Source organism: Bos indicus, chromosome 6 (assembly GCF_029378745.1).
Source record: "Bos indicus isolate NIAB-ARS_2022 breed Sahiwal x Tharparkar chromosome 6, NIAB-ARS_B.indTharparkar_mat_pri_1.0, whole genome shotgun sequence".
NCBI lineage: Eukaryota > Metazoa > Chordata > Mammalia > Artiodactyla > Bovidae > Bos > Bos indicus.
In genome coordinates this window covers 21,227,706-21,299,794 of record NC_091765.1, presented here as the reverse complement: position 1 = coordinate 21,299,794, position 72,089 = coordinate 21,227,706, and the positions used below count along the sequence as shown (strand labels likewise).

The following is a 72,089-nucleotide window of genomic DNA, read 5'->3' as shown; positions in this document are numbered from 1 at the left end:
TGTATATCACATTGTATTTCCATTGTATATCACATTGTATATCACATCTTCTTTATCCATTCATCTTTCATTGGACATTTAGGTTGTTACCATGTCCTAGCTATTTTGATAGTGCTGCAATGAACATTGGGGTACATGTGTTTTCTTGAATTAATGGCTTTCTCAGGGTATATGCCAGTAGTGGGATTGCTGAATCATATGGTAGTTCTACTTCTGGTTTTTTAAGGAACCTCTAGTTTTAAGAACCTCCATACTGTTCTCCACATAGCTATATCAATTTATATTCCCATCAACAGTGTAAGAGGGTTCCCTTTTCTCCACACCCCCTTTAGCATTTATTATTTGTAGCTTTTTTGATGATGGGCATTCTGATCAATGTGAGATGATACCTCATTGTAGTTTTGACTTACACTTCTCTGATAATTAGTGATATTAAGCATCTTTTTATGTGCCTCTTGGTCATCTGTATGTCTTCTTTGGAGAGATTTCTATTTAGGTCTTCTGCCCAGTTTTTAATTGAGGGTTTTTTGTTTTTTTCTTTTTTTGACATTGAGCTGTATGAGTTGTTTGTATAGTTTGGAGATTAATCATTTGTCCATTGCTTCATTTGCAAATATGTTCTCCGAGTCTGAGTGTCATCTGTTCATTCTGTTTATGGTTTCCTCTGCTGTGTAAAAAGTTTTTAAGTTTGATTAGGTTGCATTTGTTTGTTTTTGTTTTTATTTCCATTACTCTAAGAGGTAGATCAAAAAAGATTTTGCCTTGGTTTATGTCAAAGAGTGTTCTGCCTGTGTTTTCCTCTAAGTTATTTTTTACATTTTAATTTTGTTGGAGCTTTTACAATATTGTTAGTTTCAGGTATACAGAAAAGTGATTCAGTTATACATACACTCATTCTTTTAGATTCTTTCTCTTATAGGTTATCAGAGAATATTGAGTAGAAATATTGTGCTATGTACACCGGGTCCTTTTTGGTTATATATCTTACATATGATAGTGGATATGTACTATCCCATGCTCCTGGGATAAGCACATATCCCTCCCCTCATATTTCTCCTTTGGTAACTATAAGTTGTTTTCTAATGTCTAATCTATAAGTCTGCTTCTGTTTTGTAAATAAATTCATTTGTATAGTTTTAAAAATTAGACTCCTCATATGAGTGATGTCATCTATTTGTCTTTGTCTTACTTCACTTCGTATGATAATGTCTAGATCCATCCATGTTGCTGAAAATGCCATTTTTGTTCCTTTTTATGACTAATATTCCATTATATATATATGTACCATATATTCTTTATCCATTCCTCTGTCAATGGACATTTAGTTCATCAAGGATTTAATATCCAGGCCAAATTAACTTTAAGAATGAAGGTCACAAATAAACTGTTATAAATATGCAAGAACTTACATAATACTGTTTCCATAAAGACTTCCAAAAAAATCTACCAGAGCTTCAAACAATCAAAAAGACTTCCATGTTTTGGCTATTGTTAATAGTGCTGCAATGAACATTGCAGTACATGTGTCTTTTCGTATTATGGTTTTCCCTGGATATATGCCTGGATAGCTGGATCATATGGTAGTTCTATCTTAAGATTTTTAAGGAAACTCCATACTGTTCTCTATAATGGTTTACCAATTAACATTCCCACCAGAAGTACAGGGAGGGTTCCATTTTCTCCCAACAATAAATGCTGGAGAGGGTGTTTTGGCCATTCTGACTGGTGTTTCTGCTTTTATTTTTATTAATTTTTATTCATTCTTTATTTCTGCTTTTTGGGGTTTACTTTATCTTTTTTTGTTTGGTTTTTGAGCTGGTCTTCTATTTACTTTTAAGAAACTTTCTATTGGTATAGATATTTAATACCATAGGATTTTTGCTGATGACTATGTTAGTTCTATCCCACATTTTGATGCATCTTTGTACCACTATAATGATTTATAATAAATTTTACAATTTCTATATTACCCCTTGACCCACGTGTTGTTTATGGCATGCTTAAAGTTTTTCAGGAGGAAAAGACTTTCTTTTTTTTTTTTTTTAAGATAAGGAGTTTAGTTTTATTTTATTTTCTCTGTGCATTTGCCAAGCACTTAAGGGGTTAGCACCTTAGCCCCTTGGAGGTACAGCAACTCAAGGAAGAAAACAGATATTGGGAGGCTATAACAGGAGGAAAAGACAATGAGACATCACTGAGGGAGAGGGCCTCAGAGGGGAACTGGAGGCTGGGGAGTGGATCAGGTGGAGGGAGGGGCCCCTACGTAGCCATACGGTAGAGGTCATGGAGGGCCAGTGTATCCCTTCTAAGAGTTTTAGAGTGCTTCCTTTTTTGTAAATGGTTCCCACAACTGGAAATAACTCCCACCCCAAAATTCAATAGTATTTTTCTGTGCCTATGTCTTGTATATTTTGGCTTATTACATGTATCTCTCCTAGAGCATAAGCTCCTAAGAGCAGAACTATTTCTAGTGAACAATGTATTCCTCAGAGAAAATACTCCAGAGCCAATAACTAGATGTTCCTGCCAAAAGCTAAAACACAATAAAAGTTTGCTCAATGTATCAATGAGTAATCATAGCTAACTTTTTTTTTTAGAGGAGTAGATACTTGGTGTTTCATGGAAGTGTGACTTTGTTCTCCAATTTCTTATCAAAATGGTTAAGTACCTTGTCTAAGGTCAGACATTAAATATCAAGTCTAAACTCTCAAGAGATGGCAAGAGTGAATGTCGACATTCTAGGAATCAGCGAACTGAAATGGACTGGAATGGGTGAATTTAACTCAGATGACCATTATATCTACTACTGCGGGCAGGAATCCCTCAGAAGAAATGGAGTAGCCATCATGGTCAACAAAAGAGTCCGAAATGCAGTACTTGGATGCAATCTCAAAAACGACAGAATGATCTCTGTTTGTTTCCAAGGCAAACCATTCAATATCACAGTAATCCAAGTCTATGCCCCAACCAGTAACACTGAAGAAGCTGAAGTTAAACGGTTCTATGAAGACCTACAAGACCTTTTAGAACTAACACCCAAAAAAGATGTCCTTTTCATTATAGGGGACTGGAATGCAAAAGTAGGAAGTCAAGAAACACCTGGAGTAACAGGCAAATTTGGCCTTGGAATACGGAATGAAGCAGGGCAAAGACTAATAGAGTTTTGCCAAGAAAATGCACTGGTCATAACAAACACCCTCTTCCAACAACACAAGAGAAGACTCTATACATGGACAACACCAGATGGTCAACACCAAAATCAGATTGATTATATTCTTTGCAGCCAAAGATGGAGAAGTTCTATACAGTCAGCAAAAACAAGACCAGGAGCTGACTGTGGCACAGACCATGAATTCCTTATTGCCAAATTCAGACTTAAATTGAAGAAAGTAGGGAAAACCACTAGACCATTCAGGTATGACCTAAATCAGATCCCTTATGATTATACAGTGGAAGTGAGAAATAGATTTAAGGGCCTAAATCTGATAGATAGAGTGCCTGATGAACTATGGAATGAGGTTTGTGACCTTATACAGGAGACCGGGATCAAGACCATCCCCATGGAAAAGAAATGCAAAAAATCAAAATGGCTGTCTGGGGAGGCCTTACAAATAGCTGTGAAAAGAAGAGAAGTGAAAAGCAAAGGAGAAAAGGAAAGATATAAACATCTGAATGCAGAGTTCCAAAGAATAGCAAGAAGAGATAAGAAAGCCTTCTTCAGTGATCAATGCAAAGAAATAGAGGAAAACAACAGAATGGGAAAGACTAGAGATCTCTTCAAAAAAATCAGAGATACCAAGGGAACATTTCATGCAAAGATGGGTTCGATAAAGGACAGAAATCTTATGGACCTAACAGAAGCAGAAGATATTAATAAGAGGTGGCAAGAATACACAGAAGAACTCTACAAAAAAGATCTTCACAACCCAGATAATCACAATGGTGTGATCACTGACCTAGAGCCAGACATCCTGGAATGTGAAGTCAAGTGGGCCTTAGAAAGCATCACTACGAACAAAGCTAGTGGAGGTGATAGAATTCCAGTTGAGCTATTCCAAATACTGAAAGATGCTGCTGTGAAAGTGCTGCACTCAATATGCCAGCAAATTTGGAAAACTCAGCAGTGGCCACAGGACTGGAAAAGGTCAGTTTTCATTCCAATCCCAAAGAAAGGCAATGCCAAAGAATGCTCAAACTACCACACAATTGCACTCATCTCACACACTAGTAAAGTAATGCTCAAAATTCTCCAAGCCAGGCTTCAGCAATATGTGAACTGTGAACTTCCTGATGTTCAAGCTGGTTTTAGAAAAGGCAGAGGAACCAGAGATCAAATTGCCAACATCTGCTGGATCATGGAAAAAGCAAGAGAGTTCCAGAAAAACATCTATTTCTGCTTTATTGACTATGCCAAAGCCTTTGACTGTGTGGATCACAATCAACTGTGGAAAATTCTGAAAGAGATTGGAATACCAGACCACCTGATCTGCCTCTTGAGAAATCTGTATGCAGGTCAAGAAGCAACAGTTAGAACTGGACATGGAACAACAGACTGGTTCCAAATAGCAGAAGGAGTATGTCAAGGCTGTATATTGTCACCCTGTTTGTTTAACTTATATGCAAAGTACATCATGAGACACGCTGGACTGGAAGAAACACAAGCTGGAATCAAGATTGCCAGAAGAAATATCAATCACCTCAGATATGCAGATGACACCACCCTTATGGCAGAAAGTGAAGAGGAACTAAAAAAGTCTCTTGATGAAAGTGAAAGTGGAGAGTGCAAAAGCTGGCTTAAAGCTCAACATTCAGAAAACGAAGATCATGGCATCCGGTCCCATCACTTCATGGGAAATAGATGAGGAAACAGTGGAAACAGTGTCAGACTTTATTTTTCTGGGCTCCAGAATCACTGCAGATGGTGAGTGCAGCCATGAAATTAAAAGACGCTTACTCCTTGGAAGGAAAGTTATGACCAACCTAGATAGCATATTCAAAAGCAGAGACATTACTTTGCCAACAAAGGTTCGTCTAGTCAAGGCTATGGTTTTTCCTGTGGTCATGTATGGATGTGAGAGTTGGACTGTGAAGAAGGCTGAGCACTGAAGAATTGATGCTTTTGAATTGTGGTATTGGAGAAGACTCTTGAGAGTCCCTTGGACTGCAAGGAGATCCAACCAGTCCATTCTGAAGGAGATCAGTCCTGGGATTTCTTTGGAGGGAATGATGCTAAAGCTGAAACTCCAGTACTTTGGCCACCTCATGTGAAGAGCTGACTCATTGGAAAAGACTCTGATGCTAGGAGGGATTGAGGGCAGGAGGAGAAGGGGACGACAGAGGATGAGATGGCTGGATGGCATCACTGACTCGATGGATGTGAGTCTCAGTGAACTCTGGGAGTTGGTGATGGACAGGGAGGCCTGGCGTGCTGCGATTCATGGGGTCGCAAAGAGTTGGACACGACTGAGTGACTGATCTGATCTGATCTGAGACTCTCAAAATCATAATTTGAGCATAGACCTCCTTGAGCTCCCATTCTATATATTCACCTTCCTTCTCTATATTTCCACGTGAGTGTTTAACACTTGTTTGTGTCACAGCTCTAACACCTGTATCTCTTGTAGTCCATTTTCTTCAATTTGGTATTTAGATTATCATGGACTCATACCAAGACTACTGAATTTACTTAGTAACTAGTCCCTTTGCTCCATACTTTTATTCAACTTGTCTATATTTATCTTTCTACATCATACCTGTAGTTTCTGTCACCATCTTGTTCAAATATTTTCAGTGGCCCCATCTATGAATATAAACCTATCATCTCTATCTGGCAACCAACAAATTGGTCTCAACTATGTCTCCAATAAACTTCTCCAAATAGTCCTCAACTTGTAGCCACTACACCAGAAAAGCTAGTCTCTTCATTGCATTTGAATATACCATGTTTATTTCTTCAGGAATTATACACAGGGTTCTAGTTCAGTGGCACACTGTGCTTATTCTGATCCACTTACCAGAACTTAAAAGTGACTGCGTAATTTATCTTCCAAAAGGGGACTCTTGGGGGAAGGGGTTGGTGAGGCAGATAAGAAGAGAAGTGATTACTCAGGGACTCTCTCAGGTAAAGCAGTATGTACAATTAACCTATTAATATCTATATATCTCTTCATGTCTGTATCAAATCTCACCTTTCCCCCAAAGTTTTCAGACTCCCGAGGCTTAAGTAATCATTTTACATTCTTAGAGCACTTTGTATCATAGCAAAGCACACACAAGTCAGAATCCTAAGACAAAGACCCAGCTCCTCTGCTTATTAACTGTGTGGTTAGGAGCAGGCCACTTAACTCTTTGGGATTCTGTCCTCATTAGTAAATAGCATTATTTTGTCCTCATTTCTTATCCTCCCTGTAGGAGGATGATACGTCCATATTCCTCGCCTTGTAACTTTGTGTTGCCCTCCACTATGCATAGAATACACTTCTTCCCATTGATGTTGACCTTGGCCTTGTAATTTGATTTGGCTGATGGGAGGTTAGGAAACAGGATATGAACAGATGTGTTTCCATGGTTTCATTTGCCTGCCTTTGTGCTCCTGTGATCCACTCTGAGGATAACATGTCCCAAGAAGCTGTTACTTTATCCTGGGCCTCAGAATGAAGATGTAGGATGGAAGCATGGAGTCGAGAGTAATCCTCTCAAAGCCAGGCAAGTCCAGATGAGATCAAAGAACCAAAACCAACCTGCAATCAAGAGAAGGTCAAGAGAAAAAAAGCTTGAGGTTATAAGTCACAGACACTTGGGGACTGTCATGTAGCTAAATTTCAGCAAAAACTGAATAATGTAAAATTTTTATATACTTTTATAAAGCTCAGTATAATTATATGATAAATGATTTTAGGAATTGAAAATCAAAATTCAAATATTATTTATGGTCATGCTCTGTAAAATATTAGATAAGACCATTATTTAGTATATATAATTATATAATTATTTTTATATGATTTGTATATAATTATATATAAGATATTACATAAGAATAACAACTGTAAGAGAATTATATAAGAAATATAATTGTTTCACGTATTTGCCAAAATACTTTGCCTAGGGCCTCACAGGTCCCGGATACTGGGATGTGTTATACAGTTACTATTGCTGCTCCTCCTCTTAAGTATGTTACTTTGTGTCTCTTTTTTCTCTTTTAGATCTTTATTTCTTTATATATTCACAATGCAGTATAAGATATTAAAAGGGTGAGACCTGCCTAGACGGCATCTTTAACCCTCAAAGCTTTAACTTCTTTGCTTATAAAGTAACCACATAATAATAGCACAGTGATTGTCACATCTTAAAGCACCCAGTAAATAGTGGCTTTTAATTACATTATCCATATCTTTTATCCTATCCAGAAATTTCTAAGCAGAGTTCTCAGACAAGCCTATGTTCTCTAGACAAGTGTAATTCTCTTTATTGTAAACAGACATACATATAGACACCCCTAGAACTCACATAGAACTCACAAGATTTTCCATAATTATGTGGGATAAAGGTGACAGGAAAAAGATATCTTGGAAGTCCTGTGTCCTCTCTTTGCTCTGTGGCCTTGTTCCTGATATTTCCAATGCCCTGAAATAATTCACATCTCTATTTACCTAACTAACACTTAATCAATCTTCTGAGTTCTGCTTTTAGAGGACTCTGCCGAGTCTAGGTTAGGCATCTCTTATAAAAGAGCTTTCATAAAATCCTGGTGGAGGGCACTTAAACAAGGAATCGAAACTGCATTTTGAATTGTCAGTCTTCCAAGCTGTACTATAAGGTCTTGGAAGGCACAGGCCATGTCATTACTTTTCACCAGCACCTACCACAGTCTTGACACATACTAAGTGCTTAAAGACATAAGATAAAGAATACCAAGGAAGAAAGGAGGGAGAGAAAGAAAGAAGTAGAGACAAGAAAGAAAGGAGGAAGGAAATGAAAGGTTATTTTCATTTCCTTTCTTCCCTGTAAAGAATGTTCAAAGAACAGGACAGTTAGCATAGCATCATCAAAAACTCATTTCCACCCAAATCTACATTTTGCTTCAAATCCATGTCAGCGTGTTCTCTTCCTCTCATCAGAGTAATAGGGTGTTTATTTTAAAATGCCAACTCATCATAAAACCTATTTGGGGCAAAATGAAGCAAATGGACTAAGGAAGATTGCCTGAAATTCCCACTTCTCCTCTGGTTCTCCTACTTCCTGTTCATTTTAGGAAAAAGGCTCTGGTCTGTTTAAAAAAGGAGGGAGGGTCAGGGGGCACCTCTAGTAAGAAACACAAACAGAACATGTGTCTCATCTGCTTCTTAAAATTATGAACAGGAAGTTTTCACCATCATTCATTTAAAATAATTATGCTTCATTTTTATGGATAAGAATTAGAAAGGAGAAACCCAGATCTGGTTAGTAATAGGGGGGAAAAGATAAAAAATAAAGCAGTAGAAAGAATAGAAGAAGCAGCCTTAATGTTTGTTCAGAGCTGTTTTAATCCTAAACTCTAAAGTCTCCCTCCGAGTATGAACAGGAGACAGATCCAAATGATTCTAAGATGTATCCTGAAACTGAGGATTGGGACTGGAATGATATCCCTCTGGAATTTGGTGAAATTGAGTTGGAATTAAGATATGGTTATTAAGCCAGCAGTTCACATCTTCAGCTAAAGGAACAGTAGATCATACATTAATCAATAACAAAGTCACAGGCTTCACTGTTCTTAAATAGATGAGTATTAGAGAAGACTTCTCTGTGCTGCCTTTTTCTAATTTTTTAATAACCATCTTCAAAACTGATTCAAAGAATTCAAAGAAAAATAACAATTGGACAAAAATGAACTCAGCAATTTTAATTGTCCACATAGGCCATAAAAATTGATTTTTCTAAGGGACCACTACCTAGGCCATTGGCTACAAAATATACAGAAATCCCTAGAGATGATATGTTAATGTACATTAATTTCTGCTGTATAGATGGACTGGGTTTTCTCCATACTTCATTGGTGTGTACCTGGCAAACGGAAGTCTTTCAACAAATGTTAGTAAGTAAATGTTGGAAAAAAAGTTGAAAAGTGTTAGTCGCTCAGTTGTGCCAGACTTTTTGTGACTCCATGGACTGTAACCTGCCAGGCTCCTCTGTCCATGGAATTCCCCAGGCAAGAATATTGCAATGGGTAGCCATTCCCTTTTCCAGGAGATCTTCCTGACCCTGGGATTGAACTCCGGTCTCCTGCATTGCAGGCAGATTCTTTACCATCTGAGCCACAAAAGTGAAAGTGCGAGTCCCTCAGTCATGTCCAATCCCACAGCCTTGGAATTCTCCAGGCCAGAATACTGGAGTGGGTAGCCATTTCCCTCTCCAAGGATCTTCCCAACCCAGGGATCGGAACCCAGGCCTCCCCCATTGCAAGCAGATGCTTTACCAGCTGAGCCACCGGGGAAGCAGTGAATAAATAAACACAAGAGTGAATGAGTGATCTTATTTATCATTAGGGCCAGGGCTCTGGCTGAATCTCCACTTTTTGTGTGAGCTTTGTGATTCTGAGTGAACTCATAACTCAGGAGTTGGTGATGGACAGGGAGGCCTGGCGTGCTGTGATTCATGGGGTCGCAAAGAGTCGGACACAACTGAGCGACTGAACTCAACTGAACTGAGTTGAACTTGCACTCACAGTTGACTTCTCTAAAAGACGTGTGAAAATTGATGGAGACAGACTCACAAAGGAGGACGGACACTTCTGCTTGCTACCCGACAAACTAAGCTACTTGACTAAACCAATTCTGCAGCAACAAGTGCTCAGTGGACGGGGAAGACAGAAGTACTGATGGCTGCCTGGATGCATCACAGAACTGGGTTGCCTCTCTAGCCCATTGTTACATTTATTGCTGACAATGTAATTAATTGGCCTACTCCTTGTTTTTCAATTGGTCACCCACGATGCACAGCTGCGCTGGAGGTTTTGCTAATCGTGCCTGGGACCGGGAGTGTGCTCCGCGGGGCCAGCGCTGCAGGAGGCGGAGGGGCGGGGCTAGGTTGTAACGTCACCGCTGGGCCGCTCTGCAGAACCCCGGGCTTCTCTCTCTCCCAGAGGCTCCAACAGGCCTCCTCACACCCTGGAAACACGGCTTTTTTTTTCTTTTTTCCCTGAGTGTTCGTCTTTCTGAAGTATGATACAGTGCAAACAAAACAAAACACTTCTTAGTTTCCTTTTCCAGTAAGAACTTCTTAAATATAGACTGAAATGTCAGCTTTAATAACCACTGTAGAAAATGATTGCAGTAGCTCCATTAGATTTTATCCAAATCATCAAATTAAAAGAAGCTGGAGCATCGAAAAGCTCTTTTAACTCATCTGAGTCCTGCAATCAGGGACATGTTTTGATTTTTTAGACTGTGGAAAATGATCTTTATTTTGTTTACAGGTTGATGAGGATTAGCTAAATAACACTCCTGGGATAGTTTCATCAAATAATTATACAGGTATTTTTACAGTGAGATGGCCTCCTGTATCAAGCACAGGCTTGTCAGGACTGGATTCATGAATCGGGCCACCGTCTTTCCAGTGGTCTCCTGCCCCTCTTTCTTTACCTGTAAAATGACTTATTGAATGTCACTGACCATACTTCCACCTCACTAAGTAACTTCTGGAAAGTCATGTGGCAGATTTGGTCCTTAGGGTTTAATCTCTAAAAATCAGAGAACTGAATTCAGTGAATCTCTTAACATTCTGTGACCTTACGTAGATATTGAGGCAAATAAAATTTTGAATGTATTTCTCAAATTAATAAAACGATGTGCATATTCAGTATAAGAACATGTGTTAACTGAAAATGCAAGTAATTCCTGACTTTTTAAAATCACATATGTCAGTGTCCGTGATTTGACAGCTTGCTTATGAAAAAGTCCCTTACATGTTCCTTTTTCTGGTTTGCTAATTTTCCATTCTGTATTCCAAGGCAGGCCAATACATTGCAATGAAATCAGGTTAAACATTGATCTTCCGCCCTGACATTGCATTAACTTTTCTAATAAACATCTTCACTGTGTCAGCCAGCACTGTGTTTACATCTTGAGCCCAGCAGCCGATTGTCTTGCTTCTCTTGGATGCTTTTGAATTCCAGAAGGAATCTTATCTGGGAGACTAAAATCGTGCATCTGCCGTGTCTTTCAATTTTGTATTTCAGATTAACTGCTCCTTTTCCTCCACATTCTGGAGCCCTTCTAAGAAATTTCCTTCCCAATTCAGCCAGTAAGTGCCTGCTCGGGCTGTTACTCCTTAATGAATTCGTGTCTTTTCTCCCGTTTGTCCTGCCACCCTTGCTCTCTGGAGTAAGGATTCTCAGCTCTGACCTCCCTCCTTGCCTTGCTGCCTGAGAAGAACTGAAGTCAGACCCTCAGACCTCAAGTATTCTAGATTTTAAAGATCCAGCTTTGGCTGGGATTAGGCCAGGATTGGGGTAGAAATAAGCACTGAATTTTTTTTATTTACAGTCTTCTGAATATTAACTTATTTTTGTTCAGAGTCAGGGGCTTGAATAAAAGTATGAACCAGTAGATGTGTCTAAAGGTCCCTGATCAAATACTCTATTTTTAACGTTGTGAGGAATACATGCTTAAGGAATACTTTTCCAAGCAAGTCAAGTCAATATTGCTTGCTTTACTAGAACCACAGGCAAAAGATGACTGCCAGAGAGGCTAGGGAGAAATTACACTGCCACAGGAAGCAAACATTCCTGAATGATTTCTTCCTTCTGAATGCCAAAGAAATAGATCATAAAGAGTGGGGCTGGGTCTCTAAAGGACATTTAAAACCTCATTCCTGGAAATATGGTCTAAAATGTAAAGGCTGTAATCAATGGTCCAAGATTCCCCTTAGGTTAGCAAAAGTATCCAAGAATATCTGCTAAAATCTTGTATATCTGGGAAAATATCCTCTCCAGACCCACAGAATCAGATCAGCCAACCACAAATCAGAATAGCTATCATACAAAATTCATTAGACTAACTCTCACCACTTGCCAAGAGAGTATTTACACCAGACACTGTGCTTAATACATCTCAGGTGTGATCCTTGTAATAGCTCTTACAGGTACACATGGTTATTCCTACTTTATGGATGGGAAAGAAGAAACTGGAGTGGACTGAGTAACTTCTCCATACATCTACCACATTTACTAGAATTAAGCCCAAATCTGCATGATTCCAAAAGCTTGTAGCCATTCTGTGCTTCTGTAGAATAGCCACACAAGTAGGGAATAGGGATGCAGACACAATGGGAGCCTTATCATAGCATCCCATATAAGCTTCCTCCTTCCAAGTAAGCTTTGCTCCTGCCCTCATAGCACCTTGCTTAGACTAACATCAATACTTATAACTGTAGTTTGGGAGCCAGAGAGAGAAAAATGAAAGAATGAATTACTATATATCGGCTCTCTCATTTTACTAGCTTGCCTTGAACAAGTTACTGAATATCTCTTATCCTAATATTTTACCTACAAATGGGAATAAAGCTACTCCTGTGTGTTTTTAAAAAGATAACGAAATTGAAAGACTTATTAATCCTTTGCACAGGTAGGCACTTCTTACATTTCAATCTTGCTCAGTATCCCATGACCTTTTCGGAGCAGGGACCATAAAGTATCCACCTTCAGTGTCTCCAGATAAAATGCTTAGTGTATCTAGAAGAGGGTGTTTTCCAGCTTTCTTTGAATCTCACATCAAGAAAATTAGAGCACCCCCCAAAATAGACATCTCTGACAAAGGGTCTGCTTCTGTCAATAGGTTGATTCTGCATTTCAAAACTTAATTTCATGTATCAGTTTATACTAAATCATTTATTCACCCATTCATTCATTAACTAAACATCCATCCATTAATCTCTATATTATCTTAGTGATAACAATATAAATAATACTGATCTCTGCCCTGGAAATGATTATAGTTTGGTGATATAAACCAGACATATGAACAAATCATTTAAAATTGAATATGGTAATTTCCACAACATATATGAAAAAGGATTATGAGAGCAAAGGGCACATGATAACACCTTCGAACTTTGTTTCACTTATATTACTGAAAATTACTTTTTCCTCTCAGAATAACATTTCTATTCTTTCCCTTGCCTCCATATTTTTCAGTAAACTTTTGATAGTTTTCTTTTTTTTTTTAAATAGCTTATATTTAAGGATTTCCCCCTTCTTTTTGCTCCTTTTCTCTTTAAATAATATAACATTTTCAAGGAAACTTTGGTTTTATCAAGAATCACTGAACTCATATTTTTCTTTGCACATTAAGTATGCAACTGCAATATGAAGAGATGTTTTCCAAAATTTTGTCTCCTTTACTTTAAAAATACCTAAAATGAACATCAACAAAAAAATCTGTATCCTCTATGAGAATATTTAAGTTAACTAGAATACATATATTAGCCAGGTATTTCTCTTAAATTCCTTTATCATCATTAGCCTAATATGTTTATGCTGGACTTTGTTTACCAGTCAGCTATTTGCATCACACATATCTTTTATGTATCACTGCTGCATAGCAGCATACCTCAAAACTTAGGGACTTACCATTCTGTGAGTTGATCAGACTCAGCTGGATGGTTTATTCACATGGCATCCAAGCATCCACTAGGGCTGTAGTCATCTGAGAACTTGAGTGGGCTACAGTATCCAATGCGCTCCTTCACATGGCTGACAGCTGTTGCTAGCTGTTGGCTGAGAACTGCTGCCAAGCAGATCTCATAAGTTTTCCTCTGTGTGACCTCTCAATGTGTCTGGTTTCTAAAAGGGAATACCCTAAACATGAACATTTCAAGGGTAGAGAAACGAGTGGTCTCTTAACGCCTCTTTTTCTGCACTCTGTTGATGAAAAGCCACCCCAGATTCAGGGGGAGGAGAAATGCACTCTCCTCTTGACTTGATATGTGGTTCATGGAAAGGAGGAATTGTTTGGTCATTTTAGGATTGACTTATATCTTTATACTAGTTAGTTTTTAGTATTTTCTTCAAAAATGATTCCCTTCCCCATTTTACTTCTGTTCATTTTCCTTCCAAATATAAGAATTTAAAATCAGAAATCTCTTCCCCTGTACTAACCTAAACATATAGCTGATTGTGTTTGCTTTATGTCTTTGAATATATTAGTGATACTGAAGACCTGATGATATCTATTAAAATATGTATTTAAATATTTTACATGTAGAAGTCTAAGCTCTAACTCCCTCTATATGTTCTGCTTTGGAATTAAAGAGAAGCCTTCAGAACTGAAATATACCAAAGCCTGGGATTGGGTAGTATGGGAGGTGGATGGTGAGATTTTCATACTAGTATTGCTTTTCTTTTTCAGTTCATATATTTTGAATTCTTAGTAGTAGATATGAAGTGCTTTCTTACTTTTCTATCATAGTCAATCATAAAAACAAATATCCAAACGCTAACCAATTTAGCGAAGTAAAATATTTTATAATGTTAACATGTAGAAGGTGGGGAGGAGTACATTCTGGACTTCCCTTCTCTTTAATTTCCTTTGGAAGAGAACACTGACTCAAAGTCTGGGTGACCTAACCACGGACTTCATTGGGGTAAACCAGTACACACAATGTATAAAAAATGCTACCATGATAGTCAGATAAAATTATTACAAAGGACAGAAGATATTGTTGTATATTGTTTCCATAAAGGAATATCTTAAAGAAACTCTCTGAAGCCTGAGAACCCCCCTAGGTGAGGAGAACATGCATTATTTCAGATCAGAACTGAAGATTCAAGCAGGGGTAATGACCTTACCTTCTGTCTAGAGATAGGTAAAAATGAATGTTACAACTACAAATTTAACATTAATCATGAGGAAATTTAACAAATGAAAATTTCCCATTACTGATGGATCTCTTTAGAAAACTTGTTGGATTTCCATGCCATTGTTTCCCTCACTATTCATATAGTAAAGATACTAGGTTATTAATTGCAGACATACACCACAAGCAGTGTTTCTACTGTGAAAGTTCTTCCATGCTTTTCTTTTTGGTGGGTACATTATATCTGGATATTCTTTAAATTGAAAATCTGTATTAGTGTTTTGAAGCAACATATGTGTTGGTAGTTAGAATTTTATTACAAGTGGACAAGAAGGAAATATATATTATCTTTCCTTTTAGACAATGAAACCTATATAGTAAGTAAGACAGTGTTGATGGTAACTACATACTGCTTGGCAATGATTTTTTTTATTTGCTGAAAGAGGGAAATTCATACAGTGAAAGATAAGAGTTTGATTTGAGGAGATTTGTCATTCAGCATTTGCTAGACTATTTTAGAAAAGACTTGATGCTACTTGTGGGAACAAATATAGCACAGTAATTTAGGGCACTGGTTCTGAAAACTAACCAAATCACTTACTAACTCTCATTGCCCCTTTGAATGTCTATAAGATGGGGATAAAAATGTGGACCTCAAATTTTATATCATGTAAGATGTAGGAACAAAATTTGCCAGGATATTTGGTATTTTTAAATAAGAACTGTAGGAAAATAAATGTTTCTGGGTAATATATCAACTTTAAAAAGAAAAAGTCTTGAAAGAAGCCCGAGGAGAGGAAAAAAGCCTTACCTACAAAGGAACAAGAGTTATATAGCAAATCTCTTCAGAAACTGTATAAGAGAGTGGGATAATTTTTTTTAATTTAAAATGTTGAAGGAAAAAAATCACTAACCTAAAATTCTATATCCAGTAAACGATTTCCAAAACTGAAGAAGAAATAACATCTTTCCCAGACAAACAAACATTGAGATAATCCATTTCCAGCAGAAGAATAGTGCTTACCCCATATGGGAAACTGAACAGTTAGTAATATTTCAGAAATGATAATATTTCAGAAGAGATAGCACCAGTCCTAGATTGCTTCACTAGGGAGCTCTAATTAACGTTTAAGGAAGAAGTTATTCCCGTTCTCCACAATCTTTTCAAGAAACTAGAAGGCGAGCAAACATTTCATAAGTCATTCTGTGAGGCCAGCACTGCCCTAATACCAACACCACAGAAAGATGTTACAGAAAGGAAAATGACAGGACAGTATCACTCATGAACATAGATGCAACAATCCTCAAGAAAATTGAATCCAACAATGTATAAAAAAATTAGATACTATGACCAAAAGGGATTTATTTTAAGTATGCAAGGCTGGTTCAACACTCAAAAATCAATCAATACTATCCACTATACCAACAGACTTAAGAAAAATTATATGATTATATCAATTGTTGCAGAAAAAGCATTTGACAAAATATAGCATCCATTCATGATAAAAAAAAAACTACAACCACAACAAAAATAAACCTCGGTAAACTGAAAATAGAGAGGAACTTTCTCAGTTTGATAAAGAACATTTATAGAAAAGCTAGCATTGTTCTTAAAGATGAAAATGTGGTGCCTCCCCCAAGACCAGGTACAAGACAAAGATATTCTTTCTCCCCACTCCTATTTAACATCATAGTAGAAGTTTCAGCTAGTGCAATAGGATAATAAAGTGAAATAAAGATTTATAGATTTAAAAGTAAGTAATGAAGAAAAGTTATGACCAACCTATATAGCATATTCAAAAGCAGAGACATTACTGTGCCAACAAAGGTCCGTCTACTCAAGGCTATGGTTTTTCCTGTGGTCATGTATGGATGTGAGAGTTGGACTGTGAAGAAAGCTGAGCGCCAAAGAATTGATGCTTTTGAACTGTGGTGTTGGAGAAGACTCTTGAGAGTCCCTTGGACTGCAAGCAGATCCAACCAGTCCATTCTAAAGGAGATCAGCCCTGGGATTTCTTTGGAGGGAATGATGCTGAAGCTGAAACTCCAGTACTTTGCCCACCTCATGCAAAGAGTTGACTCACTGGAAAAGACTATGGTGCTGGGAGGGATTGGGGGCAGGAGGAGAAGGGGACAACAGAGGATGAGATGGCTGGATGGCATCACGGACTCGATGGACATGAGTCTGAGTGAACTCCAGGAGTTGGTGATGGACAGGGAGGCCTGACGTGCTGCGATTCATGGGGTCACAAAGAGTTGGACACGACTGAGCGACTGAACTGAACTGAATGAAACTATCTTTCATAGATGGCATAATATCTATGTAGAATACCTCAAAGAATCTACAAAAAAAAAATTTCCCAGAATAAGTGAGTCTAGAAAGGTCACACTATACAATGTTATGCTATAGAAATCAGTTGCTTTTCTATATACTATTTAAACATTTAGGATTATTATAAAAGAAAGTACAAATTACTAGTACCAGGAACAAAAAGATAGATTTATTTTAAGATTTTATTATAAAAAATAGAAGCATGCTATAAACAAATTTGTGTCAATACATTTTCAAAATTCAGAAAAATAGCCAAGAAAAAAACTTTCAAAAGCAGATGAAATAATTAGAAAATCTGAATAGTTCTAGATGTGTTCAACAAATTGAAGCTGAAATGAAAACTTCCAATAATATCAAGTAAATGTAAGAACCAGACAACTTTACAGTGATTTCTTTCAAACTATTCCAGAGAAATGATAATAATAAAAAAAGAAAGTTCCCAAATACTTTTTTAAGTTCAATGAAATCTTGATACCAAATGATTATTTCATTTTAAGAATGAAATTTACAAGCCAGTCTTTCATGAACAAGGCAAAACCTGAAAAAAATATGAGCAAATCAAATGTGTACTAAAAGATTATAAGAAAGTTAAATTTATTCCAAAAAGCAAGGTTTTTTTAATATTCTAAAATTAAAATGACTATATTAACAGAGTAAAGGAGAAAACTCATATGATGATCTCAAAGCAGCAAAAGAAACATTTGGAATAATTAAACACCAAAATTAAAATATCTCAGCTGACTATAATTAGAAGAAAAGTTACTTATGTGATAGAGTAGTTATAAAACTATAGCAAACCTTGTATTAACACTATATAGCATTAAAAGTTTTCTGCCTGAGCCTAGATTGAGAGGACATTCACACTATCACCCCTTCTATTCTCATCGTACTGGAGGCCCCTACTAGTATTATAAAGGAAAACAAAACAAGAGGAAAAAGGCAGGCAGGCAAGGGAGGAAAGGAAGGAAGAGGGGAGGAAGGAATGGAGGGAAGACAGGAGAAAGGAAAGAAAATGCTCAAGAATGAAAAATACAATGCATTTATTTGATGGTACATTTAAAAATCTAAAATTATAAACAGTTCAATTATTAAGAGACTTCAGTGATGTCTTTACACAGGACAATATAAAAAATTGAAGGTATTTATATGTACCACCAATTAGAAAACGAAACTAAAAACTGACATCTGAAATAGAATAAAAAAATCAAAAACCAAAGAAATAGGACAAAACGTAAAATTTCTCAACAAAAATATATCTCAAAATAAAATATTCTGAGAAGTATTAAAATGGCCTAGATAACTGAGAGGTTATGTCAAATTTTTGGATTGAGAGATTTCAGTATTTATAGGTTTCAATTTTCTGCAAATTGATGTGCCTATTTAATGCAAATCCTGTACAAATTCCATCAGATATCTCATTTAAAAAAAAATGGACACTAGGTTTTAATATTAATGAAAATGTGCTGCCGCTAAGTCACTTCAGTCGTGTCCGACTCTGTGCAACCCCATAGACGGCGGCCCACCAGGCTCCCCCGTCCCTGGGATTCTCCAGGCAAGAACACTGGAGTGGGTTGCCATTTCCTTCTCCAATGCATGAAAGGGAAAAGTGAAAGTGAAGTCGCTCAGTCGTGTCTGACTTTTTGCGACCCCATGGTCTGCAGCCTACCAGCCTCCTCCATCCATGGGATTTTCCAGGCAAGAGTACTGGAGTGGGGTGCCATTGCCTTCTCCAAATGAAAATGTAAAGAGTCACAAATAACCAAATTTTGAAGAACAAAGTTCAAAGTCTTACATTGTTACCTAATTGAAGGAGTGTGGTATTGGCACTCAGAGAGTTAAACCAAGGGAGCAAAAAAATAAAATCCAGAAATGGAATTTTACCTACACCAACACTTGACTAGGGCAAAGATGACATAGCATTATGGAGAAAGGATGGCCTCTCCAAGAAATAATTCTGGGTTAATGGCATGTTCAGAAGAAAAAAATGTTTCTTGCACAATTCACACCACCCACAAAAATCACTTCTAGATGGATTATAGATATAAATTTGTGAGAGAAAATATAGTTTCTGGAAGATAAGAAAATAGCTTTACAATTTATTAGAAGCCAAAGATTTCTTTGATAGGACACAAAATGCACTATTAGAAAATTATTGATAGATTGTATTACATTCGAATTTTATGAATTACATAGTTATTTTTCAAAGTATATAAAAATTTAAAAGCTCTGTTTATTAAAGACATTCATTCAAAGGCAGGTAGGTAAATAAGGGAGAGAAAACATACGCAGTACATACAACTGATAAAGGATTATGTTCAGAATATTTTTTGAAACCTTACACATTAAGAGAAAGACAACGCAGTAAGAAAAAATGGGCAAGACTTGAAGAGTCATCTCATTAAGTAAGCTATTGAAATGTCTATTAATCACAGAAGGTATTCTACCTCAGTCATCAGGAACATGTGATTTAAAGCCACAATGTACTGATGATCTGTTTATTGATGTGGGTGGTGATTACAAATGTGTGTTCATTTTGTGAAAATTCAAATGGTACATTTATGATTTGTGCACTTTATATATTTCAACAGAAATATTTATTTCTACGATGGATAAGTGGGTGTAGTAATTAGGGGTATTTGGTGGTAGAAGCCAGAAGAAAAAAGGTTGGATTGGTAATTAACCTCATATTTCCCATACTAGTCCCTTTTCCCATCCTTACTCTTTTCTCTTTAACACACTATTTATGTTGGAAGTGTTTCAGCAGAAGTACCAGCTATGGCAACTGGGATCAGAGGTAAAGAAGCAGAATGGAGTTTACTTCCCCTCTCCACCCATTGCCTTTCATTTCAATTCTACGTTCCCTTCTGTATAATTAATACTAGAACAGACGGAACTGGAGGATTCCAAGTGGGAGCTTAGAGTAGAAACACAAAACTTTTATTCTCTCCAAACCTCATCAGTTATTCTTGCTGCTAGATGAACATTGGGAAAGATAAGAAACAGGGTTTTGATTTGAGGAGCCACAAGCCATTACAGGATCCACTGATATGAAGGGGGAAAGCTAGAAAATACCTGGTAATGGCAGTAAGGAAATGAAACACCTGTGAACACATCTGGGTTGTACCTAATGGAAACAGGATAGCCCAGTATTGAAGATCATGGGCATCAGAGACAAATAGACTGGTATATTAGTAAATCATATATATTAGTAAATTACTGTGTGATTTCAGACAAGTTACTTATTCTCCCTAAGCCTCAGTTTTCTCATCCTTAGTTTGTGTAAAATACCAATGTCTATTTCATAAGATTGTTGTGATTAAATAAAACATATTCACAGAGAAAGCACAATGGTACCTATTGCAGACTAGGAGCTCAGCACATATTTACTATTAATAGGACAATGATGATAATATTAGTGTTTCAGAAACCTGTATCTTTTTTTGGAGATTAATCCCTTCTCAGTTGCTTCATTTGCAAATATTTTCTCCCATTCTGAGAGTTGTCTTTTCGTTTTGTTTATGGTTTCCTTTGCTGTGCAAAAGCTTTTAGGTTTAATTAGGTCCCGTTTCTTTGTTTTTATTTTCATTACTCTAGGAGGTGGATCTAAAACGATCTTGGTGTGATTTATGTCATAGTGTTCTATGTTTTCCTTCAAGAGTTAGTATCCAGCCTTACATTTAGTTCTTTAATCCATTTTGAGTTTAGTTTATATATGGTGTTAGGAAGTGTTTTCATTTCATTTGTTTACATGTAGCTATCCAGTTTTCCCAGCACCACTTATTGAGGAGACTGTCTTTTCTCCATTGCATATTCTTGTCCGCTTTGTCATAAACTAGGTGACCATAGGTGCATAAGTTTATCTCTGGACTTTACACTGATGTATATTTCTGTGTTTGTGCCAGTACCATATGGATTTGATTATTAATTTCCAAAATATACAAATAGTTCATGCAGTTCAAAATAAAAAAATGAGTGAAAGATCTAAATAGACATTTCTCCAAAGAAGACATACAGATAGCCAAATGAAATGATAGACATAAAGATAACCACATGAAAAGATGCTCAACCTCATTAACTACTAGAAAAATGCAAATCAAAACTACAATGAGGTATCACTTCACACTGGTCAGAATGGTCATCATCAAAAAATCTGCATACAATAAATGCTGGAGAGGGTGTGGAGAAAAGGAACCCACCAACACTACTGCTGGGAATGTAAACTGATACAGCTACTAGGGCCAACATTATGGTGATTACCTAAAAACCTAAAATAGAGCTATCCTATGCCCCAGAAATCCCACTCCTGTCCATAAGACACAAAAAGATACATGCAACCCAATATTCATTGCAACACTATTTACAATAACCAGGACATGGAAGCAACTTAAATGTCCACGAACAGAGGAATGGATAAGGAGATGTGGTGCATACATACAATAGACTTTTACTGAGTCATAAAAAGGAAAGAAATAATGCCATTTGCAGCAACATGTAAGGGCCTAGAGATTGTCATACTGAGTGAAATCAGAGAAAGACAAATACTGTGTGATATTACTTATATGTGGAATCTAAAAAAGGATACAAATGAACTTTTCTACAAAACAGAAACAGAGTTATAGATATAGAAAACAATTTTATGGTTTCTGTGCAGGGATGAGGGGTCAGGAATGGAGGGAGGGGTAAATTGGAATATTGGGGTTGACATATATAATAAACACTATATATATAAAATAGATAACTATTAAGGACCTAATATCTGTAATGCAGGAGACCCGGGTTCAATCCCTGGGTCAGGAAGATCCTCTGGAGAAGGAAATGGCAACCCACTCCACTATGCTTGCCTGGGAAATTCCATGGACAGAGGAGCCTGGTGGGCTGTAGGCCATGGAGTCAGAAAAGAGTTGGATACAACTTAGCGACTAAACACAAACACACACACACACACACATATAACTGACTCACTTTGCTGTATACCAGAAACCAACACAGTATTGTAAGTCAACCATATTCCAATAAAATTTAAATAAAAAGAAACCTGTATCAACAGTCTTCCATTTTAAGACCCTTTTCAATTAACTTAGCTCTAAGGCCAGCAATGTCTTCTTGGTTAAAAATAATTTTCAATCTCACCTAATAGAGTTCTCTTCAGTAGAACTATATATTCATGAGTTTCATAAAATATAACCTGTTCCAGGCATTCAGTAATAAGACAATTCCACTGATGGTAACTAATATTTCACCATTTAACACATCAAAGGCTTTATCAAAAGCCTGCCTGATCCCTTGCATTTTGACATCATTGCATACGCTGTAGTATTTCTTCTACCAGGCACTAAATTAAGCATTGATAATTCAGAGTTAAAAGATAAATTTGGTGTTCTCTGGTGAGATAGATAAACTACGCCATGAATTCAATACTGGATGATCATGTCTTAAGACAAACAAAAGTACACAGGAAGAATATCCATAATTGACTAGCTGGATTGGGCAGAAGAATATTAAGGAAGGATGCCTGGAAAATGAGATGGCCAAGCTGAGTTTTAACAGATGAGCAGGAATCAGCCACATTAGAACAAGGAGAGAGACTTTCTAGGGAGCTTGTGTGGAGGCAAAGTGGTGTGGAAGAACATGTTGCATTTGGGAAATGCAAGTATTTCAACAAGGCAAGCTGCTTGCATTTTGCATGATGGATGCTTTAATTTTTTCAGATTTAATGTTTTACATCCAAAGTATTATGTATCCTTTTGTACAGTTAAAACTACATATGTTCTTATTGACCTATCATCAATAAAAGAGAGAATTGATAGCATATACATGATTTATGAGGCCAAACTAAATTCCATTGTGAGCAGGAAGTAGAATGTTTTTAAGCCTTACTTTTGAATTTTGCCTGGTAACCACACTCCTAATCAGCTGAGATACCCTGGGAGGCTAGGTGCGGAATATTTATATTGCACTTTAGGAAATGCAGCAATTAGTACTTAGGCCCAGTCTGACACGGTGGTATCATAGAAAACTTTTAATTCTGTCCTCCACAAAAATGATACTGTTGGGAGAGTCAAGGAGCAGACCTAGGCTATGTTATTTCTGTTATTTTCTTGTTATGTGACTCGTTTTCATAAAGAACCAAACAGCAATTTCATCTTGGGAAACTGAGTGATTTTAGGCACAATAAACCATAGACTACAGCCTGTTTTATTCTATGCATTCAAGGATTTTATGAACACCATCTGCTGCTGCTGCTGCTGCTGCTAAGTCACTTCAGTCGTGTCCGACTCTGTGCGACACCATAGATGGCAGCCCACCAGGCTCCCCCGTCCCTGGGATTCTCCAGGCAAGAACACTGGAGTGGGTTGCCATTTCCTTCTCCAATGTATGAAAGTGAAAAGTGAAAGGGAAGTCGCTCAGTTGTGTCCGACTCTTCATGACCCCATGGGCTGCAGCCTACCAGGCTCCTCCCATGGGATTTTCCAGGCAAGAGTACTGGAGTGGGGTGCCATCGCCTTCCCCGGTGAACACCATCTAGAAAGTAATAAACTTTATTCCATTCAAACCTCATTCAGCTGGAGTAATTCCTACCTGTTTTTCAAATCTGAGCAACTGAATCCTAAGCGTAATTCTGAGTTTACCCAATTTAAAAACTCTCTTTATACATACCTGCATTTTAGACCCCCTTTTCAGGATGTTTTTCCTTAAATCCTTAAAATTATTCTTGAGAATGAATAGTTCCACTACACAGAATACAAACTATAAAAACTATATACAACTTTGAAGTAGGAAACGGCAACCCACTCCAGTATTCTTGCTTGAAAAATCCCATAGACAGAGGAGCCTGGTGGGCTACAGTCTATGGGGTCACAAAGAGTCGGATGTGACTAAGCGACTAAGCATCCACGCATATACAACTTATTAGGATTGAGAGATTTTAAAAATTACTTAGCTAGATTTTCAAGAACTATGACTGGAATGCAGAGTGATTCTGCATTAACTTCCAGCCCATCTGTATAGAGACCTGTATCTCTAAACCAGTCTTGTCTGAATGCTTACATTCTGAGTCTGTTTGTATGTTCCATGCCAAATGGTACCGAGCGGTGCCTAGTTTCAGTCACTCTCGTGATAAGATCCCAAACTTCCGATTTCACCAACAGTGTTTCTATAGTTCTATGCCTGGTCCGTGTCATTCTGAAATACAAGGTGTACTTTATTTCAATATGTTCTGTGAAATGCCAACTGTAGCTGCTTATTTCCTGGGGATGGCACCTCTTGTGCATTTTCTAATCTGTTCTATGGCTTTGAGTGTGTGTTTACATAAGCACCTGATTTTTGGCAGAGAGACAGCACCAGATTGGCAGTATAGCACCTGAAAATAGCTCCTCTCTGTCAAAAATTTTGGACTCCATGATGCTTCATATGTAACACTATCAAAGATACATTTTCATCACCATCCCTTCTCACTCCAAACTCTACCATGTAATAATTCAAAGTTTTAATGTCTAAACTTTCATGCCTGCTAAGCAGAATTCACTATACCTGTATAAACTCTGTATTTACTAATTGAAAATATGGTATTTACCTGCTTTATCTCATAAGAAAATTATATAAATCAATAAAAACTTTAAATTACAAAGTTGCCCAAATTAGAACAAAATGGATATGTTATAAATCTACTAAGACATTTTGTATATTTACTTCAGCAACTTTGAGAAAGCTGCTGCTGCTGCTGCTGCTAAGTCATTTCAGTCGTGTCCAACTCTGTGCGACCCCATAGACGGCATCCCACCAAGCTCCCCCGTCCCTGGGATTCTCCAGGCAAGAACACTGGAGTGGGTTGCCATTTCCTTCTCCAATGCATGAAAATGAAAAGTGAAAGTGAAGCCACCCAGTCATGTCCGACTCTTAGCGACCCCATGGACTGCAGCCCACCAGGCTCCTCTGTTCATAAGAAAGGTAAATGTGCATGAATTATGTATTAAGGATGTTTGATTTTTTAATTCCATTAGTGAAATCTGTGACTTATATTATCCTAATTATAGCCCTAAACTACATTCGGACTGTCAAAATATCTTTCTCATTTCATTTTTGTTTTAAAATGGAAAGGAAACCTTTTAACACTGTAAATCCCTTTAACCCTAGTGAGGATAATTTGCATTGTTTACTTTTATTGCCCTCAACAACTGTATTTCTGTTTAGCCTCTATTTCTTATTCTCTTTCGCCTTTTCTCTTTTGATTAAAAAAACTTATAAGAATTTATAAATGACAACTATATAGTATTAAAAACAATTGTCAAAAAAATGCACAATTAACATTTGTATCTCTAGTCAGACAGTTTTAAGTATGCACAATGATAGCTGTTATCTACATAACCAAATAAAAAGATTCATCACTTTTAAGACTCTCTGAAAAATGCAAATACATTAATAATTTATTTATATGTCCTCTATTTTGCTATGATTCTTTTTTGGGGTGATACATACTTTATACTGCTTAAATCCTGTATGTGTGGACATAAACCAGAATAAAAGGAGGGAGAAGATATAAATATAGATAGCTTCTCCTTTAGTCCACAGCAAAAGGCCACTTTCATGTCTTTTCAGGAAGGGAGCAAGAGCTAGGCCGCAAAATCTGATCCACAGCCATCCTCCCACCCTGAACGTGAAATACTAAAGTAGGTTCAGGGAGTGAACAGAACATGTCTATATTTTGCTTTCAAATCACAAATTTTGCTATTTTATAGTTACAGAGGTAATCAGTACAGCTGAGCATAACTTCAGGAAGGGTGGCATAAAGTGCTTAAAAAATCACTTTCCAGTCTATATTAATGTCTATAAGAATATTTATGAGGAGACAGGAAGTAACTTACCTTTCCTTCCTTCCTCAAGAACTGGCTCATGGAGAAAAGGTAAAATATTAACTGGGAGTGTTCTGAAAATCTCTCTACTCTGGCCAAACAAACAACAAATAAGTCTGGTAATATAGTTTTCACTTTAGGGCTTCTTTAACTCTTAAGAGCCTCTTATTAACAGCACACTTTCTTTTATCTTAGTTTTCTAAGACTAGCCTTCTTTCTTATTCTAACTTCAAGTTTGTAGAACAAACCATCAAAAATCTTGGAGTAAATCCCTGGAACCAGGCCCTCTTTACTATAGGAGATAAGTCTCTCTGACCAACTTGGGGATACTTGATGGTCAGACCTACTTTTCTATCCAACCTCAGCCCTTGGTCTTTCCAGTCCTGCACACAGACATGTGCACACCCTGGCTTGATTGATCAAGCTCCACTCACATCTATGGCAATAGCCACCCCAAGACCAAAGAATATGGTACATACTGGACCAGGTCTTGAAGAAAGGAGTCTCATGGGACCTGGAAGATGACTTGGATTGAGCATGAAAGTCTGAGCATGAAAGTGCCAGGTCCTGTGTAGTGGAATGTGATCAAAAAAGCAGTGCTCACAGCAAAGGAAACCATAAGTAAGATAAAAAGTCACCTTATAGAACAGGAGAAAGTATTTGCAAACTATGCAAACAACAAGGGCTTAATTTCCAAAATATACAAACAAGTCATACAAAACAACCCAATCAAAAGCTAGGCAGAAGACCTAAAATATCCAGAGGAATGGATAAAGACATTTCTCCAAGGAAGAAATACAGATAGCCAGTAGGCACATGAAAAGATGCCCAACATTGCTAATTATTAGAGAAATGCAAATCAAAACTACAATGAGGTACCACCTCACACTGGTCAGAATGGCCATCATGAACATAATCTACAAATAACAAATGCTGGAAAGGGTGAGGAGAAAAGGGAACCCTCCTACACTGTTGGCGGGGATGTAAAGTGGTGCCGCCATTATAGAGAACGGTATGGAAGTTCTTCAGAAAACTAGAAGTAGTTTACTATATGATCCAGTAATCCCACTCCTGGGCATATATCCAGACCAAACTGTTAATCCAAAAAGATACACGCACCTGTATGTTCATAGCAGCACTATTTACAATAGCCAAGACATGGAAACAACCTAAAGATTCATCAACAGAGGAATGGATAAAGAAAATGTGTGCGTACATACATACACACACACACACAATGGAATACTACCCAGCCATTCAGCCATAAAAAAGAATGAAATCATGCCATTTGCAGCAACATGGATGCAACTAGAGATTATCATACTAAGTGACGTAAGCCAGAAAGAAAAAGACAAATACCATGAGACATTACTTATATATGGAATCTAAAATACGACACAAAGGAACCTATCTACAAAGGAGACTCGCAAACACAGAGAACAGGCATGCATTTGCCAACTGGGAGGAGTTTAAGTGAGGCATGGAGTGGGAGGTTGGGGTTAGCAGAGATAAGCTACTATATATAGAATAGATGACAACAAGGCCCTACTGTATAGCACAGGGAACTATATTCAATATCCTGTGATGAACCATAATGGAAAAGAATATGAAAAAAAAGAATGTAGATATATGTATAACTGAGTCACTTTGCTGTACAGCAGAAATGAACATGACATTGTAAATCAACTATGCTTCAATTAAAAAACAAAGTGAAAACACATACACACAGAAAGAAAGTAGTGGACAGGTGTAAGTGAGCACATCCCCTTGGCCTCACAGGCTCTGACCCCCTAGGTGAGGCCAGCAGAGGAGCAGAGTGAGGCCCTCTAAGTGCAGGGCTCGGGGCTGGGCCCCAGTATCCCAGGTCACAAGGTATTACTCAGGAGAAGCCTGCTGGATACACATTAGAGAATCATCAATATTGCAAATAGGATTATTCCCAGCTATGAAGGACAACACCAGGCAGCCCATATTTAATTATAAATGTGGACTCAGAAAGGCGAATATGTATTTCATAAGCAATAATAAGCTAAAGAAAAAAATTTAGTAAGACAGTCAAAGAAAAAAGTGATCCTTTTATGAGAATGAAAGTGCTCTGAGAATTTTAAGCTAGTATTTACTCACTCTGTGATTATTTTATAGCTTATCTATTATGTCTCAAATGCTGTCCTAGGTACTAGAGATACAGGAATGAAGAAATGTGACCAAGTTCCTCTCCCCATGCAGTTTACATTCTAATGGGAGAGACAAACACTTAAAAAGTGTTTTTAAAATAATTGTGTGTATAATTGAAGTAATTAGAAATATTGGTAAGTAACAGTGAGATTAGGTTGGAGGTAAGAGTGTTCAAAACCTTGTAGACATTGGTAAAGATATAGGTTTTATTCCAGGATAAATAAGTCATTAAAGGATTTTAGGCTGGAACATTTCATGATGTGCTTCACATTTTTTTGAAAAGACTGCTTTGGCGGTAAGGGGAGAGAGGCAGGGTAGCAGAGGGAGACAGGACGCTGCAGTATTCCCCTTGCAGAATGAGACTCAAGAATGTCATCATAGAGACTAGAGCACAACAATGTATTCAAGAGTCTTACTAAGACAACACAGCACATTTTTGGATGTTGCCATTTGAAGGCCAGATCTTAAACATCCCTGTGAGCATTTCGGAATTGTGTTGGTACACTGTGCGAGGAAAAGGTGTTTGTGGGGAGAAAGGCCAAGAACAAGTTAGCCTTCCTTTTCACCTCTGCCAGTATGGCTTGTCAGCTGGGAAAGTGACAGGATTAAAGGGGTACAGCCTAGTGAGTTGAACAGATTTAAACCAAGCTTCTGTGCAAAGAATTTCTAGGCTTGCACTTTCAATTCCACCTAAAATAGATGCATTGGGATACAGATTTCAACCAAATAAACAGAGAAAGCTTGGATGAGAAGAACCATGCCCAAAGTCGAATGTGCACATTGTTTCAGGTCTAGTTGATCCCAAGGACCCTTAATTTTTCATGCTTCAACACCCATCCCTCTCACCATCTCTCTCTATTCACCTTCCTGTCCTTTTTTCCCCCTGATTCTGTGATGCTGTCTGTTTTAACCTGGTGCATCTTGGGTCACTGCTTCAGTTTCACCAGAGCCCTTTGCAAAGTACTTTGGCTTTTCCATGAAATCCCCACCTGGGCCTTCTCTTTTCCCTTTTCTTCTATTTAAATACAGACATTGCTGTTAAATTGTTTGTTAATTCAACTAGAGGCAGTAAATGAAGCCCAGGAAACAAACTACAAGCTGTCTTGTTTCAGCAAAGTCTCCGGATAGCTTTCTCAACTCTGGAAAAGTGTCAGCTTCAACCAAGTGTCCTACTACATGTACAAAAGGCTAACACCACAGCAGCTATCTGAGAATGTGACAGTGAGAAAATATACTACTTCCAGTTACTGGGAAAAATAATTATTAACCCCATAACCACCATCGACAGCATAATACACTCTAGGGGATATGGCAGTAAATGATCTGGTGTCTGCTCTCATCCCTCATGCCCTGAGAACACGGCCTCATTAATTCCAGAAGGCCCCATTAAAAGCGTGGCAATCCTCTGAAACCTTGTTTTCTCACCCATTAACCACAGCGCCCTGACCACAAAATGGTCTTTTTCATGTAGGGTTACATGACACCACTCTGACATGCCCAAGCGTAGCTCGCGTAGTATAATAAGAAACTGCTGGCTTTGGCCAAACGAGACTTCACTGCCTCCAGCCTAAGTGACACCCTTTCTTGTCACTGGAAAGTTATGATCTAGTTGGGAAACAACAAAGAACTTAGATGAAATAATCACTGAACAATCCCAGGCAACATAAAAATAAGATCTCTTTGTCCGTTAACTTAGGCAATGAGACGGATGTCTCAAATAACCTTTTGTTCTTGCTAGGCTCATCACACGGTGCTAATCAAGTTGAAACATTTCAAAGACTATTTGATTCCTTTAGGTCAAGTCCCCATTTTTTTTTCCCCTTGAGAAAAGTCTAGAAAGATGTTGCTAGCAAAGCTTTCGGGACACTTGTAGACCAGACCTACATTACTCGATATGCTGTTCTTCCAAAAACAACCTTGATTCACCATGGGTAAGTGGACACAAACGCAACTAGCTTAGGAAGTAAAATTTTGAAATGAGGTATGATCATTGCCAATAAATCTTTTTTGGCAACTTAATTCCTAACATAACCCTTTCACAAAGCATCTTTCACAAAGATGCTATAGACAGAAATGCAAAGGGAGGCATAGATACAGATGCATAGATATGAATTAGATACAGATATAGGTGCTTGATCAGTCTGACGCAAAGAGCCGACTCACTGGAAAAGACCCTGCTGCTGGGAAAGATTGAGGGCAGGAGGAGAAGGGGGCAACCGAGGATGAGATGGTTGGATGACATCATCGACTCAATGGACATGAGTTTGAGTAAACTCCGGGAGATAGTGAAGGACAGGGAAGCCTGGTGTGCTGCAATCCGTACGGTCACAAAGAGTCAGAGAGGACTGAGCGAACAACAAAAACAGGTGCTTACCCAATGGGCAAAGCTTTCAAGATTCAAGAGGGAATAGAAGAGACATTTCCTGCCAATTCTGGGAGGGGAAACGGGCATTAAGTAAATAAACATACAGTTAAATATGTAATTAATATTATATGTGCCTTGAAGAAATTCAGGTGCTTTGAAAACATGTATTGGTGTTTGATCTAGTCTTAGGGACCTGAATTAGCTGTTAGGATTGGGTTTTGGCACCAATCAATTAACTTCTCATCATTTCCCTGAAGTATTCTGCCTCCCTGCCTGGCAATGGCTCCTTTAATTGACATACTGGCGACAGAGGCACTTCCTCTGTAGGACTTTCTCACACCATCTTCTGAACAACTGTGTGAGACTGGTCACCAGAGGAAATACAATCAGGGCCGTGGGTCTCATGCTGCACATTGTTAGTTTACCTGACTTGGAAGGATCCGCCGAGACCTCACAAGTTACCCATCATGATAAGGACACTCACCCCTACAGAGCTCTGTCCATCCCCTAAAATCTGACCCAATCTTTCTCTCCTCTGTACCACCCTAGATCCCTGCCTGTTGCCTTCTAGAACCAAGTCTGTTACCAGCTAAGCCCTGTATATTTAGCCTCTGCTGAGCATCCTGACTACTCTTTTGCTGTCTTTGAAATGTGACCCTCCCCAGGTCAAAACTTTCTCTGAAGCCTTCTCAAGTGGTGGCTTTTTTCTTATGTCTTGCTGGACTTTGCTCTTTATTGCTGATTCCTGGATGCTCCCTGATAAATACATGCCTACACACACACACACACACACACACACACACACTGAAACTCGCACCTCTCAGTGTATTCCACAAGCTAATAACACTTAATATATTGATTATTCTTTGCCAGACACTGATCTGATTTAATCCTAACAACAAAGCTGTGAGTTATGTATATTGCTTTCCTTAGTTTATAGATGCATTTGAGCTGACTGGAATGATCAGTTAGTAGCCCACAGTCACACAACTAGAAAATATTAGCGCCAGGATTTGAACCCCAGCTGTTGGACTCCAGAGTCCATTCTCTTAATAACTGTCATGTTTCCTCCCTTTATTTGGTGCCATTATCTTCATCTTTCCAGCCACTGCCTCTCATTCAGTGAAGATTTTAACTCTTTGCTCATTGGGTTTTTTCCTCCCATTGCTGGTGATTGCAGTAGATACAGGAAAGATCCCTATCCAGGCCTCACGGTTCCCTGATGCTGTTCCCTCTGCCATGTACCTCCTTGAGTTCCCACTAGATCTTGTCATTACCAACAATTGCCCCATCTTCCAAATCTTTCAGATATCCCACAGTGTGATCTCTAGCTCTCGTATTTCCACTGCAGAGCTCCGGGACCTCCACTGCCACATTTTCCTATCACACCTTGTCCTTACTTTCTCCTTATCTGCTTGGATCCCATGCATTATTATTACAATTGCCCCATTGCATATACCTCTGTTTCCTTGGCCTTTTCTTCCTCAATCTTTCTTGCTTGACCAATTTTATCCCAGTTGAATCTAGTTCTTCCCTTACAAGCCTGTGCAGTTGAACCCGAAGGAAATAAAAATGCAGTCAGGCTTACTTTAAATTTATGAAGGCAAACCTCAGCACTGTCTACATTTTACTAATCAGTTCTACCAATTCAGGATAACGATTTCATTGACTCTCCTCCCTCCACAAACCTGATGTTTCACCTTCTTAATCCTGCATAGGTGATAATTTTGCTGCTTGTTTCCTGAGCAATAAGAATCCATAAAAAGAACCATCTTCATACCATCATTTGCAAACCTCTAGCCTGCCTGCATCACGGCACACTACTCTCTCTCTATTCCTTTCTAAAGACATGGCAATCTAAGCCCACCTCCAACCACATTTTTTCTATTTCACAACATAATTAACTCTCAGTATCATTTAGAAATACAACTATGTTGCCTAAAAGTTTAAACAAAATAAAACCAAATGAACCTATATCCAGTTTATTTTTTTTCAATATTCAGCTTAGTTACTGTTTTCCTTTCAGGATCTCTCCTAGTAGTTAAAAGTAATTGTTCACCTATCACCACAATTGATTGCAAGAATAAGTAATAGATGTAACATCTTCACTTTCTTATTGGATTCCCATAATGATTCTGCATTCTCAGCATATTGAGCTTCTAAATTACTAATCATGTACCTAGTCCAAAACCCCATCCATAACATACAACGTATAGAGAGCAAAAACTAAACCCTGGTGTCCATCTGGTGGTAAGACAAGCCAGAAGAGGAAAGCTTGAGCTGTCTGTACATGGCACCCAAGATTAAAAGATGAAAACAGCATTTAGGAATTCTTGTAAAGGGAAGTTAAGCAAACTTTTATGTGTTTACCTTTTGAATAGTTGGCTCTGATCAATAACAATTTGTTTCATTTATCCATCCATTTCTTACAGAAGGAGGCATTAGTGTAGTTCTTAGAATAATGGTTCATGGCTATTTAAATTAATATTAACACCAGTGTGTGATCAGACCTCCCAAGATGGCTATTGGCTTGCTCTCTGTACATCACCTGCCCGACCTTCACTTTCACCTTCACACCACTCACTGACCTCTTCAATGTAGAGCCTAATCAGCTAATACGTACGCACTTGCCCCCACTCCCCAGTGATTGTTTTAGTCTTTAGACCAGAGTTATAGTTTAACAAAGGGAAGATTTCTGCCCAGAGAGAAGGCACTTAGCCTAAGGGTCTAAAAGGGCCCTTTCCCCTCTGCGGGTTTCTCTGGTAACTAATGAGTCAAATGGATGTGATTCCCATAACTAGAAATACCCCCTTCCCTCTGGGAGGGAATACTGCTGCTATGTCCATCCAGCCTGCCTGCCTCCTACAGTTGCTGGAATGGTGTCACTCCAGAACCCTTGTGCATCTAACACATAAGATCTCCTTTCAACTAAACTATTGATTTCTCTGTTGATGACTCTGGGCTCTTTTCACAGTGTTGAGCCTGAGCAAGTACAAAGTTTACAGGCTTATGTGGTACAGCCCAACAAATAGCTTTATAGTTCAGTATTCAAATATAATACTTGCTTTAAACACTCAGTCTTAGCTATGTCAAAGTATCGGAGAAATGGATGAGACACCTTGGTTGAAGTAACTTTGGTTACTTAGATTGGAAAACTTGGTATCAATGTTTATTATTTTTCCTTTTCACCTCTCATAACATCAACAAACTGGACCCCTGCTAGTGTAGGCTGTGTTGTCCTTAGGAAGCTTACATTAAACATAGTGTGCTTGGGGAGATATGACATATACATAAAAGCTCAGATGAATGCCTTGAGATTATTTACACTAAGTGACCAATAAGTACATTCCAAATGGAGGGATCTGGCATCAATTACTCATGTGTCATCAGTTGTCAAACTCCTTTCGCTTTATTCTTCAAAACATATTATACAGTGTAAGAGGGTTCCCTTTTCTCCACACCCTCTTCAGCATTTATTATTTGTAGACTTTTGGATCGCAGCCATTCTGACTGGTGTGAAATGGTACCTCATAGTGGTTTTGATTTGCATTTCTCTGATAATGAGTGATGTTGAGCATCTTTTCATGTGTTTGTTAGCCATCTGTACGTCTTCTTTGGAGAAATGTCTATTTAGTTCTTTGGCCCATTTTTTGATTGGGTCGTTTATTTTTCTAGAGTTGAGCTGTAGGAGTTGCTTGTATATTTTTGAGATTAGTTGTTTGTCGGTTGCTTCATTTGCTATTATTTTCTCCCATTCTGAAGGCTGTCTTTTCACCTTGCTAATAGTTTCCTTTGATGTGCAGAAGCTTTTAAGGTTAATTAGGTCCCATTTGTTTATTTTTGCTTTTATTTCCAATATTCTGGGAGGTGGGTCATAGAGGATCCTGCTGTGATGTATGTCGGAGAGTGTTTTGCCTATGTTCTCCTCTAGGAGTTTTATAGTTTCTGGTCTTACGTTGAGATCTTTAATCCATTTTAAGTTTATTTTTGTGTATGGTGTTAGAAAGTGGTCTAGTTTCATTCTTTTACAAGTGGTTGACCAGATTTCCCAGCACCACTTGTTAAAGAGATTGTCTTTAATCCATTGTATATTCTTGCCTCCTTTGTCAAAGATAAGGTGTCCATATGTGTGTGGATTTATCTCTGGGCTTTCTATTTTATTCCATTGATCAATATTTCTGTCTTTGTGCCAGTACCATACTGTCTTGATGACTGTGGCTTTGTAGTAGAGCCTGAAGTCAGGTAGGTTGATTCCTCCAGTTCCATTCTTCTTTCTCAAGATCGCTTTGGCTATTCGAGGTTTTTTGTATTTCCATACAAATTGTGAAATTATTTGTTCTAGCTCTGTGAAGAATACTGTTACACTGTTGGTGGGAATGCAAACTAGTACAGCCACTATGGAGAACAGTGTGGAGATTCCTTAAAAAACTGGAAATAGAACTGTCTTATGATCCAGCAATCCCACTGCTGGGCATACACACTGAGGAAACCAGAAGGGAAAGAGACACGTGTACCCCAATGTTCATCGCAGCACTGTTTATAATAGCCAGGACATGGAAGCAACCTAGATGTCCATCAGCAGATGAATGGATAAGAGAGCAGTGGTACATATACACAATGGAGTATTACTCAGCCATTAAAAAGAATACATTTGAATCAGTTCTAATGAGGTGGATGAAACTGGAGCCTATTATACAGAGTGAAATAAGCCAGAAAGAAAAACATAAATACAGTATACTAACGCATATATATGGAATTTAGAAAGATGGTAACAATAACCCAGTGTACGAGACAGCAAAAGAGACACTGATGTATAGAACAGTCTTATGGACTCTGTGGGAGAGGGAGAGGGTGGGAAGATTTGGGAGAGTGGCATTGAAACATGTAAAATATCATGTAGGAAACGAGTTGCAGGCCAGGTTCGATGCACGATGCTGGATGCTTGGGGCTGGTGCACTGGGACGGCCCAGAGGGATGGTATGGGGAGGGAGGAGGGAGGAGGGTTCAGGATGGGGAACACATGTATACCTGTGGCGGATTCATTTTGATATTTGGCAAAACTAATACAATTATGTAAAGTTTAAAAATAAAATAAAATTAGAAAAAAAAAAAACATTATACACAAGTTTAAATCTTATTTTAATCTTTTAATTACCCATGTCTTGACTTATCAGTCACACAAAGATGACTACAGCCATTTCCTAGCAAGCCTCTTTATCTTCCAATTCATGCTAACATTCCCTGCTAATATACATTTCCCAAATCATTGTTTTTGTTACTCCCTGCTCCCTAGGTCAGGGAAACACCCTAGATCTCCTTACTTCAAAAATTATGTGGTCTTAGTTCCTTTTCTTGAGCTTTAGGACATGTCAAAATCTGGTCACATCCTTATTTCCCATGAGGTCCCCCCTCCTCAGTCTAATAAGGTCAGTATACTCATAGCATGTGAAAGCCCGTGGTTTCTGAGCCTTCATAACTGTCTTTTTCCTCACCTAATCAGCATTCTTGACCACTTCTGCTTCTTAAATTTCAGCCTGTCCTTCAAGGCCCAGCCAAGACCCACTATCTCAATGTTAGGTTCCCACCCTTGCCTCGCCTTTTCTCTATGCTCCTGTGACACCGTGGCATGTACTACATAGATGAGTGCATGGCCACCAACTTACTGAAAAGCTCGTTCATCCATTTTGGCTCTTCCAATTATTAATTCTTACAGAAACTGTGTTTTATACAGATTTCACAGCACCTGTCCAGTAATGAATGCATAGCAGCAATTTATTAGACACTTAGAATGTTTATAAACTCTCTCTTTGCTGATTTGTATTTCCTTATATATATATATCAGATCAGATCAGATCAGTCGCTCAGTCATGTCCAACTCTTTGCGACCCCATGAATCGCAGCACGCCAGGCCTCCCTGTCCATCACCAACTCCCAGAGTTCACTCAGACTCACATCCATCGAGTCAGTGATGCCATCCAGCCATCTCATCCTCTGTCGTCCCCTTCTCCTCCTGCCCCCAATCCCTCCCGGCATCAGAGTCTTTTCCAATGAGTCAACTCTTTGCATGAGGTGGCCAAAGTATTGGAGTTTCAGCTTTAGCATCATTCCTTCCAAAGAAATCCCAGGGCTGATCTCCTTCAGAATGGACTGGTTGGATCTCCTTGCAGTCCAAGGGACTCTCAAGAGTCTTCTCCAACACCACAGTTCAAAAGCATCAATTCTTCGGTGCTCAGCCTTCTTTACAGTCCAACTCTCACATCCATACATGACCACTGGAAAAACCATAGCCTTGACTAGATGGACCTTTGTTGGCAAAGTAATGTCTCTGCTTTTGAATATACTATCTAGGTATTAGTATAAAAACATAGATCTTTTCTTTAATATGATTTCAGTATATTATTACACACGAATGTGCATGTAGTATAGAGCCTCTATTTAAAGGATGTTTCTGGAAATCAAAAGAATCTAACAGGTATTTGAAGTGATACTTTCTCTCCTTGTTTTTCTGTACTGAGACTCTCAGCAGTATCCTGAATTCAGCACTAAGAGCAAAAACTCAGCCATGAAATTAAAAGATGCTTACTCCTTGGAAGGAAAGTTATGACCAACCTAGATAGCATGTTCAAAAGCAGAGACATTACTTTGCCAACAAAGGTCCATCTAGTCAAGGCTATGGTTTTTCCAGTGGTCATGTATGGATGTGAGAGTTGGACTGTGAAGAAAGCTGAGCGCCAAATAATTGATGCTTTTGAACTGTGGTGGTGGAGAAGACTCTTGGGAGGCCCCTTGGACTGCAAGGAGATCCAACCAGTCCATTCTGAAAGAGATCGGTCCTGGGATTTCTTTGGAAGGAATGATGCTAAAGCTGAAACTCCAGTACTTTGGCCACCTCATGTGAAGAGTTGACTCACTGGAAAAGACTCTGATGCTGGGAGGGATTGGGGGCAGGAGGAGAAGGGGATGACAGAGGATGAGATGGCTGGATGGCATCACCGAGTCTATGAACATAGAGTTTGAGTGAACTCTGGGAGTTGGTGATGGACAGGGAGGGCTGGCGTGCTGCAATTCATGGGGTCGCAAAGAGTTGGATACAACTGAGCGACTGAACTGAACTGAACTAAACTAATGAGCAAAAACTTAGGGAAGCTTATTGGCCTCTGGATAACAAAAAACATACTACACTGAGAACTTATTTACTTTGTGTCTTAGACAAAGCCAGACAAGTAAGATTTTCTCTATCATCGTGCCTAGCACAGGCCTAGGGGTGCAAGTGCTCAATAACTTCTTGCTAATTGATTGAATTTTTGATAATTCATGCCATAGAAGTTTCCATTTCTGAAATATGCTCATAATATCTTCAGGAATTAGATCTAGATGGTATTTCCCAAGGCAATCCCTCATTTTAACTTCAAGAAGTGATGTGATTAATGGGAAAATGATATTCTAATTTCCCATTTTTAGATTTTACTATTACCTTGAGAGGTAGCAGGTCAAGAGTCTTACTATCACACTTCCAGTAGTTTTCTTGGCATGGCAAAAAGTTTTAGAGCTAGAAACAGTTTTAGAAACTCTGTATTTTAACCCATTCATTCTTCAGGTGAGAATACAGATTCAGAGAAAACTTCAGGTGCTACAGGAAAGCCAAGGCAGGAATTAAGGTCTCTTAATCCAGCAGCTTCCTCATCTTCATATAAATAACAAAGGACAGAAAAATGCCATCACATCCTGGGACTTATAGAACTTACAGATGCAGGTTTGAAAATCAGTTACCTAAGAGATCTTAAAGTTCAACTCAAAAGCAATACAAAGTGAAATTAAAAAGTAGGTTCTTTGGTTAGCTGCAAAATCTCAAAGTTGCACCTGCTTAAACAACAGTGAATTCAAGCTAAAACTGTATTAACAGAGGAGCAGTTCACCATTCTTTGTCTTAGCACTTCCAATAATTAGCAAATGACTCTTTCAATGATGGAATGCTTCCCTCTAAAAATTAGGAACGTTCTTTGAAAGGATAACTCTCAGTGTCTTATATGGAGTCAAAATTTGCCTTCTCAGAACTCGGCAACAATAGTCCTAGCCTTGAATTCTCTAACAGTAACAACAATCCATTCTCCCTTCCTTGGAGAGGATGTTTCTAAACAACACATATGACCCTTAAGATTCCCTCTTCTGCAGTTCTTTTAAACTTTCTTCTTATGGCATGGCCTCCCTTTCTTCTGACACTAATCTTAGCATTTTGCCGTTGGATTTGTTAGAATGATTTCTGTTAAAGGCGATTAAAAAATAAATAAATAAAAACAACTCAATTTGGCTTAAAGAACAGCTAAAAATTCCAGCCTCAGGACAATTTAGGCATAGTTTGGTCAGAGCTCTGAGTCCATTCTCCATTGCCTTGCTCTTCTCTCCCTTTATCTCTGTGTTTGTGAACTTTCTCCTCAGACTGATGACTTCCCTCATAGTTGTTGGATGCCTGCCAGCAGCAATTAGTGCTGCCTGATGCCTCATTCAGCAGGAGAGGCAGGTTGCTTCCCATTAACTGCTGGGAAAAAGAAAACACTGAGATTTACATCAATTGGCCACCCCCGAGCCAATCCCTAAAATCAGGCAAACTCCAAACACTGATAAGCTTAGGCCTGGATTAATTAAACCAATTACAGTGCAAAGAGGGAGATGGAATTTTCCTGATTGGCCTTCACTGAGCATAGCTTACCCTTGAAGCTGGACTGAGGTCAAGTCCACTCAAACCTTACTGCTGGTATCAACAAGGCAGGTGGAATGGACATTGAGGAAATAGCTATATCTTCTGTCTACCGTGCATCTATAACTGTATATGATACTCAAGATGAGTTTGACCAAAGTCCAAGCTCAGTGAAATATTCGTAATCAGTCTTATTGCCGCTCACCTCATTTTGGTAACTGCTCCTCTGTTAATACAGTCTTAGCTTGAATTCACTGTTGTTTAAGCAGGTACAACTTTGGGATTTTGCAGTTAACCAAAGGACCTATAGTGTTTTTAATTTCACTTTGCATTGCTTTTGAGGTGAACTTTAAGATCTCTTAGGTAACTGATTTTCAATCCTGCATTTCTACTGCTAAATCTCAAAGTCTTGATTTTTTATGTGTTCTAAGACTTTTTTTTAAATTGTTTCTATCAGTCAATATATAAGCTGCCTTCTTTGAGACTGATGCTGCTTCAGTTGGATTAGATTTTAAAATGTGACCAAAACAAGGCCACGGACAAAGCCTGAGAAAGAAACCTCCCTGCAAACTAACACCAAATTACTAATTACACACAGTGTTCAACCAGTTACACCTCCACCTACCTACCGGCATAGTTCTACACCAGTCCACAAAGACATCCTGAGTAATTTCATCAAAATCCTAACTTAGATACAAATAGTGCAAACTCCCAACCTCCTGAAATCTCGCAGGGACCTCACCTATGGAAAACTAAATAAAACTAATTTGGCAGAAATGTTTTTATTACTTTCAGACTGAATCCTACAGGTAGTTACATTAGTTTCCAAATATTCACAATTCCTTGTTAGAGTAATCAAGTCTAGAATGCTAAATATTAAATATTGACACTGCCGATCTAAAAGTTTCTAGAATCTTCCATTTTACCCTTGGAGAGAACTGGTATGACATTCACTCAGATCACATCTCCTGGCACCATTCTCTTCCTCCATGATTTCTGCAGATTGCTGCCAATCACTCTGTGATTACATCTGTAAGCCCTTTCAACACCTTGGGATGTAATTTATCTGTGGCTACAAACTAGAATTAATTTAAAATGTCTGGGTAGCTTTAGATAATCTATTTTTTTCTGGGACTGCAATTCACATTTAATGGTGTTTTTCTCTTCATCCTAGTTTGATGATAACTTTTCCATAATGATAAGGATAGATGCAAAAATAGGAGTGGAATGATTCTGCCTCCTGTCTGTATTTACAAGCATCTCGCCATCTTTTCTAAGCAGTGGGGAGATCTATTATATATTCATAATTATGATTCCTAGTCTTTACATAAGTCCTCTTCATTGGGAACACTCTTCTTGTCCTCAACTTTCTTGTTATCTTATTCATCCATCAGACTTTAGAGATAATCTCCCTGAGAAGACTTCATTGATCCTCCAAATCTAAAGTAAGCACCTCTCCTACATCCTGCATTTCTTCATGTTACCCTTCTGTGAAATTTAGCACAGTATACTGTAACTCCCTGTTATCATATCAGCATTCCCCATTTAATTGTAAGATGTTAGAAAGTAAGGCCTTTACCTTACTTTTTTTTCCTACAGAGGTTTTTATAGTGCTTGGCATCTAAGAGTTACATAATATTCAGATCAGTTCAGTTTAGTCACTCAGTCGTGTCCAACTCTTTGCGACCCCATGAATCGCAGCACACCAGGCCTCCCTGTCCATCACCAACTCCCGGAGTTCACTCAAACTCATGTCCATCGAGTTGGTGATGCCATCCAGCCATCTCATCCTCCATTGTCCCCTCTTCCTCCTACCCCCCAATCCCTCCCAGCATCAGAGTCTTTTCCAGTGAGTCAACTCTTCACATGAGGTGGCCAAAGTACTGGAGTTTCAGCTTTAGCATCAGTCCTTCCAAAGAACACCCAGGGCTGATCTCCTTCAGAATGGACTGGTTGGATCTCCTTGCAGTCCAAGGGACTCTCAAGAGTCTTCTCCAACACCACAGTTCAAAAGTATCAATTCTTTGGCGCTCAGCTTTCTTCACAGTCCAACTCTCACATCCATACATGACAACTGGAAAAACCATAGCCTTGACTAGACGGACCTTTGTTGGCAAAGTAATGTCTCTGCTTTTGAATATGCTATCTAGATTGGTCCTAACTTTCCTTCCAAGGAGTAAGCGTCTTTTAATTTCATGGCTGCAGTCACCATCTGCAGTGATTTTGGAGCCCCAAAAATAAAGTCTGATACTGTTTCCACTGTTTCCCCATCTATTTCCCATGAAGTGATGGGACCGGATGCCATGATCTTCGTTTTCTGAAATATTAACAATTATTAATTTAAACTGTAAAGGTCCTTTCTGTTAATTTTAGTATTTTCCAATTCTTATTTTTTCCCCAAGATTTACTTTATGATCACATTGCCATGAAAAAGTTTCCTTGATGATCAGAACTAAATCTAGAGTAACAAGTTTTTCAGAGCTTTGACCAATAAAACAGTACTTGTTGGGCCTCTTTTTATCAAAAAAGTGCTTTTTTTTTATGGAAAGAGAAAGGAAAAAATCTAGTATCCATACCTCTTCAATCAGAAAGCCATGACTTATTATAAATTCCTTTTTGAGGCATGTAAAGTATATCCTTACAAATGGGAACAAATGAAAACAAAAGTAAGGTAACCATTTTTGAAAAGACTAATATGAAACAAATCCTGGTTTAGAATTTTTTTAAACACTTTTCAGACATTAAGACAAATTTAGTATTTCAAAATCTTGAAGACTACATTCTTTTAAACCAAATGTTCTTAGTAAATTTTACATAGCCTTTAGTTTTCCTCTTGTATCAAGGGTATTTCTTACTGATACACTATTCTTACAACAATACACATTCTTAACTTATCCAATTTGTCACCTGTTTGCTAGTTTATAAAATTTTAAAGCTAATGGTATAACAAACCCAAATAATGATATTTCATATTTATAAGTGCATCCTGGGATGAATAAATAATGAAAACCCAGTCAATTTCTATTAAAAGTGTAGGATCTGAATGTTTAAGAAGTTATCTACCAACAGGGAAGTAGAACAGTATTGACTTCATCTGATTTTATTAAAATTTAAGTAGATTTCAGTGAAGTGAAGTGAAAGTCATTCAGGCGTGTCTGACTCTTTGCAACCCATGGACTATACAGTCCGTGGAATTCTCCAGGACAGAATGCTGGAGTGGGTAGCCTTTCCCTTCTCTAAGGGATCTTCCCAACCTAGGAATCGAACCCAGGTCTCCAATATTGCAGGCGGAATATCCTGTTTGGTCACTTTTTTTCTTTTAAATCTATTCAGCACTGGCATGCAGTAGTTGTCTTGATTTATTGCCACAGATCACTTACTCCAGTATCTTTCAAGCCATCATTGGCTATATCTACATGCTGGCTGACAACTTGCCTGACTTTATTTTTCAACTGTACTCATCAGTCAAAGGCCATTTACAAGCAACTACAATTAACTGAGCCTCAGAAGTATGTTTCTGTGACTGGGGTTGAGAGAGAAAAACTGTTGCTGATTAGCACAATTGAAAGTTATGGTACAAACTATTCTGCAGCAATTCTTTTTTTTTTATTTTAATTGGAGGCTAATTACTTTACAATATTGTAGTGGTTTTTGCCATACATTTACATGAGTCAGCCATGGGTGTACATGTGTTCCCCATCCTGAACCCCCCTCCCACCTCCTTCCCCATCCCATCCCTCAGGGTCATCCCAGTGCACCAGCCCTGAGCACCCTGTCTCATGCATCGAACCTGAACTGGTGATCTGTTTCACATATGATAATATATATGTTTCAATGCTACTCTCAAATCATCCCACCCTCGCCTTCTCCCACAAAGTCCAAAAGTCTGTTCTTAAATCTGTGTCTCTTTTGCTGTCTCACATATAGGGTCATCATTACCATCTTTCTAAATTCCATATATATGCATTAATATACTGTATTGGTGTTTTTCTTTCCGACTTACTTCACTCTGTATAATAGGCTTCAGTTTCATCCACCTCATTAGAACTGATTCCAATGCATTCTTTTTAATAGCTGAGTAATATTCCATCATGTAGTACTACAGCTTTCTTATCCATTCATCTGCCAATGGACATGTAGGTTGTAAACAGCAGCTCAGCAATCCTTTAGCCAAGTGTAATGACAGATCCCAAGAGAGAAGATAAGTCATCTTTAATTTTTTAAGTATTATTAATATATTTACAACCCATTTTGTGCCTAGTGCTAATATAGCCATGAATTATCTGGACAACCTGGGGCAAATCAACTTCTCAATTTTTCCATTAGGCTCTTCCGAAATTGCAGTCTACAAAGTTTGTATTAGAGAGCACATAAGTTATTTTTTATTATATAAAGCAAGCTCTTAGGAACCTTGTACATAACCACATTAAAGATTTACATCCTTTACATCCAATATAGATTTTAATCCTTTGCATTGTGTCTATTACATCCATGATTCTTAAATTTTTTCACAAAGGATCTTTGTTTATTACTTTCATCATTTTTCATCACCTTGTAGCTTTGATCCTATTTGTAACTTTCCTTTAGCCTAAAATCTCAATTGATCTTTGAAGAAAACCAATAAAAATTTTATACATGGGTACAACCTAATATAAGCTCAATTTTACTTTATTTAAAACAACATTTGCCTCAACAATTTATTCATAATTATAGAATCTGAAGATGAAACGTAAGTCTTCCCTGTAGGACAAGAGGTTCTAATTAAATGAAGAAAATATTGAGTTTTCTATACCTCTTTTACTTAGGTCAAATTATTAGTAGTTTTCAAAAAACAGTTTTCTTATTTTTGGAAGTTATGAATTAAAAAAATTAGTGCTCCTTATTCTAACTTGACCCTAGATATCTTCCTGAATACATAACTCTACTCACTATTTGTATTATAGCTGAGCAGGTAATAGGCTCCAATTTTGTTGTAATTTAACCTATATTCTCTGTTATAAGGCCTTCATTAAAGTGAAAGAGGAGAGTGAAAAAGTTGGCTTAAAGCCCAACATTCAGAAAACGAAGATCATGGCATCTGGTCCCATCACTTCATGGCAAATAAATGGGGAAACAGTGGAAACAGTGTCAGACGTTATTTTTGGGGGCTCCAAAATCACTGCAGCCATGAAATTAAAAGACGCTTATTCCTTGGAAGGAAAGTTATGACCAACCTAGATAGCATATTCAAAAGCAGAGACATTACTTTGCTAACAAAGGTCCATCTAGTCAAAGCTATGGTTTTTCCAGTGGTCATGTATGGATGTGAGAATTGGACTGTGAAGAAAGCTGAGTGCCAAGTAATTGATGCTTTTGAACTGTGGTGTTGGAGAAGACTCTTGAGAGTCCTTTGGACTGCAAGGAGATCCAACCAGTCCATTCTAAAGGAGATCAGTCCTGGGTGTTCATTGGTAGGAATGATGCTGAAGCTGAAACTCCAGTACTTTGGCCACCTCATGCGAAGAGTTGACTCATTGGAAAAGACTCTGATGCTGGGAGGGATTGGGGCAGGAGGAGAAGGGGACGACAGAGGATGAGACGGCTGGATGGCATCACTGAGTCGATGGACATGAGTTTGGGTGAACTCCAGGAGTTGGTGATGGACAGGGAGGCCTGGCGTGCTGCAATTCATGGGGTCTCAAAGAGTCGGACACGACTGAGCAACTGAACTTAACTGAAACTATTTTGTTTCTTTTTCTGAAATTCAGAATTTATTTCCTTGTATGTCTGATTTTTTTTTTTTTTGCTACATTCTAGACTTTGTATTTGAAAAATTATTCTGAAAATATTTTGAAGACTACAATAATGATGGGCTTCTCAGGTGGTACTAGTGGTAAAGAATCTACCTGCCAATTCAGGAGCTGCAGGAGACTTGAGTTTGATCCCTGGGTAGGAAAGATCCCCTAGAGGAGGAAATTATAACCCACTCCAATGTTCTTGCCTGGGAAATCTCATAGATAGAGGAGCCTGGCAGTCTGCAGTCCATGGGGCTGCAAAGAGTCACACACAACTGTAGCAACTTGGTGTGCACACACAATAATGGTACTTTCCTCCAAGGAGGGCTTGTGTTTGCTTGGCAGGGGTACTGCCATTTCAAGTCCAAAGATTATATAAAACTCATGACCTGGCCTGTGACTTACTATGGGGTGTGTTATTTCAATGAGTCTCACCCTGAGGTGTTCCACTTTGGCACTTCATTCACTGTGGAGACAGACTCTTGTTTGATGCTGAATTTTACTAGAGAACTGAGCTTTCTTTCTTGAGCATCTTATAACAAAGGTTTCATTTTCTGGAAAAATTCAAATGCAGTTGGGTAAAGAAGCTTCTTTTAACTATCTTCTGCACTAAATAAATAGTACAACTCCAAATTAGAAACATAGGGTTTGTATGTTATTTGAACTTGAGTAGGTGCCTTTAGTGTATATCTGTACAAATTGTGGAGATTTCCTGATACCTCAGTTGGTAAAGAATCTGCCTGAAATGCAGGAGACCCCATTCAATCCCTGGGTTAGAAAGATCCCCTGGAGAAGGGAAAGGCTACCCACTCCAGTATTCTGGCCTGGAGAATTCCATGGACTGTATAGTACAAACTATAAATCGATTTTTAATTTTGTACAAGAGAATTGACTAATAGCCTAGGCAGTTCAGGCTGCTATAACAGGTTGTCTATGTACCATAGACAGTTCTGGAGACTGGAGATCTAAGATCAAGTTGTCAATATGGTTAAGTTCTGGTGAGAACTCTCTTTTAGACTGCAGACTTCTCCTTATATCTTCACATGACCAAAAGAGAACTAGAAAGTTCTCTGGGGTCTCTTTTTATAAGGCACTAATCCCATTCATGAGGGTGGAACCCTCATGACCTAATTACCCGCAAAGCCCTGCCTTGCCTTCTAATACTATCATATTGGGGGTTAGGATTTTAACATATGAATTTGGAAGGAGCAAGCTCCAGGATTTGGTGATGGACAGGGAAGCCTGGATGCTGCAGTCCTTGGGAATCACAAAAAGTCGGACACAACTGAGTGATTGAACTCTACTGTAGGAACACCAGATTTGTCAACAATTGGTATTGGAAAATTATATTCATAGGCTAAATAAATAAAAAAAAAAAAAACAAAACCATCAGTCCATAACGATTAGAATAGTGGTCCTGTTTTAAGAGTCTTGAGTGCCATGAGATTTAAGCTCCAAGCTGTTCTAAATCCTAGCTGTTTAAAATAATTTTAAAAAATTGTTTGTTTAGAAATGCATACATTGCAATAGATTTTAAAAAGACTATCCAAGGTAATTCTGTTTTCTTAGTTTATAAAGGTGAAAATTTAATGTCCTGTCAAAAAACATTAATTTGGCCTTTAAAGTAAATTATAATAGCATGAATAAGACTGACATCACCTCGTGTGTGCGGTGTGTTCAGTCACTCAGTCATGTCCAACTCTTTGCAACTTCAAGGACTGTAACCCGCCAGGCTCCATTGTATCATCTGTGTTTTCCATTGTCTAGCAATAAACACTGCAAGCCAGACTGATCAGTGCATTGACCTCAGATGTAAAGACTTTTATCTTTGCAGGTCAAGTTACCTTTAAGAGTCAAGTTGGAAAATATTAATTTTCATTCATAATCTCAGAGTAGAAGTTCCAATTTCCAAAGAAATTCCAATCAATTATGAATGTCAAGCCAACAAACTGTAAATACACAATGATAGGCCATATGGACTTTTCATCCTAAAAATTATTTGGTTCCATAGCGTTTGTTTCATTCTCTGAGGAGGAAAACATAGTTATAGAACATTCTAGCAAAAACCCAGATCTACAGTTTAGTCACTCTTTCTAAACAATAGTATAAAATTCCTTCACTCTATGGCCCAAGCTGAGAAAAATCTTGGAAAAAATTCCAGAAAAATAAAAACCTTTCTACTAGAACCTAATCAGTACATTTTCTGTGATAAGCAATAATTAAACAGCTTAATGAGATAAAATTATACCATGATATTAACTCATTTAAAGTTCAGTGGTTTTTAGTTTACTGAGTTTTCAACTATCACTGCAATCTAAATTTAGGACATTTTCATTACCTCAAAAAGAAATCTATACCCATTAGCATTTACCTCTAATTTACCCTCAGCAAACCTCCTCACTGCCAGCCCCAGACAACCAATAATCTGCTTTCTGTCTTCACAGAATTGCCTAGTCTAGACATTTCATATAAAAGGGGCCAGGCTCTATATGGTTTTTTAAGACTGGCTTTCTTTACATAGCATACTGTTTTTTGGTTCATTCATATAGTAGCAGTTACCAGTACTCCATTCCTTTGATTTCCCTAATATTATTCTATTAAATAGATATGCCACATTTTGTTTATTCATTCAGCGGTTGTTGGAAATTTGGGTTGTGTCCTCTTTTTGGCTATTATGCATAAGGATGCTGTGAACATCTGCACACAAGTTTTGATGTAGACATGTTTTTGTTTGTGTAGATACTTGAGTGGATTTGTAGGTCATCTGGTAATGCTATATCTAACATTTTGAGGAACTGCCACACTATTTTCCAGTGTAGTTGCACCAATTAACATTCCCACCAGCAATGTTTGAGGGTTTCAATTTCTTTACATCCTCACCAGTTTTTTTAATTGTCAGTTATTTTTCTTTTTACTATAACTATCATAGTGAGTTGTGAAGTGGTATCTCGTTGTGGCTTTGATTTGCATTCCTGTGGTGATTAATAATGTTGAACATCTTTAATGTGTTTATTAAATGTTCCTGTATCTTCTTGGAGAAATTTATTTATAAGTCCTCTGCCCATTTTTAATTGGGTTATTTACTTTTTTTTTAATGAGCTTCATATATTCTGGATACAGACCTCATCAAAAGTGGGATTGCAAATATTTTCTCTCTTTAATTTTTTGACGATGTCATTTGAAGCACAAAAATCTAAAAATTTTGATTCCATTCCTTTTTTTGCTTGTGGTTTTCATCTCATAGCTAAAAAAATCACTATATAATCCAAAGTCACAAAGATTTACTTGTGTTTTCTTCTACAAATTTTATAGTTTTAGCTCTTACCTTTAGGTCTTTGATCTATTTTGAGTTAAATGTTGTGTCTAATGTGAATTAAGCATCCAGATGCAAAATTTTGCATATTGATATCCAGTTGTCCCACCGCTATTGATGGAAAAGAATTCTCTTTCCTCATTTTTGTCAGAATCAACTGACAATTTGATGAATTAGTAGCCCAATTGATGTAAACAGTAGTCTCTTGAGTTTACATATGGATTTCAGAATCAACTGGTGGACTCCATTTAGAGTAACATTTACACGTTAGCTCATATACATTCAATTTCACTGCCATGTTTTTTTTCTTTTTTTTTTTAATTTTATTTTACTTTTAAACTTTACAATATTGTATTGGTTTTGCCAAATATCAAAATGAATCCGCCACAGGTATACATGTGTTCCCCATCCTGAACCCTCCTCCTTCCTCCCTCCCCATACCATCCCTCTGGGTCATCCCAGTGCACCAGCCCCAAGCATCCAGTATCGTGCATTGAACCTGGACTCGTGACTCATTTCATATATGATATTATACGTATTTCAATGCCATTCTCCCAAATCTCCCCACCCTCTCCCTCTCTCACAGAGTCCAAAAGACTGTTCTATACATCAGTGTCTCTTTTGCTGTCTTGTATACAGGGTTATTGTTACCATCTTTCTAAATTCCATATATATGCGTTAGTATACTGTATTGGTGTTTTTCTTTCTGGCTTACTTCACTCTGTATAATATGCTTCAGTTTCATCCACCTCATTAGAACTGATTCAAATGTCTTCTTTTTAATGGCTGAGTAATACTCCATTGTGTATATGTACCACTGCTTTCTTATCCATTCATCTGCTGATGGACATCTAGGTTGCTTCCATGTCCTGGCTACTATAAACAGTGCTGCGATGAACGTTGGGGTACAAGTGTCTCTTTCCCTTCTGGTTTCCTCAGTGTGTATGCCCAGCAGTGGGATTGCTGGATCATAAGGCAGTTCTATTTCCAGTTTTTAAAGGAATCTCCACACTGTTCTCCATAGTGGCTGTACTAGTTTGCATTCCCACCAACAGTGTAAGAGGGTTCCCTTTTCTCCACACCCTCTCCAGCATTTATTATTTATAGACTTTTGGATCGCAGCCATTCTGACTGGCGTGAAATGGTACCTCATAGTGGTTTTGATTTGCATTTCTCTGATAATGAGTGATGTTGAGCATCTTTTCATGTGTTTGTTAGCCATCTGTATGTCTTCTTTGGATAAATGTCTATTTAGTTCTTTGGCCCATTTTTTGATTGGGTCATTTATTTTTCTGGAATTGAGTTGTAGGAGTTGCTTGTATATTTTTGAGATTAGTTGTTTGTCAGTTGCTTCATTTGCTATTATTTTCTCCCATTCTGAAGGCTGTCTTTTCACCTTGCTGATAGTTTCCTTTGTTGTGCAGAAGCTTTTAAGTTTAATTAGGTCCCATTTGTTTATTTTTGCTTTTATTTCCAATATTCTGGGAGGTGGGTCATAGAGGATCCTGCTGTGAGGTATGTCGGAGAGTGTTTTGCCTATGTTCTCCTCTAGGAGTTTTATAGTTTCTGGTCTTATGTTTAGATCTTTAATCCATTTTGAGTTTATTTTTGTGTATGGTGTTAGAAAGTGCTCTAGTTTCATTCTTTTACAAGTGGTTGACCAGTTTTCCCAGCACCACTTGTTAAAGAGATTGTCTTTAATCCATTGTATATTCTTGCTTCCTTTTCTAATTAAATGTTTCACTTATTCAACATCAACCTCTCCATTGGCCCCTTCTTATTTTCCTAACTTCCATAACTAATCATGCTTAGTTATTCCCATTCTTTAAAAAGTCAATTCTTGATATTGTCCCACCCTTCACAGTCCAAATTCCTTAAAGAGTAGTCTGTATTTAAAAATTAAAAAAAAGACTAGTCTCTATTTTTACTTTTAAGTCTCTCTTAAAGCTATATGTAAAAAAAGTTATCAATGACATTCTAATTGCCAAGCAGAAGAGTACATGTTCAGTCTTTATTGCAGCATTTTATGGCAACTACCCTCATATTTTTCACTCCTTTCTCATCTGTTGTTTTTTATGATACTACCAAAATCTGCTCTTATCTATTTCTGTTACCTCTTGTCTATGTCTGTTTTGCTCAACTCTTTCTTCTACTCCTTACATGTTGCTTTTACCCAGGACTGTTTCCTCAGCTTTCACACTTTATAGATTTTCACCAGTCTCTAAAATTAAACTACAATCATATACTCCCATTTACAGGTTTTACTTATTTTCACATGGTTATTCAGTATGTATCTCAAAAATAAAAAATTGAACTCAATATCTTTCTTGTCAAAACTTGTTTCTCATTCTTCCTTCCATATATCAATAAATAAGCTACCTAATTTAACAAGCAAGTTTTGAAGTCATTTTTAACTCTTCCCCCTACCCTTTCTCACATGTAAATGGTGAATTTGTCTTGTGGATTTCATCTCTAATTTGTTTCCCATTCTTACAGTCCTTTTTATTCTCTGACTCAGCTCAGTTCTTTTCTTTGGACTTCAATGAAAACTTTCATATTATCTTTCATGGTTCCAACAATTTTGCTGTAAAATGTAGGACTTATCACATCAGTCCTATTCTTAAAAATCCTTCACTGACTTCCCATTACCTGGAGCATAACTGAATCTACTTAGTTTGGTGTTAATGATGCTGCAAAACTCAGTTCCAGCTTACTTTTTCAGTCTTATGCCCAATGACACAACTTCTCCTTCCACAATCCCTACCTTCTCTCTGTTGCCTCACTTCTCAAATATACCACCAAATACACACACTGCTGTTTTAGCCATGAAGGACTTGCTCATTATAAACCTTGCACATTGCTCATACATTTATATGAAAGGGAAGCAGGAGAGGGAAGAGAACAAAGCAAGAGTATAATCTCAAACAAAGACCTATAGAGCATAGCTTCAGCCAGATCCTGCAGAGGAACTCTACAGTTACACTTCACAGATGTCTAGGGCAAGTAAACTAAGCTGTCATACTCCTGTATCTGTCAGCCACAAGTCACAGGCTATACAGAAGGAGAGTAAATTCCCAGACACTTGTAGATTTCTGCATGTGTGGACAAGAACCTCAGTAGAAAAAGTATAGTTCCCAAAGAAGAGGCATATTTCAAACTTGCCAGATTTTAGTCAAAATAGCTTTTGTACTTGCTTTCTTTTGGTTCTTATTTTTCCCTTTAATTTTGGCCTGTCTTATCAACTCTTCTATGAATACAGAAATAATTTTAAAATTTAATCTGCTTTTTAGTTGTCTACAATGAGAGGCTTGGTTCTAAGAAAATAATACATTTTTGTTTTGGTAATTTTAAGTCATATATTTATTCTCAATTTTTGTTATCTTTTATTTGAACTGTTTCTTTAGATTTTATATATTGTTGGATAATTTTCTAATTCATTTTAAAGATCTGTTTTGTCAGTGAATTTAACACATTTACATTTATCACAACTGTTGGTGGCACTCATTTCTATCTTCATATTTTATTGACTTTTTCTATTAACATTTTTTATACTTTAATTCTTCTTCCATACTTTCCATTGGACTTATTGACGTTCTTCTCACTGTATAAAAGTTAATATTGAATTTAATTTCCTCATTTGGTTACCAGGGAGATGATATATGTCTCCATTAATTAATTTTTTTTTTTTTTTACTTTCTACCCATTTGTTACGCTTATCACTACCCTGATCATCTAAACTCTCCATGACATACTTTCAGTTCCACCACCACATTTGTATTTTCTACATTTTTAACTCTTAGATTTATGGATCTTTTATGGATTTTAGGTTTGTTTTAACAGCAAGAAAACTTACTAAGTGATTTCCTCACCTCTACATTCTATATATTTTTTAGATCTTCCTAGGTTTATTTGACAACTTTTTGGTATACTTCTGAAAGAGTTTTCAAAAGAGCCATTTGCTTGATGAATCTTCTGAGCTCATTTGTCTAAAAATATTTAAGTATGTTTCCTTTACAGTTAAATTACTATTATTGAATATAGTAGTCTAGATTTCAAGTTCTTTTATTCTGATTCTTTAACAACGTTGCTCTTCTTATTCATAAAACAAATGTTACATGTATTTTGCATATAAGATTAACATTGAGAAGTATGTTACAGTCCATTTCTTGTTTCTTTTTAAATAATCTGCTCTTTCTATTGGAAACTTTAAGAAAGGTCTTCGATGTTTTAAAATTCACTCTAGTATGTTTGTATTTTTTTAATTGTCCTAAGGCTTTAGTACTATGAAACTTGTTGATGCTTATCTCTCTCTAATTCTTAGAAATTCTAGTTCACCATTTCTTTAAATACTTCCTCCCTGCCACTTTTTTTCCAATTGGTTTTCTGGAAAAAACCTTTAAGGTGGTAGTTAACATGTGCATACTCGTCCTTCACATCCCTAATTTGTTTTTCTATTCTTTTTCTTTCCTGATAAATTTTTTTGAATTCCTCAATTTAATCTTTAAAGTCACTAATTTGTTATCCACTGTTACTCATTCTCATATTTTAATCCTTATGTTGAGTCTTTTTCTCTTTAAAATGTTGTTATGCTTGTCTTTTCCACTATTTTCCTTTATCTCTTTGAGAATACTGATTATACTTGCCTTACATTTAATTTTTCGTTTATATTGTTTTTGGCCCGCCAACTCTTCTTTATGCGATGTAAGGTAGAGGGATTTACCTCAAATTGGAGATTTTCTAACTTTACAAGCTTTGTTGAACTACTCTTTGTGGATCTCTCTCCACAGTCAGCAACGCTACCCTTAGGGATCCTCCATTCCTCCTCTGTGGTCCTAGCAGCAATGGTGGGGAAGAGCCAGCCAAAATGCCTGAGAATCTACTGTTATTCACCTTCTACAACAGCAAGGTAAGAGTTCCATTCTGCTATTTTCCTACCATCTTACCACCCATTTTCCTACCTTCTGGTGCTGTGCTGGTGGTACTGTTGCTGCTGTTGTTTCTTACTGTAAGCAACAACCCATGCAGTGCAATATGAGAAAAGAAGGAATTAGAACTTAAGAGTTTCTCCTCAAAATTCTATTGTCCTTGTACCCAGCTCTTTTCATATCTAGGTTGTATTTCCATACATGAAAAGCAATCAGATTATGTCTTCATAAGAATTCTCAGTCTGTTAATTTTAGTTTCAGAGAATCAGCCCATACCATCACTTCTCTAACATCCACACAATTATATCCAGGGAAAAGAATCCAGATATTCATTCATTTATCAAAAGCTAGGGAGGTTTCCCAACTATCCTATTACAAACTAATTCAGTTCCACAAGATTCTATGTACCTAGCACAATACATTGGGAAAAAGTATATATCATGATCTCAAACTTCTAAGAGAACTTTCTGTTTTGCTGGAAAGGCCAATTTACTTATATAAAAATCTCTGAGGAATAACCAAGTTGTCAAAGTTTTAAGTTAAATAGTCCTAAAATTAATATGATAAAACCTCTCAATATTACTCAGACAATAAGAAATAACCAGTGCATCCTGTGAATAAATAAGAGCAGGTAAGTGAGGAAGATAGAGTGTTACAAGTCTTCTAGCATCTCTATCACACAAGTGCTATGAAGTAGTTCTTGTTTTGGCAGTATCTCCTCTGAAAGAGAATAGCAACCCTAACACTGACTTTGAACTGCTTTTGAGTTCTCTAGAGTACAGTACTTACAAGTATTTAAGTTGAAAATTGCTTCTCTCTTTTTTTTCTAGGGCGAGTTTTAATTGCAGATAAAGTATTCTTATGGAAAGAACTCTTTTAAATTTGATTTATTTATACATGTTTACAAATGCCCATTGTTAAATCAACCCAGAAACTTTCACCTTTTACCTTGATAATCCCTATGTCATGGCAGAGCTGTATTTGTTGACATTGACAGTCATTAACTTGAGCTGTTGTAAATTACCTCTCCCAGTCAAAAGTCTATAATATGTCTAAAAGGAGATTGTTTACCTATGTGCAAAATTATTTCTTTTAGGTCCTCAGTACCTTAAAGCTGTCTGTTTGTGCACTGAAGATCTTCCAGGATTAATTGAACAAAGAATTTGGTGAAGACTTCTGGGAAATTATCACAAAGGACAAATCATAATAGGCGGTTGCAGCAGCAGAAATGCTCTTTTAAGAAAAGCCTTTCAACGGACTCTGAGAGTCTGAATCTCCTACGGGTTCTACGAATAGCAGCAGCCTTGGTTGCAAATCAAGGGCATGATTGTAGGTACACAGAGCTCGGCCCAGGTGGTAACTGACACAAAGGGTCAGCCCTAAATGAAACTGTGAAGACAGTAAAATTCATTTCAGTGCACACAGCAGTGTCTTTCTCCCTCACCTCTCCTTCTCTGAAAGCTTTCTTAATGCTTGAAGTTTTCCCCTTCTCTGACAACACAAACTCATTTAATCATGTATTCATTCAATGAACAATTTGTAAGAGTCAAGTGCCAGATGCTAGAATTATTAAGATACAGAAGGCATAAATTATAAACTTAATAACTCATAATCTGATGGGGAGAAAGATACAAAATAAATCATATGATAAATATAATCATCAGAGTTCAATACCACATGTAAACATGACTCAAAGAAGAAAGATTTCAACTTAAGAAGTCTCAGAGAAAGTTTAAAATGGGAAAAGACACTAAACCAGGTCTTTAACCATTAGGTGTGGGGAATAAGAGAAGGGGAAAGAGTATTCCATGAAAATTAACTGAATGTGCAAAAATAGAATAAGTTATAGCAAACTGCTCCACACTAAGGTATGAAATTGCTAGGATAAAAGGCAAAATTTCAGGTTTATGGGATAAATCCCTAAAATATGAATTTATAGAACCTGACAAATTACGAACATTATTTGGCTTTGCAGGGAAACCTTTCCAGAAACCCCCAAAAACAATAATGCTGTTTCCTGTTAAATATAGAAATCCAGTCTTAGTTCACATCAGGTTTCACAGTTTGTGTGTCTGTCTCTCTCCCCCCATTGCCATCTATTTTTCTATCTTTATCTCCTTTTTAGAACATACTCACACACACACACTCATTCTTACACACAGTCACACGTGCATAGTAAGCAACACCTGACATGGACCACAGTGCTGTAGAATATGTCATTCCAGGATGACAACAGTGGTCAGAACATTTGTTTGCTTCCCTGGTAGCTCAGACAGTAAAGCGTCTGCCTACAATGCGGGAGACCCGGCTTTGATCCCTGGGTCGGGAAGATCCCCTGGAGAAGGAAATGGCAACCCGCTCCAGTATTCATGCCTGGAAAATTCCATGGACTGAGGAGCCTGGTGGGCTACAGTCCATGGGGTTGCAAAGAGCTGGACACAACTGAGCGACTTCACTTCACTTCATGCTAACAGCAAGAAGTCTAATCAGATTGTTTTCCTACTTGGCCAGATTTAGGGAAAGGTCAGAAAAATGTTTTGTTCTGTTTCTTTTTTATAGGAAAGGTCAGAGAAAAAGTCTAGGGAAGAAATGTTTTGAGCAGGCTAAAAATAGCAGGCATGATTGAACACTCTAGGTAAATCCCAAAGATGCTGAGAATCAGGGTCTGTGGTTCTGTTATAGAATCATGCCCCCATTATGGAACCATGCCCCCTCCTACCAAGTTATGCAGAAATGTTTCCTCACACCAGGTCTGTGCTGCTTTTAAGATTTTTAATAACTACTGTCAGATATGCCAGTTTATTTTTTGTTATAACTTTCTGTTTTGATGTTGGAGTAGCTTAGCCTAATGGTATGATTTTTGCAAATCTTTTTCTATCTACAGCCGTATTTCATCATCTCCTCTGAAGACTATATCCTCTATGAAGTTCTTGTTAGCATACCCTTTATTGGCTGGCTCCTTGTGGATCTTAAAAAACACAGTAAAAATAGTCCTATCATGGCTCAGCAGGTAAAGAAACTGCCTGCAATGCAGGAGACACCGGAGACATGGATTTGATCCCTGGGTTGGAAGATTCCCTGGAGAAGGAAATGGCAACCCACTCTAATATTCTTGCCTGAAAAATCCCATGAAAACAGGAGACTGGTGGGCTATAGTCCAAAGGGTCACAAAGAGCTAGACATGACTGAATGACTAAGCACAGCACAGTACAGAGAGTGTTTAGAAGAAAATAAGCAAATCACTTCCTTATTTCACTGCAACACTTAGCAGTTTGTGTTGAACCACATGTGCTTTGATAGAAATTTGCTGACCTGTGCATTAGGCAGACAGACCAAAAGACAATCCATTTGTACCTAGAAATTAAGTTGATTATGCATCAAAATCAAAAGGGTAAAATTCAGAATATATCACTGTGCAAGACAACTAGATACCAAGCAGCCCACCCTGATCAAAATTGAATTACAATTTGAAAAATTATCAAATAAATGGAATTCATTTTAGTAAACAACTGAACTTCAAAATCATCTACGCCATGGCCATAACCCTTGGGTAAGCCAGTATCCCCAGTAGATGGGCTAATATTATTTTCAATTAGATTATCTCACAATTTTGAATCACTTTATTTGATGACTTAATTGCATTGTTTAAAAGGCTTCACCACAGCAGACATACAGAAATCTATTTTGAGGCAGAACACAAGTTTCTAGGTCTGCAAGAAACATTAAAAGTTATGGATTAATTTTAAGCAAATAAACTCCCATCTACTAGATAATAAGCTATATATGGATGATGGAAGATGAGCTTATATACAAAATATTACCTCTAATTCTTCTATGAAAACCAATTTTGTTTTTCAAGCTTTGAAATTCCAAATCAACATTCTAATATTGCACAGAGGACTATAATGGACAGCCTTTCATTCACATTCCCAAACTGCAAGTGTCCAGTAAAGAAGAAATAATATGGTCCATACTACCACAAAGAGGGGATAATAACAGCTAACGCTGATCCAGTCACCACTTGACCTGGGACAGCACCTAGAATACAGGAAGTCTCTCAGCTTCTAATGAAATTGGAAACATGGAGCAAATCCTATAGTAGTCTATATCCAAGAGACGAAGAGCCGACTCATTAGAAAAGACCCTGATTCTGGGAAAGACTGAAGGCAGGAGGAGAAGGGGACAGCAGAGGACAAGACGGTTGGATGGCATCACTGCCTCAATGGACATGAGTTTGAGCAACCTCTGGGAGATGGTGAAGGACAGAGAAGCCTGGGATGCTGCAGTCCATGGGGTTGCAAAGAGTTGGACACAACTGAGCAACTGAACAACAAATACTATATTAAAATGTAGGAGAAATTCAATAGTCATAAACTATAACTTTCCATTATCTACAAATGTTTGGGATAGCAGTGCTTCTAAGCCTCTTTTCCTCTTCAAATATCTTATATATGAAATAGAAATCGTTTTCTATTAGTCTAATCATCATTTAAAAAACTGCCAAATTGGATCATGTTGTGATGCTTTTTGGATTATTCTTTGATGTCATTTACAAGGATATGAATTTTTTCATGTGAGTAATGACCCTGGAGGTTCTCTGGTATGACAGGAACCTAGAGTGTGGGATGTCAACCACAGCAGTCTGTCTGAACTGCCCAAACACTTTGCTACAAATGGACAAGCTCCTTGAATGTACAGGCTGCATCCTCAGTACTTAGTGAAACATCTGAAACAGTAAAGATTAAATAAGATTGCTGAATAAACATAAATCTAGAGCTCTTTAAAGTATTACACTTATTTATATTCATGCCATTTCTGAGACTAGATTATATTTTCTAATAACATTTATCATTTCCTCTTATAGACATGTAATATGCTTGAAACAGAAATCATGAAAGTACAGAAAACCATGAAGAAATAATTGCCTATCCAAAGAAAATTATTATATTTCTCATATATCCTTTCAGTATATCTTTAAATTGTTTTCTTTAAGTTATGTTTTATACATTGAGTCTTCTAGTTTTTCATTTAAAAACATATGGTGTATATTACCCACATTAGCAAGTATCAGTCTTAAAAAATCATTTAATGATTAATTAGCATTTCATCATATGTTGTTCATACTTATTTACACACATTATATCAATAAATATATGGGGCATATGTGTGTTATTGCCCATTATTTTTTATAGGCAAGATAAACAATGCTTTGTATTTAGTAGGTATTAAGTTAGTGTAGCTCAATTGTAAAAATGGTTACAAGAATGATTTTTACCATAAGAGGGGATAAGCCAGTGGATTTAATTACTGATATTGTAAAAATTTCCCACTTTCCACTGATATTCTCATTTACTAAATATTCCATTCAAAATGATTCCATTAAGAACTGTTACCTGATGCTATTATTCAGAATTGTGGAACTGAGATTGAAATGTAAATTTCATAATTTTTTTCCTAAAATAGGGTCTTAATAGGGTTAAGGGTTGATAAATATTAGATCTCACAATAATGCACCACTCCACAATGTAGAATATTCAGCAGTATCCATAACAACCATGATTCTTTAAAGATATTTTAATTGCAACTTTCCTTGAAATTGTTGATGGTTTATTGTGACAATATAAAGACAACTTAAGGAAGACTATTTATTGATAAATGGGTTTCTAACCAAGATGATAGAGAATGAGATTTATATTCTGCTTTTCTGACAAGGCAATGGTTGTATCTGAAAGGAAAAAGATGCAAGATACTGTTTCTGTGCTATCTATTTGAAGAAAAGAATAACATTAAGCATATGAAATTAAAAGAATGCCACATTCAGGTCCCAAACAATTAAATCTAAGAAACTAAAGGAATTTATACTAATCAATCAGCCAGGAAACAAAACACGATAAAAAATCAAAATCACTTCAAATCAGAATTTTAGCCCTGGTTTCCTTTGGAGGTTAACATGGGATGGCATTGCATAAATGTGGCCAGAAATTACTCCTGTATTAAGAACAACAAAACTATTTTTCTGTGCATGAGAGAATGTGCATTGGGCATCTAATTAACACTAAAGTTCTATTTTTTAATATATTCTGAATTATTGGGTAAGTATAACTGATAGTCAAGTCACAACAGTATTGGGAATAGGGATACAGCTTAAGGAAGAGATACTAAGGAGTCTACTGGAAGCCATAAGAAAAAAAAGTCATAACAAAAGAATAGGATGGTAGAGACAGAAGATTTTACTCTGTTTAGGAGTGTGGATGAAGGATGAGTGGAAAGGAGAAGGAAAAATCAACCAGGAAGAGTAATTCAAGGTGCTGAGAGCAGTGAAGCTGAAAAATAAAAGAAATACAGTTTATTGTTTCTTATGTGAAACTATGGAAAAAACTGTAAAAGGGTTCTGACGTCTGTGTACAAAGTATCATGTAAAAATCCTGACTGTCCCAATGAGCTCTTTATTATGTGTATCTCTAGCAATATTAAAACATACTTCCTCCTAAACATTTCCAGTGTTGTTGGCAGTCACCTTATATCAAATTTTCTAAGATTTTAAATTTAGTTGTATAGAATTTATTTTAAAAATTTGGTGTGGGAAAACATCATCAAAATCTGTGCTAATCACTTGATACAAAAGTTATCAACATTTTCCCATGACTAATAAGAATTATCCAAAAGTATCTTGATAAATGATTTTTATTTCTATATGAAAATTTATTTTCAGTTTCTAGGAAGTAAATGTGCTTTGTATAATTTCATTATTATCAGGGCAGCCATAAAAGAGAAACTTCATTTTGCGTGGTTCCTTGAGTTTTCATTTTAGCAAATATTTCACATTTCACCCCTTGTGACAGGCCATCAGGCTAGACATTACCAGTCCACCTTCCTCCCCTGGCACATAGGAAGACTATTGCCCAAACTCCCTTTCTACAGGGTAGGATTGTATCCCTGCATCTTGTTGAAAGAATGTGAGTGGAAATATTCTATACTGCTTCCAGGACTGACCAAGAGTTCCTCTCACTCACTCTTTGCTTGTTGCCAGATCAAAGCAGAGAAACCTATGGAGAACTTTGAAGAAGCCTAGAAGACAGCAGTGCCACGATGGGAACAGCTAGGATTCTTTCTCATTTTTCAAAAGGCCACACATTAAATATCCAAACTGTGGTATAATCCAGAAATAAACACTTATTTTGTTCAGTTACTGAGATTCGGGGTTTCCTATGGCAGCTAGCATTGATCATTGCTGAATAACAAACCTGCCCTTAAAGGGTTTCCTGTTGACATGACTGATTTTGTGTGTAAGTGTTAGGTTTGGGTAGTTTGAGGAGCATTTTGTGATGATTGTTCTCTACAAGAATTTAGGAAATTTTTTTTATTGAGTTCAAAAGAAATAACTAAATAAGTGGGTTGTTCACACCACATTACCAACTGAGCTACTTTGTAATCAACCAAAGACTCTGCATATTTATTCCTTCTGAATATCAGTTCTCTAAACTACCTCAGGACTTAAATATTCTGAAATATGTTGTTCCATTCAGTTCACAGCTAAGTGATATTAGTATTCCTTGATTACTCATTAAAGTCAGCAGCTTTACAGAATAGAACTGCTCTCTTTTTTTCCTGATGGTCAAATACTGTGTAAAAGAACTGTAGATATTCTGGAATGGGAATGAAACTTACAGACTACAGAATTACAACACTTTTCAGATGAGCAAGCTGTGTTTTAAGAAAGGATAAGGGATCCGAATAAGGTTTCAGACAGAGCTGGTTGGCAGCAGAGCTGAGATTAGAATTATCATCCCCTGAATGCTAAATTATATTCTTACCTGCAACAGTTTTTTGACAGCAGTGTCAATCACAGGACTTCTGATATCCACATTCATTTTTAAGCGATACCAGCCAGCCCACAGACAAATCTTGTTCAACTTGATTCACTGGTACCCTACCCTTTCCTATTTGTAAAGATAAGTAATCAAAGAGTAGACCCCAATATAAGAATAGTCAATCCTCATGTTGCCCTGCAATCTAGATTGAGATTTGGTGTGTAAAGATGAAGTGGGCCCATGGTTTTTGGAATCTGAATAGGGAAACATGGAGAGCATTAATCAGTTAGCAGAAGGATCTGATATGGAAAGTTTATATAAAGAGAGAGAGAGAATGATGTAGGTCAGGGCCATGAGGGATCATGATGAGGCCAAGTTATAGCGGGGGAATTTATACTTGGAGATAACTGAAGTTTCACCAGGGGGAGATGCTAGAACCAGTGAATTGCCAGAGTTCCCTACATTTCTGATGTCTACCTTGACCTATTCCAGTACCAGTCAATAAGCCCTCTGTATCTTATGGTGACCTTGGTGAGAAACTGTCTTTACAACAGAAAAAAGGAAGCTATATAGGAATAGAGAAACACTTTCATACATACATCCTTCAACTAAATGAGAAAAACAATTATATGTGGAAATAAATTACAAGATAAAATATCAAAATAAACATTTACAATTTTAAACATGTATCAAAAATGTAAACAAAATTTAAGGGCATACAAATTGAGTATAAATATTTACTAAAATTATTTAACAAAAATGTAAATAACTTTACTGTATAAAGAGAATGTACATGTGGATAAGAAAAATACTAATGCTCCAGATAACCACAATGGTGTGACCACTCACCTAGAGCCAGACATCTTGGAATGTGAAGTAAAGTGGGCCTTAGGAAGCATCATCATGAACAAAGCTGGTGGAAGTGATGGAATTCCAGCTGAGCTATTTCAAATCCTAAGAGATAATGCTAAGAGATGAAAGTGCTGCACACAATATCCCCCAAAATTTGGAAAATTCAGCAGTGGCCACAAGACTGGAAAAGGTCCATTTTCATTCTAATCCCAAAGAAAGGCAATGCCAAAGAATGTTCAAACTACTACACAATTGCACTCATCTTACGCGCTAGCAAAGTAATACTGAAAATTCTCCAAGCTAGGCTTCAACAGTACATGAATCAAGAACTTTCAGATGTTCAAGTTGGATTTAGAAAAGGCAGAGAAACCAGAGATCAAATTGCCAATGTCCATTGGATCATGCAAGAGAGTTCCAGAAGAACATCTACTCCTGCTTCATTGACTATGCCAAAGTCTTTGATTGTGTGGATCACAACAAACAGTGGTAAATTTTTCAAGAGATGGGAATACCAGACTACCTTACTTGCCTCTTAAGAAACCTGTATGCAGTTCAAGAAGCAATAGTTAGAACTGGACATGGAACAACATATTGGTTCCAAATTGGGAACGGAGTATGTCAAGCCTGTATTTTGTCATCCTGCTTGTTTAACTTATATGCACAGTACATCATGCTGGATGAAGCACAAGCTGGAATCAAAATTGCCGGGAGAAATACCAATAACCTCAGATCTGCAGATGATACCATCTTTATGGCAGAAAGCTAAGAGGAACTAAAGAAAGAGCCTCTTGATGAGAGTGAAAAAGCTGGCTTAAAGCTCAACATTCAAAAAACGAAGATCATGGCATCTGGTCCCATCACTTCATGCAAATAGATGGGGAAACAGTGGAAACAGTGACAGACTTTATTTTCTTGGGCTCCAAAATCACTGCCGGTGGTGACTGCAGCCATGAAATTGAAAGACACACACTCCTTGGAAAAAAAGTTATGACCGACCTGCTGCTGCTGCTAAGTCGCTTCAGTCGTGTCCGACTCTGTGCGACCCCATAGATGGCAGCCCACCAGGCCCTGCTGTCCCTGGGATTCTCCAGGCAAGAACACTGGAGTGGGTTGCCATTGCCTTCTCTGATGACCAACCTAGACAGCATATTAAAAAGCAGAAACATTACTTTGCCAACAAAGGTAGGTCTAGTCAAAGCTATGGTTTTTCCAGTAGTTAAGTACAGATGCGAGAATTGGACTATAAAGAAAGCTGAGCGCCAAAGAATTGATGCTGGAAAAGACTGAAGGCAGGAAGAGAAGAGGTAAACAGGATGAGATGGTTAGATGGCATCATCAACTTGATGGACATGAGTTTGAGTAAGCTCCAGGACTTGCTGATGGACAGGGAAGCCTGGTGTGCTGCAATCCATGGGGTTGCAAAGAGTCAGACACAACTGAGCGACTGAACTGAACTGAATGGTCCAATGAGATAAGATGAAATGATAATGGACTAACAGTTTAGAAAAGATATAGAAAATGCTCTTACTTGCTCAGTTATGGCTAATTCTTTGTGACCCCATGGACTGAAGCCCACTGGGCTCCTCTGTCCATTGGATTCTAGGCAAGAATACTAGAGTGAGTTGCCATGCTGTCCTCCAGGGGATCTTCCCAAACCAGGGATTGAACCCAGGTCTCCTGCATTGCTGGTCGATTCTTTACTATCTGAGCCACCAGGGTAGCAGGACAGAAAAAGCTGAATAGCATTTAAAAATATGCTTAACCTAACTAATAAAGAAATGAGAAGTAAGTCAACTACAAAATATCATTTTTACTTATCAAATTATCAACTATCTATGAAATGTTAATAATATTCTTATAGCAGTTTGGTAAGAAATGTGATCTCAACTTATGCCCAAGTCATTCTTGAATTGAGTCATTCTGGAAAACCATTAGGCAGCACACAACTAGAGTCTTCAAGATGTTTATTCATATTTACCCAATAATCGATTCATGATTAGAGGTGTACACACAGATTTATATCAACATTATGTTAGCATTTATCACAGTTTTCTGTACATGTATGTGACTGTAGGCTATCCTTCTCATTCATTCACTTTGGTATCTCCAAAACCCAGCACAACACCTGGCATAGGGTGCCTGACACAGAAAACACATTTGATGACAATTTATTGAGTGAATAAAGAGGAGGGAAGACAGTTGCCACAGCATTATTTGAAACAATAAAGAAATAGAAAAACATATCCTATAAATGATTAAATAATTTATAGTACATAAAATATATAAGCATTAAAATTATGCTTTATGAAATCTTAATGCAAGAAATTAATTAAAAGTAAAAGTTAACTGAAGCAACTGTACTAATATTGTATATATTTTCTAAGTAGTTTCACTTGGATGTGTTTTTTGTAATAAAATGGAAAAAATATATGGGTGTTCAATATGAAAGCACAATATTTTAAAAACTACCAGTAACTATGTAATCAGCATTATTTAATAAAGCAAATTAACAGTATGTTCTTATCTACATTCCTAAGAGCGTATAGAAGTCAATTTAAGAAATATATAATTGTGCATATCTACTGTTACAATTCAGATTTCTAAGGACTAAAGACTAAATACCCTTAATCTATGCTTTTTCCTCAAAAGTCAATGAAATTCCTTTTCTTTCTCTTTCTATAGCGTATTAAAGAGCCAACCTACAATTTGTACTTTGTAACTACCTCTAACTCTTATCAAGGAATAGCAAACTTATTGTGCCATCAAAACCTATTAGTAACTGTTGGCAATTTTTGACTCCCTATAGTTTTCATGCATATTCATATTCTTAATATTATTGTTGTTCAGTGTCTGAGTCATGTGTGACTTTTCACAACACCGTGGACTGCAGCACTCCAGGCTTCCATGTCCCTCACCATCTCCTGGACTTTTCCCAAGTTCATGTCCACTGCATTGGTGATGCCATCCAACCATCTCACCCTCTGTCACCATCTTCTCCTTCTGCCCTCAATCTTTCCCAGCATTAGGGTCTTTTCCAATGAATTGACTAATTTGCATCAGGTGGCCAAAGTATTGGCGCTTCAGCTTCAGCATCAGTCCTTCCATTGATTATTCAGGGTTGATTTCCTTTAAGATTGACTAGTTTGATTTCCTTGCTGTTCAAGGGACTCTCAAGAGTCTTCTCCAGCACTACACTTCAAAAGTATCAATTCTTAATATTATACATGTTAATAAAATGCTTAGTTGAAAAATACATTGCTTCAATCCTATTTCATAAAATTTTCTCCTTTAAAGAATAGGTGATTATTCAGTTTACCTTGTACATTGTATTCCTTTAGCTTGGTAAGTGTGATTTCTTTAACAATGTAAATTTCCTCTGACTTGTGAGAAAAAGTAAATTGGAAAATGAACCAAATTATATTTAATAGGAACTCAAGGAAACATACTGCAGGAGTTTCAACAAGTGCATTTTCAGTTAAAAGAAAATGATTTATGGGCTGAGTCTAAGCTAATTTTTCTGCACATATTTATCACTAATCTATAAACCTAGCTACTCATTTTCACATCTGGGTGTACACAGAAATCATTGTTACAAAATCAGGTATTTTGTAACACTTTTTTTTTTTTTTTTTAAGCACAAAGCAAATACAGTGTGTTTGCTTCTTTCATTCACCTCTCAGCAACTAAGCTTAACTCAAGTATGCATTTTCCAAAGAGGAGAGTGAAAAAGTTGGCTTAAAGCTCAACGTTCAGAAAACTAAGATCATGGCATCATGGTCCCATTACTTCGTGACAAATAGATGGGGAAACAGTGGAAACAGTGGCTGACTTTATTTTTCTAGGCTCCAAAATCACTGCAGATGGTGATTGCAGCCATGAAATTAAAAGACACTTACTCCTTGGAAGGAAAGTTATGACCAACCTAGACAGAATATTAAAAAGCAGACACATTACTTTTCCAACAAAGGTCCATCTAGTCAAGGCTATGGTTTTTCCAGTAGTCATGTATGGATGTGAGAGTTGGACTATAAAGAAAGCTGAGCACCGAAGAATTGATGCTTTTGAACTGTGGTGTTGGAGAAGACTCTTGAGAGTCCCTTGGACTGCAAGGAGATCCAACCAGTCCATCCTAAAGGAAATCAGTCCTGGGTGTTCATTGGAAGGACTGATGTTGAGGCTGAAACTCCAATAATTTGGCTACCTGATGCAAAGAGCTGACTCATTTGAAAAGACCCTGATGCTGGGAAAGATTGAGGGCAGGAGGAGAAGGGAACAACAGAAGATGAGATGGTCGGATGGCATCACCAACTCGGTGGACATGGATTTGGGTGGACTCCGGGAGTTGGTGATGGACAGGGAGGCCTGGTGTGCTGCAATTCATGGGGTCGCAAAAAGTTGGACACGACTGAGTGACTGAACTGGACTGAACCATCAAAATAGAATGTCAAGAGAACAAGATGGCAGAGGAGCAGGTGGATGTGGAGTACATCTCTCTCCATGGGTATATCAGGAATACATCTTCAGACACAGAAGTGCATGCAGAACACCAGCTGAGAGTGGACAGGAGTACCTGACCAGTGGAAAAGAATATATAGAAGCATGCAAAACTCAAGATCAAGCCCTGAGCCTTTGGAGTGGGAGCACTGACTCCAAGACCCTAGACTACCAGAGAACTAACCCTAGGGAGTATCACATAGTGAGAACTTACACAAACGAAACCACTTGAATACAAGACCCAGCATCACCCAACCACCAGTGTCACCATGTGTAGAATGACTCATCTAAACAACAAACTACATAAAAATATAAACCCAATCATCAGCAAACAGGATTACCACCACACTCAGCCTTGCCCATCAGAGGAAAAACAAAAACTCAGAACAAATCTCACCCTATACAAAGTTTACACAAACCACTGGACCAACCTTAGAAGGGCAGAAACCAAAAGGAAGAAAGAATTCAACCTTCTTCAAGGAAAGAATTCAACTTTCCTTGAAGCCCTGGAAAAGGAGACCTCAAACAGAATAAGTTAAAAAAAAATCAAAAGGCATAGAAATATTACACAAATGAAGGAACAAACTAGAAACACAGAAGTCCAAATAAATGAAGAGGAAATAGGCAAACCACCTAAAAAAGAATTCAGAATAATGATAGTAAAGATGATCAAAAACCTTGAAAACAAACTGTAGAAAATGCAAGAATCATTTAACAAAGACCTAGAAGAATTAAAGAATAAACATTCAGAGACAAACAACACAATTAATAAAATTAAAAGTACTCTAGAAGGAATCAATAGCAGAATACCTGAAGCAGAAGAATGAATCAGTGAGCTGGAAGATAAAATAGTAGAAATAACTTCTGAAGAGCTTAATAAAGTAAAAAGAATGAAAAGAGCTGAAGATAGTCTCAGAGACCTCTGGGACAATATCAAATGCACCAACAGTTGAATTATACGGGTCCCAGAAGAAGAAGAGAAAAAGAAAGGGTATGAGAAAATTTTGAAAGAGATTATAGTTGAAAATTTCCCCAACATGGAAAAAGCAAATAGTCAATCAAGTCCAAGAGGCACAAAGAGTCCCATACAGGATAAACCCATGGAGAAACACACCAAGACACATACTAATCAGACTAACAAAGACTAAACACAAAAAATATTAAAAGCAGAAAGGGAGAAGTGACAAGTAACATACAAGGGAAACCCCATATACTTAACAGCTGATCTTTCGGCAGAAACTCTGTAGATCAGAAGGGAATGGCAGGATATATTTAAAGTACTGAAAGGGAAAAATCTACAACCAATTACTGCACCCAGCAAGGAGCTCATTCAAAATTAATGGAGAAATAAAAAGCTTTTCAGACAAGCAAAAGTTAAGAGAATTCAGTACCACCAAAACAGCTTTACAACGAATGTTAAAGGGATTCATATAATCAAGAAATACAAGAGAAGAAAAAAAGATCTTTTCAAAATCAACCCCAAACAATTAAGAAAATAGCAATAGGAACATATATATCAATAATTACTTTAAATGTAAATGGATTAAATGCTCCAACCAAAAGACACAGACTGGCTGAATGGATACAAAAACAAGACCCATGCATATTCTGTCTACAAAAAACCCACTTCAGACCTAAAGACACATATAGACTGAAAGTGAGAGGATGGAAAAATATATTCCATGCAAATGGGAAGCAAAAGAAACCTGGAGTAGCAATCCTAATATCAGACATAATAGACCTTAAAGAAGATTACAAGAGATAAAGAAAGACACTACATAATGATCAAGGATCAATCCAAGAGGAAGACACAACAATTATAAATATTTATGCACCCAACATAGGAGAACCTCAATAACATAAGACAAACACTAACAAACATAAAAGGAGAAATTGACAGTAATACAATAATAGTAGGAGACTTTAACACCCCATTCAAACCAATGGACAGATCATTAAAACAGAAAATTAATAAGGAAACACAAGTCTTAAATCATACATTAGATGAGATGGATCTCTTTGATATCTTCAGGACATTCCATCCAATGCAAAAGAATACACCCTCTTCTCATGTGCACACGGGACATTCACCAGGATAGACTGCATCTTGGGTCACAAACCAAACCTCAGTAAATTTAAGAAAATTGCAGTTGTATCAGGCATCTTTACCGACCACAATGCTAAAAGACTAGATAGCAATTACAAGAAAAAAACTGTAAGAACACAAACACATGGAGATTAAACAATACATTTCTTAATAACCAACAGGTTACTGAAGAAATCAAAAGGAAATAAAAAAATTTGTAGAAACAAATGACAATGAAAACACGACAACTCAAAACCTGTGGGATGCAGCAAAAGAAGTTCTAAGAGGGAAGTTTATAGCAATACAACCCTACCTCAAGAAACATGAAAAACATCGAATAGGCAACCTAACTTTACACCTAAAACAACTGGAAAAAGTAGAACAAAAAAACACCAAAATTAGTAGAAGGAATTCTTCAATATATGCAAATCAACCAGTGTGGTGCACCATATTAACAAATTGAAAGATAAAAACCATATGATGATCTCAATAGATGTAGAAAAAGCCTTTGACAAAGTTTGGCACCTATTTATGATCAAAACTCTTCAAAAAATGGCCTTAGAAGGAACCTACCTCAACATAGTAAAGGCCATATATGATTACCCTATAGCAAAGATCATTCTCAGTGGTGAAAACCTGAAAGCATTCCCCACAAAACTGAAAGCATTTCCCCTAAGATCAGGAACAAGACAAAGTTGTCCATTTTCTTCACTATTACTCAACATAGTTTTGGAAGTCCTAGCTATAGCAATCAGAGAAGAAGAAATCAAAGGAATCCAGATAAGAAAAGAAGTAGTAAAGCTCTCACTGTTTGCAGATGACATGATACTGTACATAGAAAACATTAAAGATAGTATCAGAAAATTACTATAGCTAATCAATGAATTTATCAAAGTTGCAGGATACAAAATCAATACACAGAAATAACTTGCATTTTTATATACTAACAATGAAAAATCAGAAAGAGAAATGAAGGAATCAATCCCATTCACCATTACAACAAAAAGAATTAAATATCCAGGAATAAACCTACCTAAGGAGACAAAAGAACTGTACACAGAAAATTATAAGACACTAATGAAAGAAATCAAAGATGACATAAACAGATGGAGAGGTATCCCATGTTCCTGTGTAGAAAGAATCAATATTGTGAAAATGACTATACTACCAAAAGCAATCTACAGATTTGATGCAACCCCTATCAAATTACCAATGGCATTTTTCACAGAACTAGAACAAAAATTCCATAGTTCATATGGTAACACAAAAGACCCTGAATAGCCAAAGCAATCTTGAGAAGAATGGAACTAGAGGAATCAATCTTCCTGACTTCAGATTATACTACAAAGATACAGTCATCAAAGACAGTATGGTACTGGCACAAAAACAGAAATTTAGACCAATGGAATAAGATAGAAAGCCCAGAAATAAACTCATGCACCTATGGGTACCTTATTTTTGACAAAAGAGGCAAGAATATACAATGGGGCAAAGACAGCCTCTTCAATAAATGGTGTTGGGAAAACTGGACAGGTACATGTAAAATAATGAAATTAGAACACTTCCTAACACCATACACAAAGATAAACTCAAAATGGATTAAAGACCTAAATGTAAGACCAGAAACCATAAAACTCTTAGGGGAAAACATAGGCAGAACACTCAAAGACATAAACCAAAGCAAGATCCTCTATGACCCATCTCCTAGAGTAATGGAAATAAAAACAAAAATAAGCAAATGGAACCTGATTAAACTTAAAAGCTTTTGCACAGCAAAGGAAACTATAAGCAAGGTGAAAAGACAACCCTCAGAATGGGAGAAAATAATAGCAAATAAAACAACTGTCAAAGATAAATTTCTATACAAGCAGCTTATACAACTCAATACCAGAAAAATAAACAACCCAATTAAAAAGTGGGAAAAAGAACTAAACAGACATTTCACCAAAGAAGACATACAGATGGCTAACAAACACATGAAAAGATGCTCAGCATCACTCATATTAGAGAAATGCAAACCAAAACTACAGTGAGATATCACCTCACACTAGTCAGAATGGCCATCATCAAAATGTCTATAAACAATAAATGCTGGAGAGGGTGTGGAGAAAAGGGAACGCTCTTGTGCTGTTGGTGGCATTGTAAATTGATACAGCCACTATGGAAGATGATATGGAGATTCCTTAAAAGACTAGGAATAAAACCACCATATGACCCAGCAATCCCACTCCTAGGCATATACCTGGAGGAAGCCAAAATTGAAAAAGACACATGGCTCATCAAGGCTATGGTTTTTCCTGTGGTCATGTATGGATGTGAGATTTGGACTATAAAGAAAGCTGAGCACCAAAGAATTGATGCTTTTGAACTGTGGTGTTGGAGAAGACTCTTGAGAGTCCCTTGGACTGCAAAGGAGATCCAACTAGTCCATCCTAAAGGAGATCAGTCCTGGGTGTTCATTGGAAGGACTGATGTTGAAGCTGAAACTCCAGTACTTTGGCCACCTGATGTGAAGAGCTGACTCATTTGAAAAGATCCTGATGCTGGGAAAGATTGAGGGCAAGAGGAGAAGGGGACGACAGAGGATGAGATGGTTGGATGGCATCACTGACTCAGTGGACATGGGTTTGGGTAGACTTCGGGAGTAGGTGATGGACACCGAGGTCTGGCATGCTGTGGTTCATGGGATCACAAAGAGTCAGACACGACTGGGCAACTGAATTGAACTGAACTGAACTGATTGCATACTTCATTAATGCAAGGAAGCAGGGTATGTACCCCTAGGGGCAGGCCCTCCTCACCAATTCAGGAACCACTTCAATTCCTTAACCTTAATCCTATAACCCCAGTTAACATATCCCAAAGTCTTGCTGCTGCTGCAAATAAAGATATTCCAAAGAGAGTGTAGAGACAAAGGAAAATTGCCTATGTAGCCAAGAAGGAGGGAGAAATCCTCCAAGAGCTGTATCATCAAGAGCTTTCAATCAAGAATGGTACATGTTATGCCAGACTCCCTCACACACAAAGGAAACTTCTACAGGCAGTTGGATCATAACATATGCAGTTACACTCTACTGGGAAGACTATTCCCTGGCAGGATACCATGGTGGGAAGGCGGGCCACTAGTGTTATTTTGCTTGTAAAGCATGGTTCATGAGGATCTTCAGCATAAAACTTCTATTTAGTCAAAGTTTGTATGCTAAGTTGCTTCAGTTGTGTCAGACTCTGTGACCCTATGGACTGTAGCCCACCAGGCTCCTCTTTCCATGGGATTTTCCAGGCAAGAATACTAGAGTGGTTAAATAACCCATAAATAGGCATATCCTGCAGCACTTTTTAGCTGTTTTTATGAATCCTTGAGCATAAGAAGAATTGCTTCCCCTAGGCTGAGTTCTAGAAGGTTAAGTATCTATCCAATGATTTATTGTGGCTGATATCAGAAGATTGGACTTTTGGTAGCTTATATTCAAATAGCCAACTGTCTGCTAAAAATGTAACAGGCAAGAAATAGAACAGTCTGTGGTCAAGGTCTTAGAAAAGTGAGTGGTGGCCTTTAGAGACCCAAACCACTTATTAATAAAGCTCTAGA

General features: G+C 37.4%; 1 long non-coding RNA gene across 2 annotated transcripts; it reads left to right on the top strand.

Annotated features, from left to right (window-relative positions):
* Positions 1–24,994: 24,994 nt before the first annotated feature.
* LOC139183597 (uncharacterized) lies at positions 24,995–59,738 on the top strand. Of its 2 annotated transcripts, none has more exons than XR_011567094.1 (3): positions 24,995–25,108; positions 53,120–53,238; positions 56,142–59,738. It is a non-coding gene; the product is annotated as an uncharacterized lncRNA (long non-coding RNA). The 2 variants fall into 2 exon arrangements; XR_011567095.1 differs by lacking the exon at positions 56,142–59,738 and adding an exon at positions 54,354–56,097.
* The last annotated feature ends 12,351 nt before the right edge of the window (positions 59,739–72,089 follow it).